The 66,812-nt window shown below is 39.7% G+C and overlaps 1 protein-coding gene across 1 annotated transcript; it reads left to right on the top strand.

Moving 5' to 3' along the window:
• Positions 1-12,536: 12,536 nt before the first annotated feature.
• SEC63 (SEC63 homolog, protein translocation regulator) lies at positions 12,537-66,018 on the top strand. Its single transcript, XM_082755874.1, has 21 exons — positions 12,537-12,904; positions 27,304-27,403; positions 28,013-28,127; positions 31,758-31,870; positions 33,817-33,878; positions 36,180-36,238; positions 36,979-37,029; positions 39,697-39,805; positions 42,266-42,360; positions 45,292-45,424; positions 46,529-46,621; positions 51,889-52,043; positions 53,890-54,037; positions 55,625-55,707; positions 57,327-57,386; positions 57,600-57,758; positions 58,496-58,654; positions 59,595-59,696; positions 62,979-63,077; positions 63,906-64,010; positions 64,494-66,018. The coding sequence occupies exons 1-21, from the start codon at positions 12,781-12,783 to the stop codon at positions 64,635-64,637; spliced, it is 2,268 nt and encodes a 755-aa protein (XP_082612000.1). The 5' UTR covers positions 12,537-12,780; the 3' UTR covers positions 64,638-66,018.
• The last annotated feature ends 794 nt before the right edge of the window (positions 66,019-66,812 follow it).

Here is a 66,812-nt window from a genome sequence, read left to right as displayed (position 1 = left end):
AAAAATTTTTTTTAGTAGCATTTGGAACAGTAGCAATCTACTGTGCTGCTGGAAATGCACACTGCAGCGAGCAGGCGTCTTGGTTTTATGCAGAGGAGTCCTGGGACTGATGTGGTAAGGACAGATGACTTCCAAAGCAGTCTGTGGAAAGAGTCAGGAAAATATGAATGACAGAAGTATCTTATACCTGGCCAAGCTATAAAAGCAACACCTGGCTAGGTATAAGGCAAAGTCTGAAGACTGTAAGCTCTCCAGCTTCCAGGTAAAACTCTGTGCACCTGTCTTCCTATTACAGGGGCAATCCTCGACTGGGAGTGTGTAAAGGCAGTGGGTTTAAATTACTTTGTTGTATTTTCATTTTCCCTGTCCTGGAAAGAATGCTTTAGACAGTAACATTCCCTTCTTGATGATTAAGAAGCAAGTTGTATTTGTTTGGACATCCATATATTCTCCATAGTTCTAAAAAAAAAAAAAAAAAAAAAAAAAGAATTTTGCAGAGATGCTGCTTGCAGTACAATGTTATTTTTCATTTTCTGTGGAAGACTATGATAAGTTGCACATGTATACTTCAGCAGCTTTTTGTGTCTTGGAGTCAAGACTTGGAGTTAAGTATTGCAAAAGTGTGCTGGACTGGGAGCAATTAGTCAAACAGAGAAATGAGAAAAAGGTCAAAAGTGTGTTTGCACCGTGCTGGAAGAGGTTTTCAAATGTCGGGTTGTGACTCTGATGCTGGAATGTGCATGTTTCTTTTGGCGAATGCTGCTTTTTTTCCCCTGTTGATCAGAACAGAGAATCGAAAGTGATCTGGCAAAGGGAGAGTCAAGAGATTCAAGGCAGCTGTTTCTGGAGGAGGAAATGGGCTCTAAAAGTCTGCAGCCTCACTTTACATGTCTCCATTGAAAAAAAATAGTCTGAAGATGCTTTCAGAATGTCTGCCTGGAAGGGGAGTGCTGGGGTGCAAAGAGAGGGCTGGCAAGTATTGGCAAAGATGCTAGCTTGCCATTAATATGGCAGGTTTTCCTGGAAAAACAGAATCTCAAACTGAAAGGGATGGAGCACCCAGAGGGGAGCATGTGTGCTTGGAAGGGAGAATTTCCTCCAGAACAACTGCTGTAAAGCTGGTCATGGGATGAGTAATGACAGTCATTTATACGAAATATGGCAGTGCCTTTTTTTTTTTCTCAGTTATCAGAGGACACCACAGCACCATTTACTCTCTTGTCCAGGCTGCACAGGTATTTGCCATGATTGCATTTATCAATACACCCCTGTGATTTAGCTGCTTTGCACTACAAGAGACTGTTTCACTAGTACAGAATATGCTTTGTTATCTGTTCCACAGATAAGCAGTATAAAAGGTGTATGTACACACATGAGGGTGTGTTTATATATAAAAGAATATGTATGCTTTATGTGTGAGTTACTTTAGGTCTGCTCATGAGCTCCCACATGTGTTTTACTAAAGACCAAGTGGTCTGTGTGGTCTCCTAAATCATGGCAACAGAAGCACTTGGACTGACCTGCCTGGTGTCCAAGCAAATGTCAGGAGAAGGGACAGTGAGAAAGAAGGAACGAGGCAGAAACAAGCAAGAGTGCTCAAGAGAAAGCAGGATCGAATAGTCCTGGGAAAGCCTCTGCCCTGCCTTGGCTTGTATAACGGGGACTTATACAACACGTAACCCAATCTGACCCTGACCCTGCCAGTGTTCAGGGACTATATTTTTACTGAGATTAAGCTTTTCTTTTCTTTCTTGGCTTTCAGCTTGCCTTTTGGCTGTCTGGCACGGCCGAGGCTACCTCACCTGTTTGTTCCTTTGACACTTGGTGTGTGCCCAGCCACCCCCCGGTGCCCTGCAGCAGCGCTCACCAGGGACGGCCTGGTGATGGCTGCAAACTTGTGCCCCATTTTCTCACAAACAAACCATCCTCCCTAAAGACAGGCCCAGCTCAGGCTGCCCGTGGTGGTGCCCCCCATTTCCAAACCTCTGGGGGGTGTAGATGGCACTGGGCACGTGCAGCCCTGTGCCGTGGTGAGGAGCTCCTGCTGACTGCCTCACCTCCTGCTCCCCTGGCCTCCTGGGGACCATCTTAGAATCGCAGAATCATGAAGGCTGGAAAAGACCTTCAAGATCTCCCTTCCTTCCAGGTCTGTGTGGTCCTCTCTTTGTCTTTAGAGTGGGGATGAGCTTTTTCCCTGGCTAGGATACAGGCCGTGGATGTGATGTGGGTCTATACCACTACCTGGACGTTGATTGCCACAGGGTGTTTTTTGGTCTCACCTTTGAGCGTCATGGTTTTAGCTTGCTCTCATCTCAAGCTGCCTGGTTTTACACTTGCAACTTTAAAGCATCTCTCCCTGGGATAGCTGTCCCCACCTCTGTGGCACCATGGAGGAACAGGTAGGAATTCCAAGGGGAAAAATGCTAAACATTTTCCCCATTACTGACTTAGGAGTTCAAACCCAGCCTTTAAAAATGTGCTAAAATCCACTGACCCAGAGTACTGTGCAGCTGTTAGGGTCAATGCAGTGAGTGTCTGGCTGTCCCTGGCTGGTGCTGTAAACCACACCAGCCTCAGCCCCTCTGACCATTTCTCCTGGCTTTAAAATCTTCCAGCAACACCTTTCAAGTGTTTTTCTGTGTTCCCAGGTCTTGGTTGCATATCTCCCTGCTCTGAAGTCCATGATCTTCACAGCTTATACCACCGATGTGGTAACATTTGCCATCCCAGGATGGTTTCTTCACCCCATGGTTCTCACTCTGTCTTTAATACTTGCTGTCCTGATTTGGGCAGGTGGGTGCAGCTCCCTCTGATGCCATCAGATGGGAGCTGGGTTCTCATGATAATGAAGAAATGACCACGGCAACCTTCCCGAGGAAGCGTTGCTCAGCCAGCTGAGAGGGAGAGCAGAGACTTGTAATCACTGGGGGCTGAAAGCAAAGAGAAGTCTGTAGCTTTGAAGGGCAAAAGAGACTGTTGGAGGTGAAAGCAGATTTATGTAGACTATCTCCCAAAATGCTGAGCAAAGACAATCTTGCAGCATAATCATTTTAACATTTGATATTTTGCAGCATGAGCAGATCGTGGATTTGTACGAGGAAGAATTGTTTAACCCTCACCAATACCCAAATGCTTCAGAAAGAGCTTTCCACCTGAACACGGATTCTCTTCCCAGTCACACATCCAGCAGGAACTCCAAGTTCCCAGTGACTGACCATGACAAACACTCGAACTTTGCAGGCTGCCAACCCTGCTCCTTCCTGCCCTTGTAGCACGCTGGGACCTACGTCTTCAGTGTTTGAGCTAACTCCTCTGGACCACCTACCACATCTAGAAGGCATCAAAGCTGGGAAAACCTGTGTTTTCTTCTCTAGTATGACTCATAATTTATGAATGCTTCAATTCAGGATTTGCATTTGTTGTTGTTGTTGTTTTTTTCCCCAGAGGATTATGCTGACTCAGCTGAGAGTGCTGAGTACAGGAACGGTATTGTCCTTTACCTGATCAGGGCAGTAATTAAACTGCATGTTATCTTGATGGTGTGATGCTATGAAACTAATCTTTTTATTCACACTAGAAACTCATTCCAAGGGGACAATAAGCATAAGATAACAGGGACAGGTATCTAAGTGACAGGAAAAAAAATATATAAATAAATATATATATATATTTCTTTTTCTGCTAAGTGCATCTTGATTTCAGAGCACATTACCTAGCTGCTGCACTGTGAGTCAGACAATTCATGAAGTGGGTTGCACAGATTGTCTAATTTACTCACTTCCAGGGTCTGAGGGGGTTGATAAGGGAAAAGAAAAAAAAAATATGTTAGAGATTGTTAGATCTAAGAGATCCCATCTTACTGGTAGGAAAAAAAATAAAAAAAATATATATATATATATATGCTGCTAAAAGGAGATAAAAAGAGCATAAATTCCAGTCAGATGTGCCTCTCGTGAAAAATGACTAATTAAATGACATCGGTAGCTTAAAAATAGACCTTGCTTTAATGGGAAAATATTTTAGAGGTCATTTAAAGAGAAATCAAAACCCAGGAAAGATGAGCAAGTATGACTGCCTGCCTGGGCTTTGTTATTTCTTGGAAGTAAATCTCATTTTGGGGGCAGTTTCAAGAAGAGTGGCAAAGCCCAGCACACGTACAATAGCCACGCTCACGTGAGCAAGCGCCGTGCGGCCTTACAGAAGGCCCGTGGAGGTCAGAAAACAATGAACTGAGCAGTGGATAAATGAACTGAGCAGTGGGGTGAGGAGTACAGGAGGGCAACCCTGAACCCAGCCCATAGGAGCTGCTGCCCTGGGCCAGCACTGCTCCTGCAGCCTGCCTCCAGTCTGCGCTGCCTTGCGCTCCGTAAATAATCTTTATCAGTTCCTGTGGTCCACCCCAGTCATGGTTTCATAAACCTTGGCCATTTCTCTTCTGCAGTTGCCCCAAATAGATGTTTCTCAGACCACGTGCCCGAACACCTGCAGGATGAGGTTCGGTTTAAATTTAGTTTACGTGCTGAAAACATGAAAAGGATTAATGCAAAGGGGAAGCGTTTGATCTCTTTGACCAAATAACCATATCAAAAGCTCTTTTCAATGCCTTTTGTTGAAACATATAAAAGTCATGAACTCCCAGGCTTCTAGCCAAATACACCCGAGTCTATGGGCCAGGTTGTTGCCCAGTGTAAGCCAGTGTCACTCTGCTGATCTCCGGGGATATGAAGTGACTTTCACCATGTTTGGACCCAGCCTCCGGGGATTAGCAAGGTGCTTGTATGAGCAGTAATGCTGATCAGCCCGCAAAGAAGTGGGACAAACGGGTTTGCAAGCCTGTGAATGTAGCTGAGAGGGAAAGCTAGCTCCTGAAGTAAAATAGATATTATCCCCAAGAGGAACTGACAGATTATCTTTGAGATGATTAACAGGAATAGGATTAAAAGCATTACTTTATTCAAAGCCTCTCTTTGCTCTGAATACTTTGGTGTTGACTTCCTGCTTAGCGCCAGCCGAGGTGGCTCCCCTGTAAAGAACTTCCCTTTAGCTCTCACTTTGATAGCAGCAAAACTTGATGGCAGAAATTCCTCCCCCTCCTGAGCTGCGCCAGTGGTCTGAAGAGGAACAAGGAGGTACCTTACCCTATTTTTCCACCCTGTCCTTTACTTCAGAGGTTTTCCACCTTACTTGGAGGGGTTACTGATGGTTCCTGAGCTGGGAACCATGGGGGAGCCACGATGCTGAGGAAATCCCTGCCAAAATGGGAGTGGGGAGCAGTGCATGGGATGCTCAGAGCAGGTGTCCCAGCAGCAGTTCAGCTCCCCACAGCTGTGTGCCCACAGCAGGACAGCCAGCACAGCTCCTGGAGTCCATGGAGCTGGAGAAACTTCTCCTGGTGCCCTGTCTGCAGCTGCTTCTGCCCACATTTCATGCAAGCCCATGGCAGTGGTGCAAGCATCCCTCCTCAGTAGGGTCTCACAACATTGCAGCCTGGCAGCACGGGATGTGGCCATGGTGCTGGCGAGCCCCGTGCTCCTCTAACGCAAGAGGATTTTCTTTCCCCTTGGTACCAAGGAGTTTTATGCTGAACTGACAGCATAAGACTTTCTGGCAGAATAATTTTCCTGGAAGATTAGGAAAGTCAAATATTTCTTAGGATCTCTATCATGTCTGAAATCCCCTTATCCTGCATATGAATTACTTTTTTTTTTTTTTCTTTTCAAATCGACAAATGCACCGATGCTGAACCCACTGCTTTCCCTCCCAGCTGTTGCTGCTTAGCTGCTCTCCTCTCTGCTTAAAAACTTTTTTTTTTTTTTTTTCTTCTTCTTTTTTATTATAGAGAGAGCCCGAGGGAGGTCAGATGGAGCATAAGTGCTCTGCTTTTTTCTTTCATTAGCACAAGTGATGGCTACCCATGGATTTCAAATTTGTTTCAGCTCTTACTGGGAGCTCTTTGCAACCTGAAGCAGGGATTGATTGTCGGTGAAGAGGCTCTGCAATAACAAAGACAGAAGTCATACAGCAAAGGTCTGACATGTGAGCTGTCAGAGGTGATGCCACCAGCAGCTGACCTATCATAAGACCTCTGGGAAAAGCCACCGGGCGCCGTGCTTGGGAGTTTCTAGTGCCCTGCTCCCTGCTAGTTTGTGCTTGGAAACAGATTGACTAACATAATAGAGTGATTTTGTAATCTGTCATAATACCATAAGCTACAGATCCACAGACTTTGACCCCTCGCAGGTATAATGAGCTCCTTTATTCAGCTGCACATGCTCTCTCGATGGGGGAGGAAGGGGGGGGCTTTTTCTAATTATATATCCAAAGCATATGTTTTGCCCAGAAACAAAGCATTATATTCATTAGCAAAATCCTATAAGCTAGGCTCTTTTTATTAGCCAGTTAACTAATTGACAGTTAAGAACGTGTATTAATATCACGGTGTAACCATGCAGTCACTTAAGCTGACAGCTTTATTAAAATCGTAGCATTGCTCTTCTAAGTTGCTGCAGCAGGAGGCTGTAGCATTTGCATCACAAACCTCAGTGTTCAGAAACGTTGGGTGCAAAAAAAATAAAAAAAATCGATATATCATCACGCAGGCTCGGCCTCGTGGCTGTCATCTCCCTTAATGCTTTGACAGGACTGGAGAGGAGTGCTGAAGGTCCTCAGGTCCTCGCATTGTTCTTTAAAAATCTGCTCAATCAATTTTAAGCAGGTCTCGGGAGCACGCCGAGCAGATGTTGGTGCATTTCCCTTCTCCGTTCCTGATTCAGAAAGGGATCTCACTGGAAGAAATGCTCTGCTTGCACAGCCTCTGCCTTTGGCTTATAGACCATTATCACCCAGTGTCGGAGGTGAAAGATGGAGAATACAGTATGAAAACACACAGCGATGTTTTCACAGGTCTTTATTTCATACACCTTGGCAGAAAACAAGGGAAAAATGTTTGCTGAGCTGGTTGGTGAGATCGCTAGGCAGGATACTCCCCTTGCTGATCCTGGAGTGCTGGCCTAGCCTTTTCCATGGCAAAGACGTGCATGTGTGGCCCTGCCCTCACTAGATCAGGCTAAATCCCGTTGATTTTACTTTTCTTTCTGCCCCCAATGAGCAGAATAGCAACAGGAGATGCTATTTAGGGCGAGCACAGGGACAGGTTGCCCAGGGAGGTGGTGGAGTCACTGTCCTTGGGGGTGTTCAAGGAGAGGTTGGACGTGGTGCTTGGGGACATGGTTTGGTGGGTGACAAACCTTGCATTGGTGTCCATCAGGCAAGAGTGTCAGTGGGAGTTTTGCCTGATCACTGGCAGCATGATTGAGGTTACTGAGAAATAAATGCAATGTCAGGGAAAGCTCTTCTTAACCATTCAAACAGCATTTCTTAATGAAAAACAGGCACGGCTGTGGTGTTAGGCTGTGCTAAGCTGCTGTAACTTGGGCCAGGCTTGTGGGGTGGGCTATAATATCACACTTGCTGAGCATTTTCTGAGCAGCAGAGGAGTAAACAATACCTCTAATGCGAAACCAGAGGTAAAATGAATTAGGTGATGATAACCCTTTAAGAAAGAAAAGGTATTTTGTGAGTTTCTGTGCAAAGACCTTTTGAGCTCTAAGCTTCATAATCAGCTTGGAAAACAGTTTAACCCACAGGATCTTTGTGACTTACTTCTGTCTTCCCCAGTTTACAAGGTCAACCATCAAAACAAACGTTGTTTGAAGAGCTCCAAACGTCAGGCGGCAAGGACAATTTATAAATCATTTCCCATTTCTAAAGGCGATGCCACTGCACCGTTTGTAGGCTATGATTAATACCATGGCATAAAATAGTTAATTTAAACAAAAAAATGGGAAACTCGGAGCAAAAAAAAAGGGGGTGCTTTTCAGATAATCCACTTACTGCGTCTTTGTTGTGCCTATCGTCATAATACCCCTCAGTCCCAGTTGCTGGATTTAGCCACCACGCTTTCTAATTTCCAGAGAGGCAGCAGCAGCACTCCAGCTTTCATCGTTAGTGTTCCCAACAGGAGTGCTCTGTCCTGATGCCTTTGCAGCCCTGCGGCAAAGTCTGCACCTCCGCAAGGGCTGAACCTGGGGGCATGCTCCCCTTGTGAGGCTGGGGAAAGGTAAAGAAAAGGAGGGAGGGGAGAAAAAATAAGAAACAAGAGAAAGACAGGGAGAATAGAAATAGAGGAAGAAGAGAAAGAGGAGTTGGTCTTCACCTAGGGCCTAGAAAGACTGGAGAGAGACCTCCCTTGGAGTACCTGCATTTTGGACCTAGCTCTGTGTAAAACCCCAACCCCTAATGAACTGCTCAGCGTTCCCATTCCCAGAATTATCCCCAGCACCCTACAGGAAAGAAAAAAGTAGGCCAAAATGCCAACGAATTGGTTCCTGGTATAACTTGTTCCTTCTTCAGATTTTCTTCTGAGGGTAAGACTCCAGGGAATCACAGCCCAAATTTTACAGATGAGCTTATGATGTGCATAAGCTCTTATTTTCGCACTCTTCTGTTTTTTCTGGCACCATACTTTGTTCAGGAATGTTGTGTGTGTTTTTTTTTTTTTTTTTTTTCTGTTTGTTGCTGTTGTTTGGTTTGTTTGTTTGTTTGTTTATTTGTTTTCCTTTTCCCCCTGACATTAATCCCTATAAAACTGAGATATAAGTTCCCAGCAACTTGCTCTAGTAACTTCTGTCCTAAATTTGTCATCTCTCAGTAGGAAATGCCCCCAATTTCCTGCCATTTTTAATTACAGATGTGAACTACAGTCAGACGTGAACCACTGAAAGAAGTTATTTGATGCACTGCCCATTCAAGCTCCACTTCTCTGTCCTACAGATCTTCTGCCATCACTGCCCTCCAGTGCTCCTCCACTGCCTCCACCATCCCCTTGCTATCAGCCTGGCCAAATCCTTGCACCTAGTCAGGAGTGGATCTATGGAAGCTTTTGTGGAAATCACTCCAAAATGTTGGGAAGCATGTCAAGGAGAAGGCATTACATGGCTTTTCTCATCTCTCTTTGGAAACAAATCAGGCATCGGGTACACCAGAATGTGATAAACCCAACCAGAGGGAGTCACACACTTGTGGGTGCCCCAAGCAGAGGTTAAAAAATGGGACTTTTCTTCCTCATATGGTCATGTTAGATGTGTTGAACAACTGAACTCCTTTCATTGCCACTGAAATCAACATGTAAATCCAAAGGTGACAGGTCTACTCCAGTCCCAGGGTGGATCACGGGGCCATTTATTTGAATCTGGCTTCTCTGCCAGAAACAAGTAAAATAGCAGCAATAAAAAATGCTAGCCAGATAAGCAGTGGTGTTTGCAGGGCAGTGGATGCGGGTGTCCATGCATCCTAGTACATCTAGCTGGAGGCATCTTCCCTCCTGTAGTGTATTTCTCTTCATGAGATCTTTTTTGTTTCACAGGTGTTTAGGCTGGTTGCACACAACCTCTGCTGACTGGAACTAATTGAACCGACCACCTTGTGTCATGAAACATGCACACAGGAAGAATATTTCTAAAACAGCTGGGCCAAATACAAAGGCTCCTGTGTGACATTGCCTGCAGAGTGGAGAGGGATGAGAGACAAGAAGCAGGGGTCTTGCTTGCATTGCTACTGAACATAGCCTGAGGCGCGCCACAGCCACATGCACAGTGCAGATCCTGCTGCCTGGCTCATGTCTGTAGCTTTTCCACAGCTACAGGTGCTTTTGAAGCTCTTACAAAGAGCTGTTTTGTTAGTAATGCCCATTTCAATGAAATATGTCATGCAAATCTGTTATCCTCTCTCCTTCCCACCTGAACACACTAAGAGCATTCTTCCTTTCTTGGTTTAATGACCCAGATACGGTAGACTTACATAAAGTCACATTGCATTTTGGTGGAAACCGATATACTCGCAAAAATGGCAAATTGTAATCCGTCACCGTCTTATCAGAGGCGTTTGGCAATGGCATGAGCTGGAGAGCTCCCCACGGCTGTGTTTGATTGCCATCTGCCGGCCATTGCCCACCTCTGGAAATTCCTGCTCCGGATTCCCTCGGCTTGTAGGAAGGCAGTTCACCACCTCACAGAAGTTGAGGAAGGTCATGACATCTGGGATACAAGTTCCCGCAGCTTTAGGCATCTCTGCTAAATTATCATTTCCATTTCACAGGTTGTAAAATTTTACATTCAGGTTTGAAACTGCCTATTTGTTACACCAGAAATGTTCTAAGTTTCACCATTCCTACTTGCTAAAGCAGTCCAGCTGTCATCATTGGTGCCTTACTAGATCTGTAGTAGCTGTTCTGTGGAGATTATGGGATTTTGTCAAAGCTCTGTCTTTCTCCTGACCTGGCACGTCCTCTTCTTGATTCACTGAACTGTATGGTCCACTCAAGCTGCTCCTGATAAAAGCGCAGGTGTGCTGCTAGGTAACACAAAGGGCAGAAGATTTGTCCAGCTCATAAGAAAATGGACGTGTTTTCAGCATGAATATGCATCAGTTGTTGTGCAGTTTCAGATACCAAGCTTATAATTTTTCTGCCTTCCCAATACCATTTCTCCTTTCTGTGCCTTCTGTGCCTTCTGCGGCCAACCTTGCTAGTAGTTTGGGTCTCTGTTTCGTGTTTAGGAATGAAGGTAGGACTGAACTCAATAGGATGCTTTTTTGTAACTTTCCCTTGATAAAAGCCAAAGCTGCATGCTTGGTAGAGGCAATCAGCAGCTGACAATCTCCCCTGACACTGGAAATAACATCAGAGGATATCCAAAAGTGCTGCTGGTGTCTGTGAAACCACTGCATGAATGAACATGCACATAACACCATCCCCACAGGTCAATGGCTACCAAGCTGTTTGCACCTGAAGCAAAAATCAGACGTATGAGTGTGCTGGGAGGTGCAGGAGGCATCCCCCGTGCCGCTGGGATAATTGCAATAAACCACTGTGCCCCTGTGGAAGGGCCCACCACAACTGCGAGTAGATGGCCGGGGTGTGTAACACAAGAACGCACTTTTGTGACTTGACACAATGGGTGTTAAAAGTACTCTGAGAGTGTTTGGGGAAGATCCAATTCTTCTAGTTTAGAAATAGCTACATGTATGTACCGGGGAGTTCCCAAAGTGTTGTTTCTGCCTCCAATAGACTCAGCTGCACTTGAAATGCAAGTGGGTTGGGGTTGTTTTTGTTGCAAAGACCATTCTGACAAGCTGCCAGTAGGAAAAGTAACACTGATTCTCCCTTTCCCCTTGGAAGTAAGGGATAACCATTACTGTTCATGGGGAAATTGGGTACATAAGGAACAACACTCAAACAGATTGCTAGGGTCTATATAAAATGGCCTCTGCTCACTGATGTTTAGGGTCTCGGTGACAAATCTCCTAACCAGGGAGCCCAGAGCTGGACAGCAGAAATTATTTTTGCAGGGACCCTGCTAGCTGGAGCAGGCTGACAGGGGAAGAGCAGAGACAGGATGAAGCCTGGAGCAGACTCCAGCATCCCCTCACCACATCAGTTAATGCCAAGGCAGCCCCCCCACAAGCCAACTTTGCCAGCACCTGACAGAAAATCCATAGCTGGGCTCCATAATAACGGCGTTAAGAAGCAGTTTCGTGAGCCTGTGAGTGATGCTGGCTTTCCTCCCAACCTGGCTCCTGTGATCAGCTGAACGCATTGACCAAAGATGTGCTGTGGGGCACTTACACACGCTGTTCCCTGTGCGGGTTGTATGGTGTCTAGGTAAGACACCTTGGAGCACCCACAAACCGTCCCCATCCAACAGGTTAATTCTGTAAAACGTGTAGGAACCTAATTGCCTTTGAGAGCTCTACCCCTTTATCTGAAGAAATGGGCTCGGCAGCTGAATGCAGTGGCAGGAGCATTTCCCCTGCTTACAAAATCAGGTTAAGGTTCTTATTGACTTGTTCCTTTGCTATACTGTATTAAACCTTTCACTGTCTCACTGGGAAATTTAGGGCTAGAAATGTTCACAGGGAGGTGCGTGCTTTATGTACTCAGCCCAGGGAAGTGGTGGAGTCACCATCCCTGGAGGTCTTTAAAAGACGTTTAGATGTAGAGCTTAGGGATATGGTTTAGTGGGGACTGCTAGCGTTAGGTCAGAGGTTGGACTCGATGATCTTGAGGTCTCTTCCAACCTAGAAATTCTGTGATTCTGTGATTCTGTTATCGCCTGAAACAGCTATTGCAAGCGCTGTGGCTGCTGCAGGAAGTACTCAGTGAGAGGCCACACACACAGCCACAGACATCGCAAGAAATATTTTATTCCTCCTACGATCCCTGCGAGGCTCCGGCAGGGAAACGGCGACCAGGACGCCCCCAGCCCTCCCTCACGGCGCGCGGCCGCCATCTTGTGGCGAGAAGGAGAGAGAGCGCGCGCGCGGGGCAGGGGGGCGTGGCCACCGGCATGAGGGGGGCGTGGCCACGAGCGGGGCGGGCGCGGCCCCCGGGCGGCGGAAGGGCGAGGGGCGAGGCCGTCGCCGGCGGCGAATCACGGCCGGGGCGGGCGCGGCGCGGTGACGTCACAATGGCTATGGTGGCTGCGCAGTGACACGTCTCCTTGCGGCGGGAGGAGAGGGAGAGAGAGGGGGAGAGGGAGAGGAGAGGAGAGGAGAGCGGCGGGGAGCGCGCGCGCGCACGCGGCGCGTGCCCGGCGCCGTCGGCGGGAGCGCGCGCGGCGCTGCCCCCCCCCTCAGCTTCGCGGCGGTTGAGGGCGAGGCCGGGCCGGGCCCGGTGGCGGCGGCGGCGGTGTCGCTGCCGCCGTCGTCGTCGTTGTCGTCGTTATGGCGGGGCAGCAGTTCCAGTACGACGACAGCGGCAACACCTTCTTCTACTTCCTCACCAGCTTCGTGGGGCTCATCGTCATCCCCGCCACCTACTACCTGTGGCCCCGCGACCAGCACGCCGGTGAGGGGATGGGTGTGTGTGTGTGGGGGGGGCTCTGTGAGGCGTTAACCCCCGTTAACGCCGGTGAGGTGGGGGGGGGGGTGTGGGCCCTGTATCCCGCTCTCCTGGTTGTTTTATTTATTTATTTATTTATTTTTTCCACCGTTGTGTGGTGTTTTAAAAAGGCTCCCGCAGCTCGCTTCGGGCGGCTTTTAGGCACAAAGGGAGGGCCCAACAAAGAGATCCCCTTCCATTGCTTCCTAGGAAGGGGTGTGTAGGAGAAATGAACCCCAAAAGTAAGGTGGTTTGGGTGCTGGCTCGTTGCTGGGGTCCTGCCTCTGCCCCCTGGTTGGGCACCTGTTGGGGAGCCAGCCCTGTCTGTGGGAAAACAAGGCTTCCTTGCCTTGATTTGTGCTGGAAACCAACTGCTGCCAAATGCTGCAGGCGTTTTGTGGCCTCTTGGTTGCTCCTGAGGAGCAGGAGATCGAAGGTCTGCTTCTGGGTCTGCTCCCACAAATGAAATACTTCTGTTTAATTATCGTCCTGGTGAAGGGCAGGAGGCAATGGGACGGAAAACCATCTCTCTTTGGTGATGGTGTGCTCGCTCCATGGTTTTTAGCAGCTGCTGCTGCTGGGGAGAGCTGCTTGGACATAGCAGAGGTGCTGCGCAGAGTGGCACGGCCGGCGGTGACACTACTGCTGGCTCCTCTGCTTCAGGGGACGGGCAGCAGCACCAGCCTCCATAGAAATGTTGCCAGACACAGGACCGCTTTCCTAGCGTTGTGTTTGATCCTCATGTATAAAGTTATCCCTACAAAATCCCAGAAAATGGGAACATAAACTTGGAATATGGCTTTGTACCCAATTTCCAGTTAGGTCTGCTGTTAAATCTGACTTGTTTTCTCCCCTCTGGCCAGCGTTGTCTTGCATGTGCGTGGAGAGCCGACCGCGCATCCTCCTGCAGTTAGCCCTGGCTCCTCGCGAAGCTGTAGCAGAGCGCTCTCTGAAAACACAAGATAAATTTCTTGTTGGTACAGAAATGAGTCAACTAAGTGAAAATCACCAGCCGTGGAAATGAAGGAATGATTTCTGCCTCGTAATTGTCTTAATGGGCTTTAAGATGTGAGCACGGTCCAATTTTTAGCGTATGGCTTCATCCTGTGCCTACGCTCTCCTGCAACAGTTGCGTTTTGTTCCGCGTGGCTCTTTCTGCACAGAAGGTTGGTGTTGTGCAAGATCCCGTCCGGGGCTCCTGGGGCCCTCTCCTGCTTTGTTGGGTTGGTCTCGGTGTGTGCCTACAGCTTGCGTGCCAGATTCCCAGCAAAATCCCCTGAAAAGGCTTCGCACAGCTCTGTGTGTGTTCAGCCACACCTGTTGCAGCACTGGAAGGGGATAGCAGGAATAAATTAAAAGCTTACGATGTGCAAAATGTTGGTTGTTTAGCCGTGATTTCTTGTTTCCAGAATAACACACACAACCAAAACACATGTAATTTGGAAGCGAAGAGATCCCATCAGGGTGAACTTTGAAGGAAATCACACAGCTGGCCTCCTCACTTCAAGACCTTTTTGCAAAAAAAAACGGGCCTTAAACACAGAATAGGTTTCTTTTGGGGGTAAAAACTAGGTAAGATGTGCTTCAGCTGCTGATGGGCCTTTGATTTGTGGGAGCAAACCAGAGCTGGGGAGAAGTAAGAGTGAAACGTTTGTGGTGTGGAGGTCAAGCCTTCAGTGCCCGCTGTTTCATCCTCCGGATGCGCTGCCGTGGATTGCAGATGAGTGATTCCCAGCTGGCTCCAGGTGATGGTTAGCATCACAAGGCTGGGAACTGCTGATCTCCCCCAGCATCTTTGTGTTTGCTTAGTGCTGTGGTTTTGTAGTAAATGCTGACAGAGTAAATGAAAGGGGGGGGGGGAAAAATCAAATGCTTTTTTGCCCTAGTGAAGGCTGGAAAGTAGGAGTATATTATCTCTATTGCCTCATCGCGTAGAGAAAACTCAAAATGTGTTACCTAATCACAAATTTACAGTAGGATAGTGGTTTTTGGCAAGCTGTTAAGATTCTGATCTTTGTTCTTTTTGGAGTAAACTTCTGAAATGTCATTTCGGTGCTCCCCTCTTGAACAAGAGCGTGACTTCTTGCGTCTCTCACAGACCGGGTAGAACTTGACCCGCTTTGATTTCATAGTTTTCTGAGCCAGTTTTATCAAGGCACTGCAAGAGTCCGTCTGAAGTGTTGCTGCAGCCTGCAGGCGGGATCAATATTTCTTTTTTTTTTTTTTTTTTTTTTTTGAGGGGGAGAAGGGGAGGGTTGTTGCTGTCCTTTGGCCGTCACAGAATGCACTACCCCATAACTTCATTACCTCGGCTTTGATAAACCAAACAAGCAGGTAATTGACTTTGTAAAGCGTATTTGTCCCGATGACTTTATCTTCCCGGTGTTCATTGTGAAGCTAATAAGGCTGCTGTAAAAGGTTAATTGTTTGGCTTTGCAGCTTGGGCTCTAGTTTCCTAACAGCAGGGTAACTTCAGGGGAGCGCTGCTCTGACAGCAGACAACTTGTGCTTCTCCCAGTGTGCCAAGCAGAGCACCTGATCGCTGTTCTGGAAGAAACTCCATTGAGCTGAAGCTGATTTTTGACTTTTTCCCCCCTTGCATTACTTTTTATGAGTATTGGCTTCTGGATAGGGTTGGTTCATGGATGTCTGTGCTGGCACGGGGTGGGAATGGTGCAGCTAAAAGCCTGGGCGGGCACCACGGATGATTTTGGGGATGGTGCTGGCTTCAGGAGACGGCAGCACTGCTGTGATGTTTAGCATTGACTCATATCTTTAAAACAAATACATGTGTATGTTTGAAAACACCCAGCTCGTGCTTTTTGTGGATTACCTCTGTTTTGGGTAAATATTGGTATAGCTTTAGCATAATTACTGTGAGTAAAACTGTTGCAAGGACTGTTCTTGACTTGGAACCAAATCTGCTGTTGCTAAAAAATTATTCTGGTCCAAATTCACTTCTTAGCCGAGGAGATGTTTTCTGAGATGAGCGTTTTAAAGTTGTTTTTCAAAAGTTTCATCTTGAGGGCTGAAGAAATGATGTTTATTCAGAGCAGTTAGGGACGGATCAGTGCCTTCCAGAGCATCTGCGTGTTGCTGGAATTGCTTTGAATCGGTTTAATTGTAAGGTGGCGTGGATCTAACAGCAGCAGCGGCCAGGAAGGAAATGGAGAGCGAGAGGTGAGTGAATGTAGTCGGATAATGCGTCAGTTGTTGCACAATGCCGACGTGTTTGCTGAACTTGGTGTGCTGCTTGGCTTACACCTGCACTGCTGAATCGAGGCAGGCAATTACGAAACCCTGCTGAAACAGGTAGGGGTCAGCTGCGATGCATTTTGTGGTTCCTTAACTGCACGTACCTGGGGAGGCTCGTCATTCTGTCCAATTTTTGAGCTGAGTTAGGTATGCATTAAAGAAATTATCCTGCTGTAGAGCACCGGTTATTCACAAAGTGTTACAAAGCTGCTGGGAAGAATAAAGGTCCCTATCCCAAGCCTCTAAGTAAAGGACAAAGTAAAGAGAGAGAGATCTTTGTAGGCAGTACTTGGTACAAGAGTTCAAAGCCTTGAGTGAAAGTCCTGAGGAAGTCCTCCCATGCAGGCTTACTGTGTGTGGAACTTCTCTGCATGCCTTCCCACTGTACTGCTTATTCCCAGGTATGTTTTTGATATGTTTTTATTTTATTTTTAGCCTCAAGGCTCTCTTCGGAGGTCTGTGTTAATCCCCTACTCTAAGATGGAAGTAGAGGAGCGGAGGGAGGCTGCAGTTCCTTGTCTCTTTAAGGACAAACAGTGAGTCTGCAACTTGGGTTTGTCTCGAGCCCACGTAGGGAATGCAGGCAGCGTTCCTTCTGTTTGATTTGTAACAGGGTAATGAGCACTTGCACCTAGCAGCAGCTGTGGGAGGGGATCTCAGCCCTCCCTGATACTGCTGCTTCTGTTCCAGGGTAGCGCTCCGTGCTGCTCCTAATCTCCCAGAAAGATAAAATAAAAACAAAGTTGGTTGGAGCGGGTTGGCTGTGACCCCCATCCCTGCTCACAGCTCCCTGAAATCTCATTAACCTTCCCTCGGAAGGATTTTTCAGTCAGTGAAACTCAGTTACATGTTTAAGAACGGTTATTACATACAAATTGATTTTTTTTTTTCCAGTATTGAGGGATTGAGTGTGCTGTGGTTAAGTTTAAACTATTTCAAGTTCAGAAAAATACAGCTTATTAAGTGACTGTTATGAGGGAGAATAGAGCGTGATGGTGACAATTAATGTTTTGTTAATTTTTACTGTGCCACAGTTTGGAAGCAGGAGTGTTTTTTCAGAAACATTATAAGAAAGGGCAAGCATCATGAGATGGCATTGGTAATGCCTGGCAAGTATCTCACAAAATACATTTTAAAACAAAGCTTTTGGACAGAGTTATCTGAACTGCTCTTTTATTTGGAGGAGAAAATAAAAGGCACGTCTTTTCATAGAAGTTTTTTGAATTACTGTAATTTTATTGTGAGCATTGTAACCTCCTAGCAGTAAAATAAAATTAATAACCCTGTGTTGGAAATTAGTTGAGTGGCTTCGAGACTGTCCAGAGCACTTCATTGTAACAAACTTTTTCTTGCAAGATGAAGCTATTACAAGAGCTTTATCTCTCATGTGTATGTGAAAATAAAGCTGTTTCTATTTTTTTTTTTTTTAATTAAACCCGTGGAATGCAAGCCTATGGAAACAGTGTGGTAAAAGTGACATTATGTACCTTGCTGTTCGTGTTCTGTTTTCAGCAGGGATGTTTGCCTGCTCACGTAGACCCTACTGAGCTACAGGGATGTACAGGCGATGTGTGGGAGAATTCGGGTTAGTGCCGTTCAACCCGATGGATCGAACGTTAACATATCATGGTTTAGTTACAGCTTCGTGAGCAGTTAAAGCACTCTTGCAGCAGGGGCAGGAGCTTGAGAGAGGAACAGGATAGAAGACACAGAGTGGGGTCATCACAGACTGCAAGGTGAGGGGTTAGGGCTGCTGGTGGTGGTGGTTCTTTCAAGTCGTGCTGGTGAAGAAGGTGCAGTTCTGCTTAGATTTGAACAAGCATAGACCAGGGCTGCCTTGTCCTGTGTTCCTGCTGCCTTCTGCTGAGGGAGCTCGGCTGGAAGCCACCTCACACGCGTGTGCCTCCATCCAAAAACAAGGGAGGCTGTGCTGGTTGGACCATATCAGGATTAGACGGTGCCTGAAGCAGGCCCTTCATTTCCTTCCACAGCAGAAAGATTTCTGCCCTCACTGTTTTTTAAATGATCATACGATTTAGAAGACTGAAGAAGTGCTTTCAGATTTTCACCTTTACTTAACATTTCCCTTGTAGAGAAAATTACTTCTAAGAATTGTAAATAGAACTATGTTGGTGATGACGCATTTCAGACTCAAAAGGTGCCTTTACCTTGGTCGACTGGTTCAACTATTTGAAAATAGCATAGTTGCTCACAACAATAAAGTGTGAATAGTGCCTAGAGAATATGCAGGGGTTTTATCCTCACTTGTTTAGTTCTTGTGCATCCTTACAGAAGTTGTTATAGATGTAGATGCATCCCTGTTCTGTTACCTTGGATGTCTCCCAAGGGTACCAGGACCCTGATGCAGGCTGCAGGTGTGACCGACCAGGTATTCCACTGGTTCAGAGGCTTCTTGGCTGATGGCCCTCCTCAGTTTAGTTCAGCTGGATTTTGAGTCTGAGAGACCAAAGAGAGCAGAGAATGAAGGAGAGGCTGAAAGGGCGTGAAAGGTAACCAAGTTGTCTCTCTTTTTTTTTTTTTTTTTTTTCCACTTAGTGAATTCACTTAGTGAATTGCACAGTCGAATTAGCGAAGCGTAGAAATAGTTAATGTTGCTCCTCACTTAACTTCGCCAGTTTTCTAACATCTGCTGTATTTTTCCTGATAACTTTTTTTTTTTTACAGGGATAAGTATATTCATGTCTAATTATGAATTCCTGTTGTTGTTATGATTACAGTTTTTCCCCTAAACTACTGTACAAATTGTAAAGGGAAACAGTTCTAAGGATCTCTATCGCATTCTTGTTCGTGTTGCTTCCATCATGCTTTTTGTAGTACTGAAAATAATGCATCAGTTACAGCTCTAATTATTTTTTGTGAGCTATATTATCTCAACTTTTATGGTCTTTTTCAAAAAGCTATTACCGTATCAGTGTAAAAAAAAAAAAAAAAAAAAAAATGGCTGAAGGGTATTTTTAAACATCTTTTTTATTGTTTCCTCTCACTAATGAAAAAAAAATACCTTTTTTTTGTCCTCTGCAGGAGCACTGTGACTTCTGCAAAGGCTTGCCAAAAAGTTCAAATATCAACATCAATAGAAACAAAAGAGCAGACATACTGGGTCAGGTCTGATGTCATCCTGACACGATATGGCAAATGAGTATATGCCTTAATGATAAGACAAGCATAGATTGTGCTTCTTTTGCATATTTTTCCAGTTGCCAGTGGTTTTCAGTTCAGTGACTTCTTCAACATAGCATCCTATGGCAAGGAGTTCACCAGCTCTGCTAACCATAATACATAATCACCTTTGTTTTATATCTGTTTCTGATTTTTTTTTTTTATTTTTTCCTCCTTGGTTGTTGAGCTGGAGGAGGCAGTAAACATTGTCATATCTGTCCTGTCACTTAGGTATTTCACAGCCTTCTGTTACCTCTCTTTGCACTTCTCTCTCTCTTCCAGGGTAAAGATTTGTGGCTTGTATTTTGGCTGTAAATCTTACCGTAGTTTCAATGGCGCTTGTTGACCTTAATTGAATGTTTCCTAGTTGTCTCTCTCTGGTAGGCGGGGGCCAGGACTGTGTATCATACTTAAGGTTGTATATGCCCTAAGCTTACGTGGTGAAATAACAATATTTCCTTTGTTTACTCATAACTCAACATTTGCTTTGCTTTTTATCAATAATAAGTGTTCAGCTGACACTGTCATAGAACTGTTTCTCACAATAACAGAGACGTAGTGCTCAGCTTTCATATACGTATGAAACTAGGATAGTCCCCAGTGCTCTTTTTCATGTCCTGAATTTCTCGAGTCATTCTGTTGTCCACTTGATATTCACAGCTCTTCAGGATGCCCTTGCTACCCAGAAGAGCTTAGTATCATTCAGAAACTTTATTTTACTTCTCATTCCATTACTCAAGTTGCTTATTAGTGAAACTTTGGTATCACACTTCAAACACTGACTCTTAAAGATCGCTTGGTGATTTTTTTTTTCCACTGTGAGATCTGTCTGTTCCCTCCGCCTTCTAGCCGCGTACTTAGTTTTGCAATATTTAAGTGGCTTTTCTAAAAGATTTGTTAGAGGAACTTTTCAAAAACGTTTTGGAAACGATAAACTGTATTGCTAGGATCTCCTTTCATATATTTACTTTCTTTAGAGGGCTCAGGTTTGTAAAGTTCAATTTCCCTTCACGAAAGTCTCACTGATTATCCGTGGCTGTATGGTACTTATCTGTCCTTTTTTATAGGTTATTGGAGGTATGCTTCGGAATAAAACTGAATACAGGTGTCTTAGTCGTTGGTGGTGTCCTGAACGACTTGCCTGCATCTGTTGTGGAATGGCTGTGTTCTGTTTTCCTCAGAGGTCCCCCACATCAATTTGGTAAAGTAAAACTAATAATTCAGGAGTGTTGGGCTCCAAGATTTTCACATCCTATTGATTTCATCTAAAATTAACTGTGATTTGTTGTGGGTGTCATTCTGTATTAAAATGGCTAGGTTTTGACTTTTCTCAGCCTCCTGTTGCAGGCTTGCTGATACAGCTCTAGGTATGGCCCCACTGTAAGCTTGATCATTTAGGTGATGTAGATTAAGAGGTTAGTATAGTTAGTCATACTAGTTTTGTCAGCACAATTGAGAAGGTTCAGCTACCTTTTGTCCCGTTTACCCTTAATCTCATTGCTGCCAAACATGCTCTGGAAGTTGGGCTTGCTACTGAGGACTTGGACAGGCCTTTGTTGGTTGTGAACTGCCTGGGGTTTTAAAGGTTAAGAACAAGATGTTACTCAAAGCCTTCTGGTATTTTGATTACTTCTATGAATATTTACTGGACAGGAGCAATCTCTTTGGAAAACAAGTAGGATTAGATTATTCAGCTGTAAACATTTCAGTGAAGAGGCTGACATGGACGTGACGTCTTTATGGATCAACTTGGGGTAACAAGGGCAATTCTCACAATAATAGGTGTTAAAATTAGAGCATCTATTTAGTTCATTGAATTTTTTTGCTTATGTTATCAGTTCAAAGTCTTTCACCAGTGTTTTATTATGTGACTTACCTCCTTGAAACATGACTTCCAGTTTTTTAAAATTTTTAAGATTTTTTTTTTTAAACTAATATTCATCACCTGTTACTTGAGAAGCAGTTCTGTATTGTAACAAAGTAAATTTGTTCAGAGGTCCCCAGTTCAAGACTTCAGTAAATGAGTTGTCTGTAACGTTGTTTAATTTTCCTGATTGCATAAACTCTTAAGACGTCAGCCTTTGCATGAGTGCATGCATGCATAGCTTGCATTAAGGGCTGGTGAGTAACTGGTGAAAGGAAACAGTAACTTCTTAGTGCACAATCTACAGGATGAAAATTATCAAGCAGCAAACTCAGAAGCTCTCAGAAGAGCATTTATGCCAAGTCTTGTTACTCACCCATTTTAATGGAACAGGTCTAATTCCTTGAAGCTCCATACACTTGGTTCATAACCTTGACTCAAGGCTTGTATGCTACGTGCATTACATGGATCTCTGTGATGGGTGCAAACTTCTGACGTAGGGATAGGGAGGGGACAACATGCTGAATATAGTGAACATTTTGTGAAAATGTCTTTAAAGTGGTCATGGCACTTTGTAGGCTGCTAAAACTGTCACTCTGTGCTCTTTATTGAAAGGAGTCTTTTCTTGTGCAACCAAGCAGTGTGCTCCTTCAGGTAAATTCTTGGTATTTGGTGTGCAGGATGGTTTTATGGATCTGGTCATGTTGCTTTTTTTCTTGAATGTCTGCTGGAGCTGTATTTTAAACTTCTTGCCTCTGCTTTTCTGACTAGCCTGAAGGTATAAAGGGCATAGGAGGCTTGGACTTCCTTCTGCTCTTCCTGCTGATTGAGGTAGAGTGATGGGAAACCTTCTGTTCAGTCTGATTATTAGCTTTTTGATAGTTTTTGGTTGTCCTAAAAATTGTCAATTCTTGAAGTTATTTGCTCTGCATACAAAATAAGACTATTGGCATTAGTACGTGTGGTATTTTTCCCTAAAACTAAGCTGTGTTTGTTGCAGCTGAGGCAAGTTTCTGATGGTTAAAACTTCTCTTGTTTACAATTCCAGATGTGTGTTCATCCCTCTCTTCCAGATCTGCACATCTCTAATAAATGTGTAACCTTGTCTGATTCCCCAAGAGGATGTAGAAGAAGATGAGAAAAATCTCCCTGAAGTATTCTTTAAGCTCGCTTGTTGGAGCCCACAGAACCTTAGACAAAAAGGTTGGGCCTAAAAAAGTGTAATTTGTCGAGCTTGCCTACAGATAAAATGGAGCCTCCTGTATTTTCAAAAGCAATTAAATAAAACTTTTCAAGCACTTTAAATAGTGGAACAGTGAAGACCACTTCTGCTCCTTCTGTCCTCTTTTGAAGGGAGTAAGATGGGAATTACTTGTGAAGGCTGAGGGGAGGGGAGTGTGTGTGCCAGAAAGGAAGGCTTTTGGGTATGGGTGAGCATCAAAAATGTGCAACCAAGTTGAGCATGGCTGAGTTTTGGCCACCAATGATGTGTAAGCTGTGGAAGGTGTGAATCCAGCCCGTGGGCAGCTTCATTCTGTGTCTGGGTGCCCTGTGCTCCTCGCCCTGCCTCTGATGGGTGAGTGGGATAGGTGCTGGGACTGACACGAGACCTTTCATTTTCCCGTCAGAGTGACCAAACATGGGGACAGGTAACAGTACCTTGGTATGTGGGTTATTGTTGGTGAGATGAGTTCAAAAGCTCATGGATGCATTACGCCTTTGCTTTTCAAGGCTCCCTAATACCTATTTTAGGAGAAATGCACTGTTGTTAGGGATTTTACCCATCAAATGAGAAGTCACTGATCAGAGGAAACTCATTTTTCCCCACTTGTCTCCCTATAATCCCATCTCAAAGGGCAGTGTATGAAGGGCTCTTAGGCTTCAATGCGGAGCCATGATCTGGAGTGAGAAGAAGCAGAGCTTTTGTCTGCTTTTCAGACCCTGAACCTTTTTCCCTGACAGAGCAAGGATTCCAGAGCTGAGATCTAAATGTGGTACAATTCCTATTGTATGCTGCTCAGGGTAAAGCTTTGCAAGGAATTTATTTATCGGGTAAAAATAAAGGGTATTCCTGCATGCTCGGGGTCTGCAGGGGCACATGCCAGTTCTGTGGCAAGGCAAATCCACTTGTGTGAAAGAGGGATCCTTGGGAGAGGAAGGCAAAACAAAAACCTGGACCTGATTTATCCACAGCTCGCTCATTAGGAATACATTGCTGCTTTTGCTAGGCATGGTAATTATCTGCTATTCAGGCTCTGGCTAGGCTTTTTATTTTTTCTTGTGCAACCAATTTCTGCCCAACAAGACTTGGTGCAATCTCACAGGTTATCCCTAAATAAATAGGAAGTCTTTTTTTCCTGTGTACAGCACACATCTTTCCTACTCAGGGTGATGTTTCACCAGGAGCTTTCTGCCTAAACCAGGACGGATGCTGTCTATTTTCTCTTCCTCCTCCCAAGGTTTTGAATTCCACAAGTTAATGTGTTAATGATGAATTATGACAGAAGGGAGTGCCTGGGGGTAGTTCCAAATACTGTGAATAGTCTGGACTTTGGCTTCAAATTGAGCAAGTTCTGGTTCTCGTTACCTTCCAGACAGATACCTATAAACAAGCACTCATCTTTCTAATGCCCTGGTACCTTGTGGGGTTGTTAATCAACCGAGACCATTGCAATATGCCAAGATTGGGAAGGAATTCATGATGTAGTTTTGCTCTGATGGAGTTTAATCCATCGTAGTTAGATTTGATCCAGAGTTGTTCCTATCTGTGTGTACAGTGCAATCACTGCTTGGCATCACATCTTAATTCTGTATTCATCTGAAGGGGTCCCCTGCACGGCGTCGCTTTCCCAGAGCATCATTGCCATGGCTCCGTGTCTGACCTGGGTGTTGTGTTTACAGATCCAGAGGGCTTAATTTTTGCTCCTACCGCTCGCCTCGTTTTTCTTTTCCTTGATGCTGTTCACAAAATAGCACTCCTGCAGCTGTGACTGGAAAGTTGCTCCCAAACCTCAGCTCTCAGGTTGCTGCAAAACACCTTTAGTTTCTAGCCTCATTTTCTCTGTGGTCAGTTTTTATTTGACCCAGTGCCAGCTCTAATTTACCTTTTATAACTTCTTCCTTTTTTTTTTCTTTTCCCTTCCTATTTGTTTTGTCTTCCTCCGTGGGCCTTTTGGAAGCTTTTTGGCACGGTAAGGCGAAGGGTGTTGGCTGTGGTTGCAGGGAGGATGCAGACAGGGAAGAAAGGAGAGGATCAGCTGGCACTCGTCAGGGCTGGCCAGCAGGCAGATGTGGGAACTGGGGCACTGTGTCACAGCATGGCACAGATCTTTAAAGACAGGGCAGAGCATCTTGTTAAAAGCCTCCTAGCAGAAACACTGGGAGTCATATCCTGTGAGGCTTTGCTTTATGGGATTAAGGAAAGCAAGCTCTCTTTGTCACCCCTAGGTCCCCTCCGTGTTCTCTTAGCCACTTTCTTTTTCTCCCAGGGCACTACTAATCCATTTTCACGTTATTTCTAGGGATTTCTCCGAGCAACACAGTCAGTTTAGGGCAGCTACCGAGCAGCAGCGCCCCTCAGCTGTGCTGCAGAAATGCCTGCGGGGCCGTGCTGTGGGTTGGGTCGGGGAGCTGATCTCATCTGATCGGCTTGAATCGAGCAGTTGGCTGCATCTGGCTTCAGCCCAGCACAAGCTTACAGGTAATGTTTGAAGTGAGAGGCTTGTACCAGCACGTCTTGCTTTAGGAGGCTGATACCCGATTTGTTCAAGCATCATAGGTGACTTTAATAAGAACAGTGCTGTGGCTCATAGCTGGCACTGCCTGTTTGAAATCCCCAGGTTGTTTTCCTCCCTGGTTCTGTAGCAGGGCTCTGTAGTCCCCATTACTGAACTGAATTGTCTGGCCAGTCTTTAATGCAGTCACCTAATGATACACCAGATCTATGTGCTGGCAGCGTCCCTTAGCTTTGCATTTAAAAGAAGAAAAGTTTAACTTTTAGAAACAATACACTCATGTCTGGTTGTGGCAAATTTAGTTCTGAACAGTAGAGGTCTCTCACAATTTTTTTCTTAAAAAGAAAAGTAAAATCCGAAGACAAATTACTGAATTAGTTTGCATTCTTCCCTTAGGGAGCAGGTGTTGCATTTTAACCTTGTTTTCATTGCCTTCTGAATCGTCACAGTGCCTTACACAACAGGGAGGTGAAACTGGGTGGGCAGTTGCTGAGCCAAATACTCACCATATCTTTTTTTTTTGTTTTTTTTGTTTTTTTTTTTTGTTTAGAAATCTCACATTTAATACCTATTTTAAGTATGTGACCAGTCCTTGCAGATCAGGAAAACTTCAAAGTATCTGTGCAGTTTACCTATTACACAAAAATGTGAGACGAGGTTGGAAGCTTATTTTGAAGCCCTGCAAGACTCGGATCAGAGACAGGGGATTGAATTATCCTCTCTCGTCTCTGTCTCAGGGATGATAGGACAACTAAATTAATCTTCAGAAGGAATCCCGTAAAGCTGTTTAGCATCATATTGAGTTTCTGGGAAGACAGGCTCTGTAGAATTAAGGAGTTCAGGAGAAGTTGATAACATTTGTGTGGTTCAGCATCACCGTGTGCTGCTTTGACTTTTTTTTGTCTGCTTTATTAATTTGTGGCCGATCAGGTGTTGTCTATGTTCACGCTCTCTTTCTGCCAAACCAGCCAGAGTTTAAAACATTATCCTGTGCTCATGTCTGATCCAGCTTTAGTTTGAATTTGTGGTTGATCTGATGGTATTGGTGTTTGTGATGGTGTTTCTCTGGCCTCAGACAGTTTGGTGGCTGCGCGTTAAAGTTTCGAGATAATTCATTTGGCTTGTGTGCTTACAGATGCTCGTAGATTGCTGTGCTGTCGCTGTTACTGTGATAGATTACTGTAATCACACACAGACAAACTCAGAATAAATAAACAGAGGTGGTCATTGTCTTCCACCGCCTCCTTTTAGAAATCTGCCAAAAGAAAATGTTTCCATGTATCATAACCAATATCTTAGCTAAGATGAGGCCATCACTTTGTTAAAAGTAGTGTTCAGATTTAAGGCTGATTTAGGATGTGGCTGATGTGACTTAGGATGGTGGCTTTCACACCGCTTTTTTCGTGGTGTGAAAGTCTACTTTGACCAAAGCTAGCCTGGTGTTGCTGAACACAGAAATACACCTAAAGTTCTGTCAATGGGAATTGCTTCCATGCCTTGTCACGGTGCTGACAATGTATATGTCACTAGAAATGCAAAATTGTTTCCAGCTCCATTCTCTCCTGAAAGGAAATGTAAGGAAATCTTGTTGGCTGGCTTGTTTATAACAGATACAGTCTTACTCAGCTACATGGTTTACACAAAAGTTTCAGTTTTTCCTCCCCCTTTCTCCTCAGTAGGAAAAACCTAAATGAAGGCAACTTATAAAAGGCAAGCGTTGCAGAGGAGGACAATGCATCGTAATTAGAATTGAGCAAATAGCTGTTGATCTAGCCTTACTCTTTAGTTGCATAAAAAGTTTTGCGCTATTCTTTTGTACGCAGTAGTTGATGCAGTGAAATGGGAGGCTTGCTGGAGTTGACTATGAAATGGCAGGAGAAAAATTTGCAAATGGCATCAGCAAGCAAAGATGGGGTTCACAAGTGTTGGTTGCTTCATGGCAATGGGAAAATTATAATGGATTCCTTTTGAGGTAGTAAAAAATATTTTGGACTGACTTGTTACAATTATGGGATGTGCACGCTCACTGAAATGGATGAAAAGCATTCTTTCTGCCAGTACTGCTGGTCTTTTTATTAGTCCTCAAACTGGTCTTGCACTGCCTTATCCAGGGTGAAGTGAGCATGTGGGAAGTGCTTTTGTCCTGTTGGTGTTATAAAGAAGCTTTGGGTGAAGACATGTAGATAAGTGGTTTAACTCTTCCTCTGTCCTGTGTGGAGCTGGGAGTTGGAGTCAGTGATCCTTGTGGGTTCCTTCCAACTCAGGATATTCTGTTTTCTAGTTTGCTTTTTGTCAGAGTGATTAATCACAATCCTTCTCATTATTTTTTGCAGAGCAAATTCGATTAAAGAATATAAGAAATGTATATGGAAGATGCTTGTGGTATCGCTTGCGACTGTTAAAACCACAGCAAAACATAATTCCCACTGTAAAGTAAGTATGTTTCACTTGCATGACTTCCGTTAAAACAATTCCTACATCCTACTTTTATAAAGCTATTTTTCTTAATCAAAGCAGCTGGAATTATTTGCACTGTAGTTTTTGTCATAGAAGAGACATTCGCAATTTACTATATTTGAATAATACCTAATAATTCTTATCTAGTAGGGCTTGAAATCAAAATGAATGCTTTATCCTTCATAAAAATGTGTTAAATGAAACCAGTGAACCTCAGCACTAATAAATATGTAAACAATGCATACATTTGTTCAAAAAATGCTCTTCCCTCACAGAAATTAGTGGTGCTAGTGATATCTTTCGGTTTTAGGTATTTGATGTGTAAATATGTATATTCAAATATACAATAGTAATAATTCGTATATTCAAAGCTGAAGAAAAAAGCTGAAAAAAAAAGTTGGAAGTCAGGTCAGCTGCCTTACCTGTGCCAAAGGTGGAGTTATAAGTGAAATACTCATACCTGCTTTAAAGAGCTTTTAATGTTTCTTGCTGTTTGAATATTTCCTTGTAGACTGATACTTGTAGAGTAATACTAGAGTTATACTAGTCTTAATGTACATGTTAAAAATTCTTTCTTCCAAACAGGAAAATAATCCTCCTTGCTGGATGGGCATTATTTTTGTTTCTTGCATACAAGGTTTCCAAAACAGACCGAGAGTATCAAGAATATAACCCGTATGAGGTTCTACATTTGGATCCTGTAAGTAACAGCATCATTCAGTAGTGTGTGCTACTGCATATTTTGTGTCCAGATGTCAAATTTAAGGCTTATTTTTTTTTAACCAAAAGTTAACTCCAGTGAACACATCTAATGGTTTTGTTCTTTTTTTGGCATCTGAAAATTGCTGCTGTTTGTTGTGAAGTCCATCAGTAGATGTTCTGTGTGTATCTATACTAATGTATGACTTTTGCATCTAACACATTCAACATTCAAATGACTTCCTTAATGCAATGAGGTGGATTTTTCAATAATTTCAAGGCTTACTTTGCTGTTACTTTTCTCCCTTTTTACAGTAAGAAAGATTCTGCCGTGTATGCCCTGTAGAAAATCCTCTCCGTAGCCATTTTCAGGGTGCTGCTGCATAAGCCTTATAAACAAAATGCTGATTGTTTGTTGTATAGTGATATTTCTCTTGTAAATGGAAGAGTTTGGTGAATGGTATTGGTGATGTGCATTTTGGAGTAGTAAAGGTTACCTTGAGTCTCTGTGAGTAGAGCATTGAAAACCATAAATTCTATGTAGTAATACAAATCAATTAGTTTATTGAACTGAAAAAATATAGCATTGCTATAGAAAGCAGATGTGCAATGCTTTCTTTATATTGAAGCTCTGATTAAAAATGCACGTAAGAAGTGATAAGTCTGGAGGAGACACACAAACCTACTGGGCATGTATTAAACTCCTTGTCTTAACTGCAGTACCTCAAGCAAATTCTCTAGTGATGGTGATTATTTCCTACTCTTTTGAGTATCAACAGAGTCATCTTTTCAGTTCTGAAGCCTGACACCTTACGCTCTCCAGCCTAAGGAACCGCACTCCGAATACAGCTCAGCGCAAGAATAAGGAAGAACTTTGAATGTACCCCTGTTTTGATTACACTTGACACGTATTGTTAGCGTGGGAGAGCTTAATATGAATACGAACGTTTACAAATACAGCTCTTGCAAGTAATGACATGGCTTGTCAGCATCAGGATAGGCATCGCTGGTACTGCTTTCCATGCTAAGAAAGCTGTTGTAGCAGATGCGTAGACCTCAGCCTATTTCTTGCTAGGCTGGTAGAACAAGGCTTGTCTGTCAAGTGCGGAGGCAAGTTATTTAAATTCAGCCTCTGCTCAGTTCTTCTGTGAATTGACTGATTGCTGACTTACCTTTTCTACTGACACACGGGAGCAAGATACATTTTTGCTATTGAATATTATCGGTTGGAACTGTACAGTTTAACTGTTCATATATCTGGGTTAACTTTGGTTAAACAAATCAGGCTAGGGAGTAGGTCACTAGTGAATTTTCTTTTGTTGTCTTTGGAAAATTCCTATGACCCAGAGGGAAAAAAGTGTGTAGGTACTGAATTCTAACCTGATGTTTATTAAGGAAAGTTTGTCAGCATACTCAGGACACATGCAAATTAGCCAGGTTGTATTGAAGAAACCAATACAGGAATGCTGAGAGGCCCATAGAAGGAGCGTAAGGACAAGTTGAATTAAAACTAGAGATGTTCCATGGTGGGTGAAGATAAATAGTTGAAGTAGGGGTAGTAGAATCTAAGATTCCAGAGAATGATAGTGTTTGATACTTGTGCTGTCAGAGGATGTCTGTTATATTCCCCTAAAAAACTTCTGCACTGAGCTTAGGTGAAAGTTAACAGCTGCCTTCCGGCACCATTGCAGTGGAACCTTTAGAGTCGCTGCCAGCCCTGTTCACGAATGATACACCTGCTGAAGTGTTGTTAAGTCATGGAAATGTTGTTGCCATTAAAGAAAGGGCAGGAAAAAGAAAAAAAAAAAAAAAACTACTACTTTATTTTATTTTATTTATTTTTTTTTTTCAGAAAAATAATGAAAGAGTTGTAGATGCAAGCATTTGAAAGTTTTGATGCACAATAATTCATTTTCTTTGCGTTCACAGCAAGGCCAAGGTTATTTTTTAATCTTGTATTAGCATACAATGAGGCTTTTCCTCTAAAAGTGAACCACAACATGAACAAAGTCCAGTTAATGCACCTGTACCTTGTTTTATATATCATATCAACACAATAGCTCTTTTTGGAGCACATCACTTACAGTTCATGGATATATAGGGCACTGGGCTGGTATTACCAGTTTATTGAACAAGAGCCCTTACTGCCATTTTGTAGGTGGGATCCGAGGCAGAAAGATCAAGCACAACATTAATAATAATTTCAAATTCCTCAAAGAAGGCAGTCAGGGCCTTAAACTTTACCATAAGCAGGTAATGTAGGAAAGCTCTGTGTTCCAGGCAGGGAGCTGATTGACATGAACTATTCCAGGCTGTTAAGCATTTATATAGGTAAGGTCTAGTCTCTGTAGCCTAGCATTTGAAAATGAAAAGTAAGCAATTAACGATACATGGAAAGCTTATCCTCAGTTTATCTGGCATCACATGCTAGCCTCTGGTAGAGGAAGAAAAACACTGGGATTTATTTATTTTTATGTGCAGGATTCATGTGAGCCATGGAAACCCACCTCTTCCTTCCCAATGAACTGATCTTTTTTGCACTTTCTAGCTTCTGTTGCTCCTCTGTCATTCTTTGTATGGTCTTGAGATGGCTGTTATTACCAGCTCTAATTTATTGTGGATTGAATTCATCCCGGGTGTTAAATAAGGCAGGCATGCTGTTAAAATATAGTGTTGGAAAATGATAGATACTTTACATAAAAAGAGATAAAGTAACACAGTAAACGAAGCCTTAGGGTAGGTTGATTTCTGGCTTAAATGTATTAAACTGTATCATTATTTTAAAGTAACTTCTTGTGTGTTTTCTATATACTTAATGCCAGCCTAATGGACCACCAAGTGTTGAAAAGCCCTGTGGGGTAATGGTTCTGTGAAACTTAGCAGATAACTGAGTAGAAAAAACTTTGTCTGCACTTACATTAGTCAAGAAAATCCACAAAGTTTTAATGAAGTTCACAGTCCACTCTGAAAGTTGGTGCAGATGGGTGTGGGCTGGTGGCATTTAACGACGTGCTGTAGTAGAATACTTGAGAAAAAGACTAATCCTTAATGTATTCTGTTTATTCAAGAAGTTTGAAATTATTTATGAATAGAATGATTCTGGTCAAAGGCATTCAGAAGTGGCAAGGCAATCCACTGTTCCTAGCGACTGGCAGACTTGTTTCTGCCTAGAAGCTGCAACTGAACATTCATGCTTGATCTATGAACTGTCTGCCTAAATAGAGGACTATTGCAAATGAGAGTTCTTTTGTGTTCTTCATTGTGTTTGGGAAAAGATGAGATTAGTCAAACTGGTGAGAAAACCTTATTTTTTTTTTTCCTATGAATGGACAAACAAGAAATCCATAAGAAAATAATAGCCAACTATCTGAATGTCTTTTTGTTAGACGGTAGTTTCTAACTTGGTTTAAAAGTAAATGGTTACAAAAATGCTGTTAGAAAAATGCTACAATCATGTTTCCATGAGATGCATATGTAGTTTCTTCATCATATGAAGATCATTCATATTAGAACATAAATCTTTAAACATGAACAGCTTGGAAAAAATATTGCATAATGTGCTTTGGTATACAGATTATAGAAGGATGGATTTGATTTAAGGTGTTTATAACACAAAACTTTCTCTTTTAAGGGAGCAAGTATATCAGAAATTAAGAAGCAGTACCGTGCACTGTCATTAAAATACCATCCAGATAAAGGAGGAGATGAAGTTATGTTCATGAGGATTGCTAAGGCTTATGCAGCGTAAGTTTCTTTTTTGCCTTTGAAAAAAATTGATATCTTGGGAGGGTTAAACCTGTAAGGTGATAACTGGACTGATTTAAGCAGCCAGAGAAAGTGTGTTTTGATATATAATAAATAAATCAACATGTGACTCGGTTCATTGCATGCCTGTTGTGTGTACAAGTTAGGAGGGATAATATAATTGTTAGCAGCTGTCAGAATACTGTAAGGTGTTAGTTCTTTGTATTTAACTTGCACGTCAGCTGGGAAAAGTGCTCCCAGCGTGACACATACTAAGTCTTGAAAAAGATGAAAAAGATTAAAAAGATGAAAAAGAACAAGATATGTTACAGTGTTTAAGCAACAAACCCTGGTATGCCCATTCTGAAGCATCACCTAGAGAATAAATGTACTAATTCTAATCCTCTTCCCATCTGGCAGCAGAGGTATTTTTTTCTGGTTCTGATTCAGTTTTCTGTTAGCATGCAGACTTGAATTTTTGACTCAGTGACCGTTTCATGTTATCTGTGTACTTCTTAAAAGAAGATTCAAGGATTCAGCTTTTCCTCCACCGTACTGTTTTCAGTCATACCTTTGTTTGTAGCTTGTTTTTTTTTTGATCTGAGTGAAGGTGTGTAATATTAGATTCTGGAATAAAACAAATCCCCTTTTGCTCAATTTCTCCAAAATAAAAATGTAGATTTTTTGTAATACTGTTTGTACACTTAATCTTGTACAACTTTATATTCTTCTCTACTCTAAATAGTTATCCAAGGATCCAGCAAATTGTAGAATTCTGCTTTAAAGTCAGTTGCTTATGTGGTTGACCTTACTGATTGAGTGTATTGTTGGAGATGAGATGAGAAGTTTGATACTGAGATGATTTGAGTTTGATATTGAGATGAGAAGGAAAGCCAACGCCGTGTTCATTTTGAGCAGTTTTGAAATTATTCTTTCTGCTTACAAATAACTGCATTATTGAGATGCTCCTGTAGAGTATGGCTTTATAAACTCATGAAAAATCTCATCACTATTTTGCAAACTAGCAATCAAACGTTAGGTGAGTGCCGTCTCATACTTAATATACTTGTGCGATAGCTACAACAGAGGCAAATCTTAGAGAATGATAGTGGAGTTCCTTAGCTGTGCTGTCTGGAAAGAATATATAGCTACATATTCAGTAAGTCTGTTTGTTAACAAGCGTGAGACTTTAGAAATGATTAGGAGGAGACTTCTGACTGACTCTCCAGATTTCTTCTGTGGCAAAGTCTTCTGTATGTGTGGTGTTGAATGTGTGGCGTTTTGTGGTGTCGTGTATCCTAAAGCAGAAAGTTCCTACTCCCTTGCAGTAGTAGGGATTGCCTGTTGCCAACAAAATGTCATTATGGAACAGGTATGGAAACTGTAAGATGTAGGAGGTAGTATCTTATTTTTCTCTCTTCTTAGATCTGGAACTACGTAGTTCCAAATGAAAAAAAAAATCAAACAAAAATCCCCACAAATGTACTATCAAATGTAAAGTCTAGAATAACAGAATATAAGCTTCTAGAGAGAAATTCTGACTTATCAGTTCATCTTGTGTATTTACCTTCTTCCACCCAAAAGATAGCATCTTCAACCTTCATTGTCTTTCAAAGTTTGCTGTACTGTAACCTGGCGTTGAAGGTGCTTTTTGGTGATGGATTGAGCAGTCAGTCTCATGAAAGGGAGATGTGATTGTCTGATTCCTTGCAAGAGTGCATCCTTTTGGTTTCTAATTTCTTTTGCTGTCAGATTGAGAAAAGGGTTTTTCCTGTGTATCATGAAGGAATACAACAGAATTGTTTTTATCAGATTTTATGTAAATAATAGTTATTTTAGTCTCTGAAAGATAGTATAGATGCCACATTTTAAAGTTTCTATATGTAAATTATTTTGACAAAATTCCTTTATTTCTATATTAACTTAATATTTCTTTTTGAAATTAGCTTAACTGATGAAGAATCACGGAAAAATTGGGAAGAATTTGGTAATCCAGATGGACCGCAAGGTAATAATTACGAATAACAGAAAGAAGTTCTGTATTTTCTGTGCATTAAGATATATAATATTTGGCCATTTGAGAAGCTCTCAGATCTTATTTTATGTAGAATATTTTTTCTTTGATTTGAAGATATATCTCATAATTCTTTGCTTGTAAAACTGACTGTGGTGTGTGGATGAGGGAAATGGAAAGTCAGGAAGGAGTTTGCTTTTAAATTTTTAATTTTTTTTTAAATGTGGACCTCCACAGATCTCTGGTTGTTGGTGCTGTGTAGTTTGAGGGACTAAGCTGAGCTACGTATCTACATGGAATGAGTTAAGGCTAGCTTGGAAGTCATAAATGGACTTTAACTTGAATTGACCTGAAGCTGGGACTTCAAAACAAGATTTGGCCAAAAGCAGATGAGAGTTTGAAGATCAGAAGATCATTGCATGGTTTGCTCAGAGAGCTTTCACAAATACGAGGGACTCATGAGTACCTCATGAGAGGATTTCTGAAGGGCGAAGTGAAGTGATTTTGTAGGGCGGTAGTTCATATAGTTGACTTGCAAGCCTTCTGCTCTTCTGAAACCTTTACCGTCTCTGGTGGAATGAGAGTTCTCTGCTTTTTTAGATCTTGCTTTGTTGTTTGATCTGAATGGTTGGAAGAAGCCTGAATGAAGTTCTCCTCCTCCCATTCTCTGCTCTTGTTCCAGAGGAGCGTGAGGAGCCTTCTCATTTAGTGAAATTAATCTTTTCATTTAGACACCTGTAATGTAAAGGCCTGTATCCAGGTCATGCACTGTAGTTTTTAGTTCTGTGTAGCCCAAGAATGGTGACAGACCCTCTTACAGGTATGTTCTGGGATGGGATGAAGCACATCACTACATGCTTAAAATGAGATGAGGTACATCCCACCCTCTGTGCCCAGCACAGGGGAACAAAAGCAAGCAATATTCGTTCCTTATCCAACTGAATCAGCATGGAGGTTAGAGGCAAGCAAACAAGATTTCCTCATCTTGCTCCTTTACCAAGTAAAATACTAAACGTGCAAAAGAGTGTTTAAAAGCATGTGAATGGACCTGAAGAATAAAAATATATGCTTTTAGGAATGTCAGGCAGTTTTGGTAAGCTTTTCCTTCTTGGTATTTGCTAGTGCTTCATCCTGATGAGCATAGATAAGGGCAAAGAGCTTCTTCAATGCGAAGAGAGAGCTTTGTATTGAGCTACTTCTGTGGAATAGTTTGGAACTACAGTCCTAAAGATCAAAAGCATTATGAGAAACCACCAATAAAAGACGCATTACAATTTTAATAAATTCTTCTAAAAATCCATGATGATTACAGGTAGAGAAATGTCTCCAGACTCTCTTCTCCAGCCAGAGCTTTTCCTGTACCATAATGCAGTAAATTCACTTCGATGTTCTGTTGACCTATTAAGCTTGAGGTCAGGTGTCTAACTTGAATTTTGACAAATAGCTTCTAATTTAAGAACTCCATAGAGGTTATGTTAGACTTGTGCATAACAACTGGTTGTCTGAATTGATGACTGTCAGAACCTGTTGGAAGAAGTACCCGTTATTTCTAAGTACATAGGCAATCGTAGTCTGTCCTAACTTTAAACTAATGCTCTTTATTGGTCCTTACTAGTACAGAGGAAAGGACTTGAATTTTTTATATAGTAGATGGTATTGCATGACTGAAGGCAATCTATTTAATATTATTCTTTATTCAGTTCTGTGTACTGTAGCTTTTAGGGAATCATGGCTTGTATTTTCTCCAGCCAAACTCCTTCTGATTTTACAAGTGTTGCATTCAGTTTCTTACCAGTCACGCAGGACTGTGAACCAGTGGAGGGTTTTGTTTTTACAACGTACAGCTCAAAACACTTTCCTAAAGTTAAAAATAAATAAAACTTTCACTGTAGAATTCATTTGCTTAGTTTTCTTGCAATTCATGTGTTTACTGATCTATGTAAATTTAAACTGCTGAAAGCTCTGTAAGGCAAAGCTCATAAATCTTTCCACCTGTGAAGTCTTCTCTCCTTTTTGATTATATTAATAAATCTTGCATGTCTGTTTCACTGCAGTCTGTTGAGCTAAAAACTTAGGTATTTCAGATGTTGCGTCTAAGTCTTGTCATTTCATTGCATACTTGAGAGCGTTTCTAGTTTGCTTTTTTGATTAACTAAATTTGTTAGAATTTTACTGATTGGAGTGCTATACATGAGGTGTGGTGTTTTGGTTTTTTTTTTTTTTTCGTTAGACTTAATGTGACTTTAAGAAACTGCTTAATATTTTACAGTAAATTTCTTTTCTCTCATCCTACAGCTACAAGCTTTGGTATAGCTTTGCCAGCTTGGATTGTGGATCAGAAGAATTCGATTTTGGTGAGTCATCTCACTTAGGTTGAGATTTTAAGATGAACATTTAAGTCTTCACCTTAAAACATGTGCCTGTGCTTAATACTTCATGTTTAAGTCAAAGCGCATGGTTAATAATACTGCTGCTCTGGTCCAAGTGCATCTCTGAAGCAAGCTTCAGGAGTCAAAAGTAACAGAGTATCTTTCTACTTTTGAAGGCTATATTTATGTGCTTGGAAGCATTTCACTGTAGTGATAATGAAGTGGTACTGTGCTGCTGCTGTGAAGCATGTGTTTGCTGTAGCAAGGAAGCATGTAGAACTGTTTGTTTGCTGGATATATGCAGTTCCGTGTGGTTTACTAGAGATGCTGTAGTCACACAGTGCCTAAATAAATATTATTTGCATTACATTTTCTGTAAGGTGCTTAGTCTACCTGCTTGCTTCTTGTGCAGTAATCTCCTCTGTCCACTGAATCACAATTAGCTGCCAACTCTTCAATAATTATAGAAACCCACCTAAGACAATGCATGGATGATCTAAAAGATCTTGCACTGAGCAAACATGCTTTATTTAAACTCTATTCAGCTGATTGTATTGCTTGTAAGTTCTTCAGAAATAATGACAAGTACTGTGCAATAAGCTTGTATTAATTTGGAGTAGATCTGTGGTAATACTGCTTGATCATATTTTAGAAGAAAATATTAAACAAGAGCAGTACTAAGTAACTGAAGTATCTAATGCAGTATGTTTCATAATTTTTTCCAGGTTTTGCTTGTATACGGATTAGCATTTATGGTTATTCTTCCACTTGTGGTGGTAAGTATTATCTGATTAGTATTCTACCCTCTGTAAACAAGCTGTAAACAAAGCTTTCTCAGACTTTAAATGAATTGCTCATTCTTCCCTTTCATGGAGAGGGAGAGTTGTTTTTTTTTTTAACGTGGATGTTCTCTTTTCTTATGGAAAAAGTGTAGTTGCACAAAAAACACAGTGCTGGGTTAGAGAGGGGGCTGTTAGGAAAATACTAGATAGCACAGGAGTTAGAGATTCAATCAGGTAACTTGTCTTACACCTTCTGTCATGTGTCACATGAAAATTAATGCCGTGTGATGAACTTGAGAGTATATTCAGTAGTGTTACTGTAGTTGTTCAGTAGTGTTACTGTAGAGCCAAGACAGATGTCTTTAACTGTGGGTACTAGAACAATTGCTGCTTGTGGAATAAGTTGTTTTGTTTAGTTTCTCTTGATTGTCTTTTGTTTCCATAATTTTAATTTTTATTGATCTTCTATACACAATGAAATGTCTGCTCTTGAGATTTCTTTGTGTGAGGAATCAATTGCAAGACGAGTGATATTTCAGGGCTCCAGTTTGCCCTCCAGTACTGCTTTTGAACAATGTCCCTTATCCAGTGATTGTGTATAGTTGGGGCATGGCTTGAAGACAGACTCAGAAAATTGATTCTCATAAACCTTCATGCTCTTGGGAAAAGGACTTTCATTTGAGAAAGCCTCCTGGGATCTCGACAACTGCTTATGTCTCTGTGTACTGAGAGCCAGCCAGGCATTATCACTTGTCTTAGAGAGCCTCTCTGTCTAACTGAAGACCTTGCATAACAAATTCCTGGTGCATGGATTTCAACAACGAGTTGAGTAACAAGTCTAAAATTCAGAGTAAGACCTACACTTCCTTCTTTCTCTTTGTGTTTCAGTTGGCGTGTGTTTTATTTGTACACGTGTACTTTTAGTGATTTATATCAAGCTTATCATAGCTCAAGTGAAAGTAAACATCCTCTATCAGATGCAGACTTAGGCATTGAAACTTGTCATTGTAAATTTCTTTTATAGTCAGTGAAGAGGAATAGTTATTTGTTATGGAGCAAGTTATTGTATCATTTAATTCTAAGCTAGGCGTATGAGATAATTCATACCTTTGATGGGTCTGTTTCTTTTCTATTAAACAATAAAGAAGCCTGCGTTAACTACAGTGTAGTCATCCAGTATCTGAGGTAGACATCTAAAATTAAGTAAGTCTAGTTCCGTCCTTTGAATCCGGATGGAGAAAAGGGAAATACTGATACACAGTTCTTTGTAGACTTTCATTAACCTACATAATGTTCTGTATATGTACATGAGGCAAGAGAAACTATCTGTATCTGCAAAAGTAGGTAGGGCAGCCTCTTCCATGTAGATTTGGTCTGTCTGTAGTGTTGCATTTCTTCCTTTTCCAGTACCTATACTTAGACTTTGTCAAACTGAGAGCTATGGGATTATAATATACATTTTTCCACAGAAGAACTTAAATAATAATAAAAAAGAGTTCTGTATTCTTCTGTGCCAGGTTCATCTATTTATGGAAGAATCAAACCTAATTTAAAACAAACTAATTCTTTTTGTGGGGAGCCAGTCCTAGAACATTTTCCAAATAATTAAGTAAATTGCAGAGTTCTAGCTGTGCTAGCAGAATTTACACTATTGCCTATTAAATTAATAATAGTATCCATTGCTTGTTACTTCAGTGCCTGCTGCATTTCGCTCGTGATAAACTTTGTAATAGATGGTGATTTATCTTGAATGTTTTTCCTAAGCTAGTGAGCTTGGTTTGCAAGGGCGATTTAGTGAGCAGACTGCAGTTTAAGAAAGGTGGCATGATAGGTTATAAAATTATAGAGTACAATCACTGTACAGTGAGTTCCATAATTTGAAGTCTCAGTTGTAATGCTAATGAGGGAGTTGTTGGAGTGTTTCTGAAGGTTTGGAAGAATTCTTCAGTCAGCATGAAGTAATAAGGCTTAATTCTAAAAATTTCCAGCAAGGACACTGGGTCACCTTCAGATTCCTCTAGCAGAAGATACACCTGCCCATGGCAAGGAAATTGGAACTAAATGGTCTTTAAATGTCCCTTCCAGCTCAAACTGTTCTATGATTCTAAATTTTCTAAAAAACATTTTCTAATTAGTTGACTTAAGGTAAATTTGAAAAACAAAAAACAACAACAAAAACCACACAGTTAAAGAAATCTCTTGTTTTGGTCTTGGTTTGACTTTTTAGCCTGAACTGAGTTTCACTTGGATGGTGTGTTGGGTGGTAAAACACTTTCTATGTAAGGGGTAACTCCAGTGGCTTCACTGTTTAGTGGATTCACTAAAACAACACCATAAATAAACAAAACAGGGTGTGCATGCATGCAAGCTTGTGCTGGGAGAGGGTAGATTCTTACAGCAAAAAATCATCTCAATTCTTAGCATCACGTTCTCTCAGACGAATATATTGATGTGTGTTTAAGATTACTGTTGGCAAAGATATTTTTATTGTTCTTTCTGAAATTCATTTGACTTCAACATAAGTAAAGTCATTCGGGGTAAGTAGTTTTTTGAGGTATGGTTTACCTAGTTACGATGAACAAATATGAGGTGATCTTGCATAGGTGTTTTGATACTGATACCATTGTGCTGATGTCATGTTGTTCTTACTAAACATTTCAGGGTTCCTGGTGGTACCGATCGATACGATATAGTGGAGACCAAATTCTCATCCGGACAACTCAAATATATACATACTTTGTCTATAAGACACGGAACATGGACATGAAACGTAAGTGAAAAGTATTTGGACATGCTGATTTGTTGATGTTAAAATGCTTTTGCTTTATAAGCTTTTGTTATATTAAAGTGTTGTTTCTGGTTCTGTAAGAATGGTTTTAAAAAACTTCATTTTGTTGCAGGTGAAGAGTACTCTGTAAGAAGACTTAATGGGGGAGGGAGTTGCATAGATCTTTCTGTGATCTATACATTAAAAAAAAAAAAAGATTGTACGTGGGGAAAACAGATGCTGACCTGACTAAAGTCTTGAGTTGCTTTGTGGCTACAAGGAATGCAACCTTTATCTGCATGTTTTCTTCTGTTCCTGTAACAAAATAAGTGTCTTGAATTTTCTAAGGGTTGTCATAAGATTTTTATATTACCAAATAATTTCTAGTTCTCTATTCTTTACTTGTGATGTTATACCTAAATTTCTGTTTAATAGTTTTACTCCCTATCAATTTCTTGTTGTTTAGTTACTTGTTTATAGTTGTTGATGTACTTATTTTTCTTGTCTGCTCACACTTAAGCAAACAAAACCAAACTTTTTCTAGAGAAATATGTAGATGCATTATGTTGGCCTTATCTTGGTCTACAGTATCCTCAAGTTCAGGAATTAGATCCTTCAGCTTGGAAGACGGCATGGGCCCGAAGAATTAGCATGATATTAGTTCTAGATTGGATTTTACTGTATCTTGTACTCAGAGTGATTGAAAAGCAGAATAAAGCAAACAATAAAAATGAAAAAAGTGTCATATAAAACATCACCTCCTACTCCTTTAAATTGCACTGGTGTTCAGTTATAGATTTACTGAAAGGTTACTGGAAGCATCCGTTCTTGATGCATCCTTTTCCCCTTGAACAGAAAGGCTTCATAGTTAAAGAAGTCTATGAGATAAGAGTACAGAAATACACTAGCATCCTAGTCGCAGCAAAAACAGGTTTACATGTGTGGGATCAATTCAGGTTAGTTTGTTCTCATACTCTATGCTTTTGCCTTTCTCCTCCTCCAGACAGCTGTGTGTGAAAGGATGAAAGGGAGACTAGGTGAGATATCTTGGAAGTTTAGAGAGATCGTTGCAGACCTGTTCTCTTTCTCCAAGCGTGCTGTCAATAATTGGGTTCAATGTGAAATAACCTCAGGTTTGAGGCTTTCATTCTCTCTCCTACAGATCAGTAAAAAGTTACTCCTAAGTTTAAGTGGCCTTATTTAAGGATTTATCATTTTCAGGAAGTCCTGGAGTCAGAGGCAGGTCAGATGGTGTGTTTTTTTTTTTTTTTTTTCACTGAGTTCTGTTGTACAGCCTGCTTGAAATAGAAGGCACAACTGAGATAGCTTAGACAAATCACACAGTGATCAGGTAAGGCCTTTGCTTGGTCGTGAATTTCACACTGGTGAGGTACCAGCCCCAAAACTTGGGGCTTAAGCCTGGGATAATGTAATCAAACTGAGCTAGGGAAATGGTGAGACAGATCTGCAAGATCAAATTTCAAGACAAACGAGTTTTTAAGACCCTTTTTGCCTTAGGATCTGTAATTATGAAGCTTAAATAATAGGAAAGTCTGAAATAGTCTGAATCTCTTTGTTATGCTCTGCTCAGGAAGTAAACAGATAATTGAGAACAGAAATGGAAATTGCTCAGGGAACTTGATTAATTGTTGGTAGGTGGAATTTGCTGAGTACTGAAAAGAGGCAGAGCAGCTTTGACTTGCTCAGAAAAGAACTTACTCAAAATACAAGATGAAGCTTGAGTAACTATAGCTGAAAAAGTTACTTTAATTGGAAGAAATGATGGGGTGAGTTTTCTCACTTCCTATAGCAGAGCGGACACATTCACGAGCAGAAAGCTGGCTAAAACATCCCAGGTGGTAGATTTTTAATCTTAATTAGATGACAAAAGGTATTTCAAGGTAGTATGGATTTTCCTAATCACATGTCCTGCTAGCAAAAGAGCTGTCTATCTTCATGGGATTTGTTTGCAGGGGTACTTATTGAACTGCTCTTCTAATCATTAAAAGAAAAAAAAAGGTGAATTTTTAATGTCAGCTGAACAGAAAATTGAGTTGAAATTTTCTCTCCCATCTCTCCTACAATACGCACATTGAGGGGCAGCCTCAGGCATATGAATTCAGAGGTGAATGGTTTTGTGAGCATGCAGTAGCAGTCAAACTGCTGTGTGGTGACGTCTGCCAATCCTAAATAAACCAAACTATGGTTTTGTGAAGACATTCAGAGTGCTTAATGCCATGCAAAAAGGAACCTTGAGCTATTTCAGTTATCTTGTGCCAAGCATCATGTTCACAGTAGCTTTGTACTGTAGCAATAGCAACTCATCCCCTAAATAGAGAATATGAATGTGCATGCTTGTTGGGGGAAGAGTGGAGGTAAGTTTTGTGGCTGAGATTTGTGAAGAAATCATTTGGTGGCATAGAATATTGAAGACTGTTTGTATGTCTCCCATTATCTTTGCAGGGCTTATCATGGTTTTAGCAGGGGCATCTGAATTTGATCCTCAGTACAATAAAGATGCTACGAGCAGACCAGCAGACAACATTCAGATACCACAGGTTAGTTATATTGAGAGGTGTTTTATAAACAACTGGCTGTTTCAAGGGAGGGGGTGATGACCAGCTGACAGAACTCAATCCCTTGAGGCATTAATTTTGTTGAGATTGTGTCTTTTCAGAAACAGGAATTAAAAGCTAAACTTGATTTAGATTTTTTTTAAAAAGATACAACAACAGAAGATACAACGTTAAACAGATTCTATTTCAAGCACAAGCAGTTAGTATAAAACAGATATATATATAAATCTGTTTAGTGAGCTACATAGGGATCTAATGTATCAGTCCTTGTAGATTTTGAGTGTCAGTATTAGGAGGCAATTGCCACTTGATAAAGCTTGTTAGCTATAACCAGTTGTATCAGTAGCACAGATCTGGTTAAATATGTTAATATTGAAATAAGATTGTCTTGTCTGAGCTAAGAATATCTTTAAATGTTTTAACGATTCTTTCATGAATTTCAGATCTCTGGTTGCCTTTTTTCATTTTCACTGTGTGTTTCCAACAGAGATACAGTAATATATACTGCAACAAATAATTATAGCTAGCAGAGTTTTAGGAAGACTTATTTATCGGAAACTGATGTTTTGGTTTGAAGCACCGTGTACAACATGCTCTATATGAAAAATATTCTGAGTTAACAAAATGAGGGGGAGCAGTCCCACCGATTTAAACTCTGCCTGCATGCAATTGGATTTTCAAGTCATAAGCCTGTTTTCATGTCCTAAACATTAAGATAGGCTAAGATAGCTCCTTCCTTAATTGTCTTCATCTTTTACAAATTCTTCCTCTTCTTGTAGGCTTTGAGAAGGACCTAGAATTGTGGTCAGGTGGCTTTCTTTCTGCAGGCATTGTGCTCAGGAGCACGTGGCTGGGAAAGAACACCTTGATCATCAGGTCTCCTGTGCTACTGCAAGCATTGGCATTGTGCAAGCCCTTTACATTTAGGCATTTTTCCTTTAAAAGGCAGTCAAGCGTCCTGTTCCAGAACTTGCTGTTCTAGTAGTTAGGAATCTTGTTTGTGACCAATTTATATCCGTGGTTTTTGTCATCATTATTCTTGAGTTTGTTTTTCTTGCTCTGTATACCCTTAATGCATGTATAGGCAGAAGCATTAACCCATTTGTTTTCTTTTTGCTTTTATTTTGCTAAACTAAGAAAGCTGCTATCTTTTCTCTTTCCTAAAAGGCTCATCATTTCCCTCATCCTGCTACATGCTAAACGAGTTACTGTTCCCTGTTCTTATATTTCTAAATTTAACATTATTTTTTACTTTGGCCAGAGCTGTCCATAATATTCCACTGTTAAGTCTCAGCATTGCATTAGTGGCATTCCCTGTATTTCTGCAGGGAATGGCTGTAAGTGTACTGTTGCCCACAACTGTTTCATATGGGTGACAATGCAATCTTGAAGCCTCAATTCTTGTTATGCAAGTGTGTGGTGGTTTTACCCTGCTGGTTAGCTGAACTCCGCCATGGCTGCTCCCCCTTCTCGAAGGAAGAGGGGGAGAGAACACAATGGAAAGGGCTCAAGGGTTGAGATGAGAAAAGGGTCTGCAGGGCTGGTTCTTGCTCCCCTCTCCCAGCTGCTGCTGTGCAGCAATTTCTTCTGTTTCTTCAATCTGCTTTCCCAGAGACACAACCAACATTGCTCCCTGGCTTGGCTCTGGCCAGCAGCAGGTCCCTTTTGAAGCTGACAGGAGCTGGCTCTGATGTAACGTGGCAGCTCCTGGGCTCTGTTCACAGAGGCCACCCCTGCAGCCCCCCTGCTACCAAACCCTTGCCACATAAACCCATTACAAATTGTGACCTTGCTTTTTATACTGCTGGATCTTCCATTTCTAAAGCTCCAGTCATCAGTTTCATCCATGTTATTTTTTTTAGTATCTGACAATACAAGTCGCTGAAGCATAAATACAGTAAGGTATTGCTAATGATTTTTGTTAATGCACCTTGCTTTTTGTGCCATGATCATTGTTCAAAATTTTATTTCACCTTTGTATCATAAACCTAATACTGATAATTTTTATGAAAGATTTCTTATCAGAGCTTTATTCTTCTTGGTTTGGTGTTACACCATGATTTGTTTGCTAGGAACTTTTTATTACAAGATCTTTTTTTCAAGTGTAGGGAAAGACTGATCCAAAGTTAGTGTATCCTGCTTGTTGATATCCTTCCTTCTCCTTGTGGACAGAGATTTTTGGAACTTTAGTCCTTCCTTAGGTGACTTGTTGACCTAAAAAGTGAAGCTTCTTGATTCTTATAAACTATGAAGTTCTGTTACTCAGGTTTACAGCCTCTCTCTCCAGGGTTTTCAACAAACTCAGGTGAGAGACCTGTTTGAACTGTGCATCTTGGTCTGGTCAAGATCAAGTTAGGTCACCCTGAATAAAGAACACCATGTCTTTTCCAAGTTGGTGCTGTTTTTGTAAACTTAAAATACTTGATAGCCTACGAGAGAATTTAGGCTTAAAAACCACCTTCTTGTGATATTTGAGTCTATATCTGAGGAAGCTGGCTTGATCTTAAATGAAAATTCAAGGTGATGCTGTTGCTAGTGCATGTTGTGTATAGTATAAATACCTCAGCAATACAGCTGAATCTGGTAAACCTTGGCAATAATGACAAATTCTTCAAATATTTAGCTATCAATATAAATTTAATCACACCTCACTGATCGCAAGTTTCTTGCGTGCATATCTTCCCTTCACCTCCTTCCACAGTTGAAAAAACACAGTGAAAGATACCTCTTGGCTTGGTGGAGCTATATTAAAAATAAAATGACCATGTTCGTCTCTACAGAACGTTCCAGGGAAAAGTTACTTAAAGGCTTGCATAAATGAATGTAACCTTTTTTCTTTAAAAAACTGTTATCCTCACATTTGTTTCTCCTTGGAGCCAAAATAGCCATTTGTGTTTAACTATTTTATTTTAGCTAATCAGAGAAATTGGTGGCATAAACTTAAAGAAGAATGAGCCTCCACTCACCTGCCCTTACAGCCTGAAAGCCAGAGTTCTGTTGTTGACTCATCTTGCAAGGATGAAAGTCCCTGAGAGCCTTGAAGAAGGTAACAACTTTTCTTCCTAATCAGACATTGTTGAAACAGAGCAACAAATTGCATGCTGCAGTACTCATAAGTATAATTTTTATCCATTGAAGAGTTGCATTGGATCTCTGCTCAATAATCTCTATACAGAACACTTAGCTTTTCAATTTGAATGACTCTTTGAAAACATTTACTTAGCATTTTATCATTCTCTTCGTAGCCCTGTAATACTAGTATTGTAGTTGTTGATGCTTTTTGCTCGCAAATGTAATTTCAGAGTGTTTTTTCTTTGTAATACACCTCACATGTTTAACTTTTTAGTCTATTTCCTTCTCAGCATAAAGAAATTTAAGACAAGCATAATACTGCTCTCTTAACGTTTCCGTTCATGTTTTTTTTTTTTTTATTTCCACCCTAATGCTATGTAAAGCAAAGGAGATTAAATTAGAACTTTTAAAATATCAGTTACATATGAGCTTCAGTTATGTATTTTGAAATTCTTCATAATTGAATGTTCAGACAGAAATGTTTCTAAATGCCGTTCTTAAGTTTCATCCATGGCTTCTTAGGCTGACCAGTGAACTTGGTGTTCCGTATTTTAACACTTAAAATAAACAGCTTTGGTTTATGTTTATGAAAGTAACTGGAAAATCAGATGAATTTAAATCTCCACTAAAAGTCCTTCCTTTCCTTGCTACCGAGTTATTGTTTGTACTTACATAAATCTTTATAACTAGGGAGTACTTTACAAATTGTATTTTTTCCTCCCACGTTGGTGCTTCACTTAAATCCCTCTGTTAAAAACCTGTGATTACCTAAAGAATAACACTGTTTTAGTAAGAGTGATAAATTGCTTGGACATCCAGTATTAGATTGATTTTAAAAGTACTTTGAAGTGAAAGCTGTTTGTCTTGTGTACAAAACTTTTTTTCCCTCTTAGCACTTTCTCTTTCCTGTTTTGTTAGGGAATCCTATAGACATGCTTCAGTGAGAATGAAGTGGTAGTTTCAGTAATACAGGAATGAATAGAAATGAAGGCTATACTGTTAAATGAACAGTTCATGTAAACTATTCCCTTTTTTCCTGATAGGATGCAGCATAATTGCAGCAAGTTTTGTCTTGCAGATCAGCAGTTTATCCTGAAAAAGAGTCCGGCACTACTTCAAGAAATGATTAATGTGATCTGCCAACTAATAATAATGGCTCGAAGCCGTGAAGGTAAGGAAAGAAACAGTATAATTAAAACTAGTAAATATCATCCTTCATTGCATTACTTCAAAAAAAAAAGTCCGTGCTTCTTCTGGAAAACTTAATCTGTGATATTTAGAAATGCTTAAATGCGCTTTCGCTCTTCTTACTGTAGTGAGAGAGTTCTCCACTTTCAGGATTGAAATGCTGCTACTGCCAAGTCCTGCTCCGAAATCTTGAGAATCTATGTTCAGCTTTTAATTTTTGCTGTTAAAATTTTCTCTTTAAATGCTCTGAAAAACATTTTCTTAAAGATCTGGTCCATTTTTGACAGCAAAGCACTTAATATAAGATAAATTGAAACTTGTGTTCATCCATCTTTTAATTGCACTCTTTTCCAGTTCATCCCTTCCTGTTATGAGCGTCACTTGTTTTAACTCATTTCTTTGCTATCATTTCTTCTTTTGTGTGTATTGTTCAAATTTCTTCATTTCTGGTACCAGCGTTGTTTAGCCTGCTGTGTATGTTTTTTTTTTTTCCTGGTTTTGTAATGGCAGGTACTTCACTGTAATTGCTGCAAAAAATATAATTTATTTGAAATGTAATACTTGAGCTTTTTCATTTTTATTATAAGGCATTAAGCTTGAGAGGGTTGTTTGTGGAGTAAAGACTTGAGTCTTATTCCTCTATCACAACAAATATAAGCAGGGCATACTTAAACCAAACTGGTGACTATTTTGTTAGCTGTCAAATAACACTTATTGGCTGTTCTTTACTAGACCCAAACCCCTTTAACAAGCATTATAGCCTCCTAACAAGAATAGTTTTGAGGAGGATCTTCCTCAGCCCTATTGCATGTAGTGCTGGAAATGGTGCTCTGTAACCTGGTAAAATAAGAGAGAGGACACAAATAGATAAAGCTGTTGCTTGCTGTTTGACTGTCATACTTGGAAAAAAAAGCAACAAATAAGTTATTTCACTTCCAGTCCTTATCTTTACCAGTCTCTGAGACTGCTGGGGAGTAAACTCGAAACCTAGAAAGAAACAACAGATGTAATTTTCATTGTATAGGTTACTGTAGCATTATATTTCCTAATGAGAGTCATTAGGAGCTCAGCTGTATGTAGATAGATGCTGGGTATGTTTTTGTGTGTGTTCTCTGGACTAGCACCACAACCATACTGTAAAGGAATCTCAAACACATATTTAGCATGGGGAAACCAATGCTTTCAAGCTCTATTTGTTTAATAGCTTAATAATGTATTTCATAAAAAGCTAAGTAGCTGTTTTGGAAATATTTTTTCAAAGTTTTGCTAGCTCAGCCAGGCTGAGTCAACATACTCTAGCTAATTAGAAAAAGCACTTGTATGAAAACATTTTTTTTCCTTATAAGCCCTTGCGTGTGCCAAATGGAAGTATTTATTCTTTTGCTATTTAGTTGCTTAGCAAATTTAAAATGTTGGCTCTATTTTTAATGACAGCACACATGTAGAGTTTTACTCCCTGCTGACTTTCTCATTGGGAACAAACTGGAAATTGAAAAGCTGTTGTTGTTTATTTTCTGAAGATATGAGTAATATAAAAGATATTGCAATTTTTGAAAGACTTTTTTCATTAAAGTATGTATTTGTCATCTTAATGTAATGTACCTTAAAACTTAAATGATGGAAGTTTCTGGTTAGCAATAGGTGTCCAGCAGCCCTAATATTTGAAAATACAGAGGTGAAGGCATGGGGTTAATTTTATCCGAAGAAACATTTTGTGGATAAATCATATGTTGTGAAAGCTAAATTGATGCCTGGATGAGGAGTCTTGTTTTGTGCTATGTTCATTTGTCTTTCAAATATCCTGAAATATTAGAATATTATCCTGAAATATCCTGAAAACTAATAATGTTGTAGCAGTAATAGTAAAATCTGTGCATAAATGCTTACAGAATTTTTGAAAGCATACTTCTTTGTAATCAAGTCTTCTGAAGAAAAGCACCCTGAAAATTAATCTTCAGAAACTTGACACTTTAGTTTTCAAGATAACTTTTTTAAAATTTCCATGCAGCATTCATCTTGATCCCGTGTCAGCTGTTCTTGAAGGAGGTGCAGGAAAGCATGACAGATCCTAAGGACAGCACATTATGGAGGGAAATTTATGAAGTTCCCCTGTCTGAGCCCCTAACAGGGACAAGCAACCTTCCCCTGTGAATAGCAACTGCTGTGTATCCCCATGAAAGCCATGGACACTACCATTCTTACCAAGCCCTATTAGAAATAATCCATCGTAAAAGATTGAATATATGTCTTAATTTTTAACAGAGCTATCGTTCTTTGCAAATAAGTGTGAGTTTATTATTTGTTATTTGCAAATAAGCTTGAATTTGCTTTCATAAAAGCAAAATGAATGTTATTTTCATTTCAGCCCACTCTGAGTTTTACTCACTGCTATGATTTTTCCAGCCTGGTGAAAAAATGTGTCAGTTGTGAATTACCTGCAGATAAAGTGTCTTGTATGCTCTTGCCAATTTCTACATAGCTTGCGAGACTTTATTTTACACTCTGCTCCCTGAAAATATGCCTTGCTCTGTGGCATCCCTTGTTTGCATCCATTATTTGGTGGTGACAACTGGTAGTTTAGGCCTGCTGATTATCAGCTATCTTGATGGCTTCCTTGAGATCATCCTTTAAGTGGAAAGCTGTCCTGTCAAGTGTGGTATGTGTTGTCAAAAACATGATATGCTCGCTCTCTATATATATGCTCAGGGTAGGTTTCGTAATTCAGACTGGGAAATGCAATGTGACTTCGAGGTTGTGGTTTGACCCATTCCCTCTCAAGCAGCTGTTATTTGCATTTAAATTTGTGATCGACTCGTTTCATGTCATATGTTTTGGATGTCCTTGTGTTTCATAGATGAAAGGTCATCTTATCTTGTGCACTTTGACAAGCAGAAGCTGTCAAAATATGTGCAGTTATGGCATTCATTTTATGTGGAGGGCAGTTGGGTATTGTTAAAAGCTACACTGTTCTCAAATTCCCTCTCTGGGGGATAGTCCTGTGTTATTTTCAGGAAACCAAAGTAATGTTGTCCAACTTGGTTAAGACATTTTCTACTGTCATGTGGATGATGAGTTCATGCTTTGAGCAACAGGAATTTCAGCTCTGACTAGTGCTCTGTGGTCTCAGAGCTCTAGGTGAATTTCCTGTGAAAGCCAGTTTGTCAGAGAATATTTAGGATTTTTTTTATTAATTTTGCAGTGTGACTTTGCTTAGAAGCAGACAAAAAAATTAGAGATGAGGTGGTAGATAGGTAAGACAGAAATGAAATCTAGTGCTACTTAGTTGGAAGGTTAGTCAACCCATTACTATTTTTTGAAAGCTGGAATTTGCATCTTGGTTACTTGTCAGTATTTCTAGCCAGATGGTTCCCTTCCTAATCTCTCTGATGTTATTTTTCTCTCCGCTTTGCATGTAATATTCGTGCTATTTATTAATATATTGCATTAAAAAAGAAAAAGTTCTGTTGTATAATTTGTTCTGATAGCTGACTGTATTTATAGCTTGGTGTAATTCATGAAGAAACAGGCCATAAGGGGGGAGAGGGGCAAGTGGAGCACAGGAGATGGAGTGACCTTTCAGATGCATTTAAATACAGTATTAGCTGCCTATAAGTGTGCAGAAAAGTATATAAATGAAGGAGAAAACATACTGAAGATACCAAGTTTGTTTTCTTCAGTCATATATGTTACCTTTTCATATTTCCTCTGTAAAAGGTTTTAAAATTAATGTAAACTCACTTTGTATCAAGATTATTGGCCACTGGCACTTAGCAAAAATCACAAAGTGTTTTATTTTTTGTATCTTTTTGGTGAGGTGCAGGCTATAGCCTGTCTGCCCTCTGATCCAGGTGCAAGTAAACCTGTTGATATCTACATCTATGATTGCCCTGGCACCGTGGTAAACTTGATCACACAGCCCTAGCAGTGTGGGTGTATTTCCTCTTACCTTCCATCTAGTTAGTGAAAGATGCCTGTGTGCCCCTGTTGTAGCATCTCAGACATACCAGTAACAGTCAAATCCATCTGCACCAAATATTCATATTCGTGTATGTTGGTATTTGTATGTGCACAAATAGTTATATATTCCTATGCCGAATATGAGAATAAATATAAAAATAGCTGTGCCAGTCAAGATAATCAAAAGTTGATTGTTTCTGGGGAAAGTTTAGGAAAACGCATGCATGGATTTATAGATAAGCTGACAGGCTTTCTAAGTTATGCCCTTTCTGTAATGCTTGTTTAAAACTGCCTTCAGCTCTTTTCATATGCCACATACGAGTTCAGAAAAGAATCGAGTAGCTTAACTGCCTTTTGTCTCTCTGAAGATCATCTAACTTATTTTTCTGTTTCACTGGAAAGCGTGTATAGAGCAACCTGAACGTTGCCAATTTCAGACTTGCAACAGCTCATGAGCTGCTGGAGTCTGAAATGAGTTTCCTAAACAGGGTTTTGTGAAATCTTATTTATGAATTGACAGTTGTCAAATGCAGTAGTAGAACAGTATGTGGAAACCTGTCTGCCTTGCTGTTCTTTTTTTCTTTACAGACATGATGAAGAGTATTAAATGGCTTTTTTTCCTTTTGCTGGGCTCTGGTTAAGATTTTCTCCTTGTGTATCTTCTCTTTGTATCTTCTCTTCTTACTGCCTTCCAACATAATATGCTCTGCTTAGCTCCAGTTATACCTACGTTTTTTTCTTGTGTGTGCCAGGCTGCTACGTTTACATTTATCTCTCAAGATGATCTTAAAACCCTTTTTAAATCTTGAAAATAATGTGTTGCAAAAGATTAATGTTTAATGATAATCTATATTTAACGATATCCTTACTAACCAGAGCTAAATGATTTAAACATGCGCACATATATAGTATCCAAATGTAAAACAAGCTGTTTCTGATGCTTTTTTTTCTTTTCCTCAGAAACTTTGTGGTAGTGCTACTCTCTGTAATGGTAGCATAGATTTGTGCTGTTGTTCCCTGAGACTGTTAGATGGAAGTCTTTCTGTTCTTAGTGTTCAACTGTGGTAGCTTAAATAGGGGGGGGGGGGGGGGAGGAAAATGTTTGCTGAACTATGTGACTGCAAGGACAGTAAAAAGGCTGCCTGACTAATTATGCTGAAAGCTTCAAAAGCTTTCTTGCTTGGCTTACTGAAAACAAGGTTGCCTGTAGTCTGTAACTCAAATATACATTGGAAAAGTGTGAAAGGGGGAAAAAAAAATTAAAATGATGTGGTATATTCCTTTCTCCCCAAGAAAGGGAGTTCCGTGCTCCATCTTTGGGATCTTTGGAAAATTGCATGAAGCTTTCCCAGATGACTGTCCAAGGGCTTCAGCAGTTCAAGTCTCCACTTCTGCAGCTGCCTCACATTGAAGAGGACAATCTTAGGCGAGTCTCCAATCATAAAAAGGTATAAGACTAGGAATGATGCTTGTTAACTTATTAAAACATTTTTTTGATTAACCTGTTGGTCTATAAGGAAGCAAAGTCACGAATTAACTGCAAGAAAAAAGAAAACATCAGTATTTGTGTGTGTGTGTATATATATATATAAATAAGATGTGCATATATAGGAGTATGAGGAATTCAGTGCAATATACCCTAGATTTGTGTGCTTTTTGTATTTTTAAATTCCATCTCTGATAGGAGGTAGGAATGAAGATCAGAGATCTGTTAAGTATAAAAGGCACGTTGACCTCAGAAACAGAAGAAACAGTTTCTTTCTTATTGCAGAGTATTATCTTCTGTTGAATGCAACATGTTTTCACAGTACAGCTGGAATATAATATTTTTTTGCTTGTTTTGCTCTGTCATCTAGTTTGATTAAAAAAAAAAAAAGCAATTCGATGATAGTACAAAGGACTTCATAAAAGGAAAAAAAAATTACTGTGTTTAAGTATTTCAGGTTTTGTGATCCTTTATGTATGAAAGAGGATGCATTTAAAAACAAACAAAACAAAAGTAAGCTATTGCTGTGTAGCTGTTGCTGGATAAGTATTGATATTTGTAGAATTTAAGGACAAAAAAGGTTGTGTGACTATGTTGTCTGAATACCTGCATACATTTCTTTACGCCTGTTGCACTGACTTCTGCTGTGTTCAAACCTGCTTATTTGTTTGACTGTAGCATATCTTCCACAAATTCCTGGTTAGAAACAAGCAGTTATATTCTAATAGAGGCTGTTGACTTTTATGATAGTCTTATGACAATGGCTAATTGTGTTTAAAATGTTATTTTTATGTAATGTAAGCTTTGTTTAGCTGCATTAGGTAGTTTAACAGCATTAGGTAGTGTTTAAGTGCTTCTTTATTAGTGTAGAGATAACGAATTCTTGAGTGCCACATTTTTCTTTTGATTTACTTTGAAGATGCTCATTCACTGGCATTAAATAGTCTGTTCCTTGGGATCAAGTAGAAGAACAATTCTCTTACAAGTATTGTTAAATGCTTATTTTTCTTAATTGAGTTGCAGTCTATAGGGAGCATGCAATAAAGTACACGCAATTCTGAATATAGTTTTGATATGTATAGTGTTCCTAAGAAAACAAGACTTTGACTATTTTGTAATCCCATTCATCTTTTCCCTGAAAGACAGGAGGCCAATTTGTTAGGCTTATTTGTACAGGATTCCCATGCAATTCATTTATAATATAGTCCCCTAGATGGGGACGTAATCAGCCTGCCTGGAGTCATGATCAACCTGCCTAGATACGTTAAGTTGATTTTAATAAAATACATACTTTCCTAATGGTCTGAGGCAATTTAGTGTTCAGACAAATCTCTGTTTCTGTCCTTGCCCCTGTGCTCTGCAAATCTTTAAAAGGAATAATTTTAGATTTCTTTGCAATTCAATATAACAACTAAGTACAAGTTACTTAGCTTTTTCCTGCTAGCATAAATCTCAAAGCACTGAAGTAGTCCAGTTAAACAAAGAACTCAATTTCGACTCATCTTTCTGAAAGAGCTGAGCTGAAATAATACTTTTGTAACAAACCTATTCAGTTTCTAAGGGATCACATCCTATGAAACACACCAATGTTCAGACCAGTGTCATTAGGTTAGAATGGAACCTCTTTGTTTTATCGCTTAGCAAAACTTGCAAGTTTTCAAAAATGTGGCTTTTTTATAAGATCAAATCAAATGTTGTGTATATATTAGTAATGTGGGGACACAAGTGATGTATTAGCAAGAGTTTTTGTGGACTGTGTTCTCTGCTACCATGTGGTTTCTTTTTTTTTTTTTTTTTTTTAAATTCAGTATAAAATCAAAACTATTCAGGATTTGGTGAGTTTGAAAGGTTCTGATCGTCGGAATTTACTGCATTTCCTTGAAGATAAGAAATATGATGAAGTTATGGCTGTCCTTGGTAGCTTTCCACATATCACTATGGATATAAAACCACAGGGTAAGTCGGAGGTCTTTCTGTTCTGTATATGTCAGTCTTATGACATTTTGGTAGTTTGTTGGCAGTAGTCTTTTAGAGGACTCTGAAACACAACTCACTATTATTTATGTGGCTTGGAAATGACATTTTTTGATTGGCAGACTCTTGTACGTGAGATTAATAGTCTGAGAAGATAAAATACATTAAAACATTTCACCAATTCCCAAGTCAGCAATACTTTCTCCTACAGGAGCTTATCTGGTATTTCATCAGTTGGTTTAATATTTCATGAGTAATATGGAATTCTGGTTGAAATGCCACTTTTATTAGCTATCTTAAAAAGTTGTCCTTATACCTGAATTTATGTTTGGCTTATTCTAGTATGGAGTGACTGATGACTAAATATTCATGGGTTTCTTTGTGATAATCTTTTGCACGTTTTTTTTATATGGCAGAATTTGTCCATGCTGTGCTTAAATTTTGCATGCACTGTTTCAACGAGAGTATAATTGTGTTAATCTCTAAGTTTAGGTACATTATTAATCAGTCCCTGTTAGGTAGCTGTTTAGTGGAAAGTGGATTGGTTCTTCAGTCTCCTTTCCTGTGTAGAAGATCAGTGCTAGTAAATCTGAAATATATGAAAGGTTGTTCTAATACTTATTTATATTGTTACTGCAGTGGCAATGATAAAATTCAAAATGTGATGCATTTGGTTGGGTAGCCTAACTTTTAACTTGTCATATGCATAGTCCTCTCTGAGAACAAAATGTTAATGAAAATGCCTGTTAAGGAAACAAATGTTTGTTAACCTTGGTATTTCCAAATATTTACTTTTTTTTTTTTTTTTTAAAGCAAGCGAACAACAACAGAAACCCCACTGCTTTATTGTACTGAAGTTATATGAAACATAATATTGTATGAAATATATATATGTTAAACTAGTAAATAGCAAAACTGCCTTCCTGGGGCAGGGTGGGGTGTAAATCAAAGTTCCACACTGGGATATAACTCTCTTCTTCCTCGACCTGGAACGTTATCCAGTTCATAGACCGAAGAGATAAACTCTTCAATGGCCTTCCTGTGGGTTTTCCGTTTGATGTTTTAGTTAAAGTAATCATTTCTGTTCTTTTATTTTCCTTTGCCTTCTACTTAAAAAAGAATTAAATGCATGATTGTTAAAGTGGCATAGAAATTGAGTTGTTAATCATATGAAAGTCAGGGAAATCAAAGTTACGATTCCCAGAACAAATATAACAAGGTCCCTTTGGTCATATGTGGTATTTCATGTTTCTGAAGTTTTATGCTTTAATATATATAATGCACAATATAATAGAATTATGGTTCCCACAGAAGCAATAACTTTGAATTTCCTAACTTCCATGCAATTAAAATTTCAAACTCAATGTTGCTATTTTATAGTTTTCTGAATTATCAGCCCTCATCCTGACAGTGTATTTGATGTTGTAAGAGACTTATTTAATAATATTTTGAGATTGCTTCTGTTATGTCTAAATATAAGCATACAAATTCAGCTTTTTAACAGAACATATTTAATGGAGAAAAAATGCTTTGCAGAAGTGTAATAGATGTATTGCTCTTTTATTCCAGTTTTGGATGATGAAGACAGCAACAATATTACAGTGGGTTCTCTTGTCACTGTTCTGGTCACACTGACAAGACAAACAATGGCAGTAAGTATTAACAATACTTATTCTTTAAGGTTAACTGCGATTATGTGCCTATCAGCAAGCATTTATGCTTTGGGAGCCAGCATGGTGTTTTGTAAATGTAACTATAAAATAAAGATTTTTAAATTGAGAACTTGTGCTCTTGATCCTCTCTGTATTTCTGTTTCTGAATGAGTCAGTTTTCCTGGGGTCAGATTGAAGTTGAGTCAGACCCATTGCAGCTCTGTAGGAAACAATGAAATATGGCAGGTGATACTGCCCTGAGGTTTGTAACTAAGAGTGAAAGACACTCAGAAACTTAGTTCCTGAGGTAGGATGAAGTATTTGCTCAAATACTTAAGGTAGTGTTTGGAACTGATTTCACTTTGTGGACTCATAATGTTACAAATCCATTGATTTTTTTGGACACTTAAGAAACTCAGTCCAGCAGAGTATAGCATATACATAGCTTAATATAAAAGAGAGACACCTGTGCCATAGGAAGCAGACTGACTGGGTAGCAACATGATGTAACCAAAATAATACTACACCCTAGGAGTTAAATTTCCGACTTGTGCTTATTTTTTATCTTAAAATGTAGTAATAACTTTCTTTGAATGAAAAATGTAGTACACAAACTAAATAAACTTTTACCCAACAGAGTCTCCAGTATAATCTTTTACATCTGTACTATTCAGATAATTGTCTAAGTAAATTGAAGGCCTGAATTAAGCCACTAATGTAGGGCATACAGGCAGGAGTGTAACAGGTGGGGACCAGACTACACACTGAAGGCAGTTAAACACAAAGCAGTCTGTATGTGCAACTACCGAGTGTTCATGTTGTGGAATTTCAGAATGCAGCGTCTCGATGATAACTGAGGATGCAGTAAGTAGAAAATAAAAACACCATCACCTGCTGGAGAAAGCTGAAAATTGTGAGCAAATTTAACTGTACTTCAAAATTAATTAAGAGGTCTGACAGTGCATAGAAAACTCATATAAGGTGCTTTCTACATGGGACTCTACTAGGTGGTCTGACCTTGATATACGTGGGCTAAACATCTCTTATTTGCCATCATTCTGTAAGACATAATCCCCATAACTGTTTTTATGTTTTTAATGGCACATAGTATGCTTTGATGAAAGAAAGACAGAAATGGAAAACTCCCATTTATATAGAAATGTTCTAGTGAACAGAATACTAACTTTGTGTTTGTGTCTCAACGTTTCGTATATCTAGTTTGATTGCTTTCCTGTGTCCCTGATTAGCAGTGCAGCTGTTAGTTTTTAATGTTCTGGCAATTGGAACAGAATTTGCATTTTACTACTGCTTGCTTTTGTGATAAAGGATTTCTTTTTTATAAAACAAGCAGGTTCTTTGGAACAAGATGGCCAGTTGTTACTAAATTTCCTTTTAATGTTAGTGATGGAAAAATCCTAGACCAAATGTTTGAAATACTCTAATTTTGATGTGTTAATCCCCTGTTGCATTTGTCAGTGCAAAAAAATTTTTTTTGGAATAAAACCTTCAGAACGGATTTAGCTATATTTAGTTAAGTTCAAATATAAATGCAACTCTTTAATCATTTGCTCGTTTGGTACAGAGAGGCATTAACAGTTCTCACATCTTTCTCTAATCAGGAAGTGTTTGAAAAGGAACAGTCTATATGTTCAGCAGAAGAGCAACCAGCAGAAGAGGGGGTAAGTTGAGAACAAATGTTCCTCTTGCTAGCCGAAGAGAACTTTTGAGTTACTAAATTTGCCCTTCTCAAGCACCTTCTTCAGAAACACTTACTAAGTGTCTCTTGAACTCTGCTTTCTAACTTTGGTTCTCAGCTTTAAAATGCTTGAAGTAGAGTGGATACCTGAAGTTTGATGAACAGAATAAATATTTTAAATACTATTTTCTTACAGCAAGGAGACAGCAACAAAGCGAAGAGCAAAGGATGGCAGCAAAAGAATAAAGGAACCAAGAAAGCTTCAAAATCAAAGAAAAAGAAGCCGTTGAAAAAGAAACCTGTGCCGCCTTCATTGCAGCCACCAAAACAGCAGAAGCAAAAACAAGCTAATGGGGTAGCTCATAGATTCATTGATACTTTAGTTTTATGTTCTGTTTATCATTCTTAATCTGATATTTTTTGTTTTGTTTGTTTTTACATTTCATTCAGTGCTTCTGTAAAGCATGTTTCCTAAAATATTCTTTTTCTTGAGATTAAAAAATTATGGATAAAATTATCAGTGAACTCTACCCTAGTGGGGTTCTTGTGGCCCACTGAAAATTATGCCTAACTAGTTTAGAAGTCTGGCTTCATATTCCTTTTTTTAACAGTTTTGTTATGCTGCCATCTGGGATATGGATTGTTCTATACCTTATACTTTTCCTTTAAGGGCAAAAAATTAGTAAGATGAAGTTTTCTTCTGGTAAATTAAACAGGTTTAGTACCTTTATGCACCTACTGCATGGTGTTTTCTCCATTTCGTGGGTCATGCTGTAGGTATTTCCTCTCTAATTTTTGTATGACTTCTTTGAAATGCATCCCTGGAATCAAACACCCTTTTCTCCTATTTGTGTCACGGATACCATATGGAGAAGGAAAATTGCTTCCCTGCTCCTCTTAGGACGTGAGGTGAAGAAGATTAATCTTCTTTGTAGATGTACTCCGCCACACAGGAAGAGCGTAGATCAAAATAGGAAATGAGAGTTAAAATAAGAAATGAGACCTTAAAACAAGTGCTGAAAATGTTGCATACCACAATAATGCAGACAAACTAAGTTAGAGGTGGGTCGTTTTGTTTTTTCCACTCACTAGGAAGTAGTTGCAAAGGAAGAAGAAGAAGAGATCTCTGATAAAGGAAGTGAATCTGAAGAAGAAGAAACAAACAGGGACTCTCAAAGTGAAAAAGATGATGGAAGTGACAGAGACTCTGACAGAGAACAAGATGAGAAACAAAACAAAGACGATGAAGCTGTAAGTCTTGCTTTTTCTTGAAGGGTAATGTTGCCTCTGGGCTTGAGAGAAAATGCATTTTAATCCTCTAGCATCCCCTCAGGCTAGGCAACACTAGGATAAAGAAGTAATATTGGTACACCAGAGGTTTTCAGGCCTCATTCTGGCATAAGAGCTCTGTCATTGCAAGTCTGTTTTAGAAAGAGTAGTGAAAGGTCTTTGCAATGTAGACAAAGCATAAAAATGAAAAGAGAAAAATAGCTTAACTTCAGGGAGTGATTGCAATGTTTCTTTCAGCTTAATTTGATTACTATCTGCTGCAGATTATCATATAATGCCTCTCCTTTGAACTTTGTTCTTTATATACAGTAGCTATTGTATACTGTACAATGCATGCTATAAGCATGTTGTAGTTGGAGGAACTGTTACATGTACTTAATATGAAAACTCTACTGTTGATTACTCAGTCATTTGAAACTGGGGATTAAGAGGTTGCAATTGAGAATGAAGCACTGTGGTTGTAGATGACTTCTGCACCACAGTGGAAGACTTAAGAGAGGCAGCTGGAAGTCCAATACAGGGTGAGAATAATCTTCTGACTGGGTGGGGAAAAAAGCTTTTAATCAAGACACTTACAGATTAGATGAGTGTTTATAGGTGGTGCAATAGTAGGGAGTTCTGAATTTGCAGACTGATCTTGCAGATCTGTTTTTTGTTGTTTTTTTTTTTTAATACCTACATTAGTGATTTCATTAGCTTTACTATTTGATATATAAATATATATTTTTGGCTTTTAATTGTACTGTATAATTTAATCTTTGTGTGCCTTTCCCATTTATAAAACATAGTGCAGTATAGTGTAAGAGCTTGTCATAGGTATCTTTTTCATAGGCTAAAATTTTTCTTTTTTCGGTCAAGAGATGGCTAGTGCACAGTAACTTGTTAAATTTGTCTTTGACAGGAGTGGCAAGAATTACAGCAAAGTATACAGAGAAAGGAACGAGCTCTTCTTGAAACCAAGTCGAAGATAACACATCCCGTTTACAGTCTCTTTTTTCCAGAGGTCAGTAATAGAAAACATAGTTGTGACACATGAGAATTAATATAATAAAAAATAATCACTCTTTATATAGTTTTCCTGTAAATACTGGACTTCAAAAATATTCTAATACTTGAAGAAATTGCTAATCTTTACCTGAAAATGTCTTGCTTTCTAAAGACCCCTTCCCTGGAACTGGCATAAGCCAATCATGGAGCAGTCTTTTCTATACAGCTTAAAGATATAAGGTCAGCTGTGAGGAGGTATCAGAGAAAGAAGAAGAGGATGCATTTAAGAAGGGTGTCTCGGTACTGTAGGTAGGTTGGGGTGTGTCTACAGCAGCCTTTGGCTTTGCAAGTTCTATCAGTTGTTACTTATGCAAACTGCTGACGAGTTTGCAGGTGTCTGAAAACCCATTACAACAATGCAACCATGAAAAGGATGGCATTTCTCAAAGTGTGGGTTTTGTGTTCTGAGCAAGTGAGAAAGCTCAGTGGGAGATGATCAGATTGGAACCAGAAAGGAGGAATATTTGGCCATGCTTTCTTTCCGGGCCAGTGGTTCAGAGGGTTCCCTTTAGCTTCCTAATCAGACAGCAGGGAAGCAATTTAGGGTGTCTTCTCCTGCATTGTGCTGGCTCCAGTAACAGGGAGCAGAAGCAAGGCTTATGCTTCCTTTTCTGGATTAAAGGAGGTGACTGAGATGGGGAAGAACATGCTGCCTCATGACATCTAGCTTTGAGATTATTGTAATGCTGCATTTTCCTGACATTGTTAGGCAACTTCTCATCTCTCAATACAAATTCTGACTGTGTACCAGTATAACAGAAAAAGTTGTACTGGTATTTTGCTCTTGTATCTGCCTTAGATCACGTCAGACACACAGCGGAGTTGTTGCTTGTTGCTGCAAAGGCAGTTGGCTTTGGTCATCAATTTAACCTCAAATAGCGTATACTATGCACTGTGCTACAGGGGTGCTAACTACTAGTTGTTTTTTTTTTTTACTGCACCAAAGGTTCCTTCAGAGACTTTGCTTATGCTCCCAAGTAATAAGCTGCTGTGTGTAACAAAGCTGTTGATAGATTTGATGATAAAATCAAAATGCGGTACCATGGTTAAAAAAGGAAATACAGCTCCGAACCAAATATTTGAAGGAAATGCGTGGTATTGTAGTTGTAAATTTTCTGTTTTCTCCGCACTGATTTCCCAAAAGTTGAATGCAGCTGCAGTTGGAGCATATTCAGAGTTGATTTGCAGAATCTGAAGGAAAAAACCTGAAGAACAAAACTCTGGTTTATTTTTTCCTCTGTGATTTATGGTATACTTAATCACAGTTGTTGCCAGCTCAGAGATGCAGAGTTACGGATGAAGTGTTGTATTAATCTTTATATTTCCAGGGTTTATGGATGTTTGAGTGTTGCTGAGCCTCATTGGGACTGCCTCCTGAGGACCAGTATGTGCTTTCATCAAAGTTTTTAGGCAGTTGATTACTCTGCCAGTGATGCATCTTTAATCTATGCAGGTTCCTAAATAATTATCTTCTGCTTCCGCAACCGTAGATCCAGAAACTGCACAGATTGTAGTTTTGACATTTTTAGGTAGAAACTAGCCCTGGTATTCCAATTTCATGAACATACTGGTTCCCTGGCATGCCAAACCTTGCACCCATCTGTTAAAGGGCGCTTTGCCCATTTGCCTGTTAGCTTGCCAGACTCTCACAGGCACAAACTGTAAATTCCACCCAATAAGAGAGTGGAAAATGACACTCCTGCACAGTTGTCCTTTCTATAAAAAATTACTTTGCGTTCAGGTTCTTCACTTCCAAAGAGTTTACTCTCTAGATTTCTTCGAGCACTAGAGTAATGAATGGTATTTCTTTCCCCACTTGGCTGGGTGTTATTTTTACCAGTTTTTGTGAAAATTCAGTTGACAGTTCTGTACTTTCCTCTAAGGAGAAAAAAAAAGGATTCCTTGCCATTAAGTGTGATGGAAACATACACAGCATATAGTAAGTCAGCACACAACGTCAAAACTAACATCTTGGTACAGAAGATGATCTTTTCTGTTATGGTTAGAGGCCTCACAGGCTCAAAATGGAAGTAGCCATGTCTGTAATGGTTCTACCTTCTTTAGTTCTTGCTCCTCAGTACTTCTGTGGAACACAGTGCTTCTACTGTTTATCTTTCTATTCCTAGAGCCCCCTTGGGATTGACAATGTATTTTCTGTTAAAACAATTTATGCCTTGTAATCACGTGGAACAGTTATTCATAAATAAAATCATTTGCAGTAGCTGCAAAAAGGACTTTTGGTTCTACAAATTCTGGCCTTAAATTGTATGTGAATAGGTGTGTTTTCTGTTCTTGGTGTCTGTTCTAAATGTGAAGAAATGCTGTTGCTTTACCGTGATGCAGTTGCTTGTACTTTCATACACTGCAGTGAACACATTGAGTTAATTTTGTACTTCTCAGCTGTGGGACTGAACAGTGCTGATCAGGGTCTCTTGGATGCTGGTGTGTGTGTTTTGATGTTATAAATCTGTAGTTTGCTAGGTAAATATTCCAGTGAGATAGTGATAATCCTTACTAGCATAACAACTAGTCACTTTAAAAGAGGAAAAAAGTTATTTAGCATTTGTGACTTTTTACATGCGCTACTTAAATTTTAGGTTAGCAAACCCTGGTTCAGAAGTGTTCAAGAAGAAAAAGAGAACAATTAGGATTTTAGACTAGTCTACACTTTTTTTAGTCTACTATTTCAGTAGATTAAAAAAAATAAAATAAAAATCTTCAAATTCTATATGTTAACAAATTCTATACATTAACAGTATTTGATTCCCACCTGTGGAATTTGGAAGGGGCTCAGAGGTTTACTGGGAAGAGTACTTTGTCTTTCAGCATGCTTTGCTGTGTATGCCGACCTTTTCATTCAGGCTGGGTTTCTGTCAAAGGACCTAAGGTAGTATTAGATGGAGTTGGGGAATGTTGTACGTGCACGAACTTGCTCATTAATCCTCAGTGTACACAGTTCTTCAGAATGGTTCCATGTTGATACAGTAAATCGGGCTGGCTATGAATGAATGAAACCTTTGGAGGCCAACAGTTACTTGTGATAACCTGTTTTCTTTCAGTGCATGGCATATACTATTTATTTTGTTAATACATAAATAAGAATTATATAAAAAAAAAATCCCTTGTATCTGTATTATTAAGGACCAATGAATCATAATTAACTGCTGTAAACAGTACAAATATCTCTTTGTGGCTTTAACATTCCTGTTTTTTAATATTTCATCTTATTTTTTGAAAGGAAAAACAAGAATGGTGGTGGTTATATATTGCTGATCGAAAGGAGCAGATGCTAATATGTATGCCATATCATGTTTGTACACTAAAAGATAAAGAAGAGGTAAAGTAGTGGAAAAATTTACTTTTCATTATTGCAAAGCTGTCCTACAGTGTATTATGGTATGCAAATACATTTAATTAATTTCATTTGTTTCATACTTGACTCTTAAAAAGGGAAACAAATTTTAGTGTCCTGATAGAAGTATGCAAGAGCCTTTTAACCGTGAAAGTTAATAATGGAAAAAAGAAAAAATAATTTAAGCCTTTCAACTTCCTCACCAGATCATAATTTTTTCCTGATATCAAAAGCTGATTAAACCAGTATTCATACAAAATAATCATTCTTAAAGTTATACAAACCTGTGAGAAATACTAAGTGTTCTTTTTCTGTAAAACATTAGCCTTGGCTCATCTGAGCCTTTCCAAGACTGTAACCTTTCAGCTGTGTTCTTTGTGTTTCTGAAAACTGTAGATTTGATGTATTTTGTTCTTTCAAAATAAATTTTATGTTCTATTTCAAATAACAGTAAACTAATACTTTCAGCAGACCAAATATTCTTCTAAATCCACACAGGTTAGAGTTAGGAACCATACAACAGGAGGAAATTGTATGCTAAAAAATGTAAAGCTACTTTGGTCTAAATCAGAAAAAAAAAATGTGACTACGAATATTAATCTTTCTTGGAAGGCATTGTGCTTGGGTATTCTTTGTATTTCTGCAGATACTCTATCATATAGGAATTCTCAAATATAGGTCACTTTAAAAATAATATCTATATTATTCAGTAATAATATATTTATATTTATTGCTCATTAGAATACTTGGTTAATTGTTCTAATATGTCATTTCAAAGGTGTAAGAACTCATGGAGTGAATTCTCTTTTGCAGGTAGAGCTGAAATTCCCAGCACCGGGCAAGCCTGGAAACTATCAGTACACAGTTTATTTAAGATCAGATTCATATATGGGTTTGGACCGGATTAAACCATTGAAGGTGATGAATGTATTGTGTTTTTGTATTATATTAAAAAGTACTTCATATAGCTATTAAAATCCTCAAAGCCTCGTTATCTACAAGAATTCAAGATGTCCTAATTTTAAAATAGTTGCAAAGAGTGGCTTTCAAGTGGGTTCTGCCTAATCCCAGTAGTAGCGGTTTTATGATGGATTTAAATGGGACTAAAGGTTGCGATGCTTTCCAGTGTGTGCATTTTTTAATCTATATTTTCTTTTTAAAAAAAAAAATTGCAGTGTAATTTGCTCTGTCTTTGTATCTTGAGTTCTGCCATGCAATTTCTCTTAGTCCTAAAAACATCTAGTTAATGGGAACGTGTCATATTTCTGGAAGCAGAATTTTAACTGTCAATTTTGTGTGGCATGTCCTTTTTGGTTTTGTTTTGTTTTCTCGAATGGGTGTGTATTTTTTGTAACTCTTTTCTCCTCTTTTCTTCCTTTCTTTCTCTTCATCCAATTACAGCTGGAAGTTCATGAAGCAAAACCAGTGCCAGAAAATCATCCTCAATGGGATACAGCAATAGAAGGTGATGAGGACCAGGAAGACAGCGAGGGCTTTGAAGACAGTTTTGAGGAGGAGGAAGAAGAGGAAGAAGATGATGATTAAACAATACTGTTAATTGACTACAATATCTGCACACACTGCAAACTCTTGGTCTGACTGTGGAACTGTACAATAATCGAGAAACACAGTACAGAAGCTTTGAGAAGGCTGAGTTTAATTTTTCTTTACGAATTAAGAGTGCATTATGTAACTTCTCAGTGGAGGTGAAACAAATCTGTTGCCATTGATACAACCTTGGAATATGCTTATGGCTCATTATAGCCTTCAAGTGCAGGATGGTGCATTTGTTTCAATTGAAAATAAAAGCTTTTTTATTATAAATGTCTGAAAGTGTGGGCTATATATCGTCTGATCAGTTTAGGGTCAAATTTAAATAAAAGGTACTATTAGCTAGGAGCCAACTTTAAACAAATTTTTCTGCATTAGGAATTTATTTTAGAAGACATTTCAGTATAGTCGACGTTATGAATCGTTGTTGGTTGAAACAACATCTGCTCAACTTTCAAACTTGGTTCTGTGGTATTCTTTCAATATTTTGCTGTGATACTGCTCACATCATTCATAGCTTTAAAAATCTGTTTTACTTAACTTGATTACTCTATATTGACTTCATACCCATTGCCACATTCCATATATTCTGGAGGGCTGCTTTTTTAGAACTGTTGCCTTTTAATGCCCAAGATTATTATGGAAATCAAACTTTTTTGACTCTGCCGTAGGAAATAGTAATGGCTTAAAACATTTTTAAGCCTTTATTTCACCAGATCAGCAGAAGATCTGAGTCTTTTGATAAACAAAATGACTGAAAGCAACTTTGGGACCATGTGTTAGATAAGTTAGTGGCTTTTGCTAAATACCTTTGTAAAAGGTACATGCTGAAAGCTGAAGTGCATTCTTAAATCTGAATCTACCTGACACGATCAGAAACATTTTAAGAAGTAAAATGCAACGTGCAAAGAGTGCACGTTTTGTATCAGTTTTCAATTCCCACCGATGAACTGGATATTTTGATGCCTGTTTGCATTTGTAAATGTGCATCTCTTAGAGGTCTTTTTCTATTTTCAGTCTCCTTCAGGTGTGTAAACAAGGCAGTGATTCTACCCAACCCCTGCTTGGAAAAAATAGTCTGATTGGGCAATAAGTTCAGGGAAGAGAAAATCAAGGCTGTTGGTTTATTGTGTGAGTTGTCAAAATCCACAGACAGATTCTTCTTCTCAGCTATGGAAATGTGATGCTGTAAGACGTGGGGCAAGTTGTCGTGCGGAGAAATTTCCATCCTATGAAAATCACCCAAAGCCAGATCAGCTGTGCACTAATTTGTGACCTTGTTTATTAAAAAGGGATGTCACTTTAAATGCAAATTTACATTGATATATTCTTTGTAATTGCAGTAGTTGCAAATAAAATTTGAAAATGTTCTAAATGAGATTATGGTATTTTTCAAAGTACTTCTGAAGTGCATATCATGCAGGAAAAACTTGTAAAACATCAGAAAACATGAGCAGTGTCAGATGGTGAAAATAAAGTATGGAGACTAGGTTTAAATTAAACAGCTTATACACTTGACACCTTTAACTCCATTTTTCATTTGCAAAATGCAGTAAAGAATTAAAAACATAACAAAAACAGCACTAGGTGAATTTGAAAGTCTTTCTAGCCAAATATTACACTGATGAGAGAAATGCTTGAGGAAGAGGTGTTAGGCTCGCTGTTATCAAGTATGCAAAATGAATGTAAAACTTGCATTGTTCTGCCAGAACAACTCGTAGCAAATTTGCAGTGGTTAAAAATTGGAGAGTGACTATAGTTAGGAGTCAAAACTGATAACAGAAAACTGATAACAGCATGGGAGGAGGTGGGTGTTCTGACTACTGGTTCCTAAATTTTACTATTAGAAGTCAAGCTGTATACTTGCAAGAGATGAATGCACTGAAGTCGTTTAAAAAAAAAAGTCTCTGGTCTGTACAGTGAATTATTTTCTTCTAAAAGATTAAAGCTGACAGCTGGGATTACACTGGAAGTCTGAAAACCATGGATAATTATTGAACTAACAAAGGCTAAATCTAATACTCCAAATGTGGGCCTGCTGCATAGCCAAGGTAACTTAATAGAAGATGCAAGGAAAGGAAGTGCAGTGGTATTGGAAATCTAGTTCATAACGTGAAGGCAGGCTGGTGCTTTCTCTCCTAAAAGTATTAACTATATGGCTGTGCATCA

The sequence above is a fragment of the Aythya marila genome (assembly GCF_965140915.1).
Source record: "Aythya marila genome assembly, chromosome: 3".
Taxonomy (NCBI): domain Eukaryota; kingdom Metazoa; phylum Chordata; class Aves; order Anseriformes; family Anatidae; genus Aythya; species Aythya marila.
The sequence above is the reverse complement of the archived record's forward strand: the minus strand, read 5'-3'. Positions and strand labels throughout refer to the sequence as shown.

Coding starts and splice junctions, on each gene's coding strand:
- SEC63 (XM_082755874.1), top strand. CDS start 12,781: ATGGCGGGGCAGCAGTTCCAGTACGACGACAGCGGCAACACCTTCTTC. Junction 33,879..36,179: donor TAATCCAGATGGACCGCAAG/GTAATAATTACG, acceptor CTCATCCTACAG/CTACAAGCTTTGGTATAGCT. Junction 57,387..57,599: donor AGCAACCAGCAGAAGAGGGG/GTAAGTTGAGAA, acceptor ATTTTCTTACAG/CAAGGAGACAGCAACAAAGC.